Source organism: Heteronotia binoei, chromosome 4 (genome assembly GCF_032191835.1).
Source record: "Heteronotia binoei isolate CCM8104 ecotype False Entrance Well chromosome 4, APGP_CSIRO_Hbin_v1, whole genome shotgun sequence".
NCBI lineage: Eukaryota > Metazoa > Chordata > Lepidosauria > Squamata > Gekkonidae > Heteronotia > Heteronotia binoei.
In genome coordinates this window covers 21943239-22007210 of record NC_083226.1, presented here as the reverse complement: position 1 = coordinate 22007210, position 63972 = coordinate 21943239, and the positions used below count along the sequence as shown (strand labels likewise).

The 63972-nt window shown below is 44.5% G+C and overlaps 6 protein-coding genes across 7 annotated transcripts; 1 reads left to right on the top strand and 5 right to left on the bottom strand.

Annotated features, from left to right (window-relative positions):
• Window positions 1-7504: 7504 nt before the first annotated feature.
• LOC132570075 (taste receptor type 2 member 41-like) lies at window positions 7505-8415 on the bottom strand. The gene is given in 2 exon segments (XM_060236515.1): window positions 7505-7578; window positions 7581-8415. Coding segments are annotated over 2 exon segments (909 nt in total).
• An 8894-nt stretch (window positions 8416-17309) lies between these two features.
• Window positions 17310-18206, bottom strand: LOC132570073 (taste receptor type 2 member 7-like). Its single transcript, XM_060236514.1, has one exon. The coding sequence runs from the start codon at window positions 18204-18206 to the stop codon at window positions 17310-17312; it is 897 nt and encodes a 298-aa protein (XP_060092497.1).
• An 819-nt stretch (window positions 18207-19025) lies between these two features.
• LOC132570072 (taste receptor type 2 member 8-like) lies at window positions 19026-19970 on the bottom strand. The gene has a single exon (XM_060236513.1). It carries the CDS (start codon window positions 19968-19970, stop codon window positions 19026-19028), a length of 945 nt encoding a protein of 314 aa, XP_060092496.1.
• A 6588-nt stretch (window positions 19971-26558) lies between these two features.
• LOC132570071 (olfactory receptor 2A1/2A42-like) lies at window positions 26559-27500 on the bottom strand. Its single transcript, XM_060236512.1, has one exon. It carries the CDS (start codon window positions 27498-27500, stop codon window positions 26559-26561), a length of 942 nt encoding a protein of 313 aa, XP_060092495.1.
• An 11340-nt stretch (window positions 27501-38840) lies between these two features.
• On the bottom strand, window positions 38841-44104 carry LOC132570360 (olfactory receptor 2A5-like). Of its 2 annotated transcripts, XM_060236918.1 has the most exons (2): window positions 44090-44104; window positions 38841-39764 (listed from the first exon to the last, which is right to left on the bottom strand). In XM_060236918.1, exons 1-2 carry the CDS (start codon window positions 44102-44104, stop codon window positions 38841-38843), a joined length of 939 nt encoding a protein of 312 aa, XP_060092901.1. The 2 variants fall into 2 exon arrangements, with proteins under 2 accessions (XP_060092901.1, XP_060092902.1); XM_060236919.1 differs by lacking the exon at window positions 44090-44104 and having other exon boundaries at window positions 38841-39770.
• Window positions 44105-57534: 13430 nt separating this feature from the next.
• Window positions 57535-58488, top strand: LOC132570070 (olfactory receptor 2A7-like). The gene has a single exon (XM_060236511.1). The coding sequence runs from the start codon at window positions 57550-57552 to the stop codon at window positions 58486-58488; it is 939 nt and encodes a 312-aa protein (XP_060092494.1). The 5' UTR covers window positions 57535-57549.
• The last annotated feature ends 5484 nt before the right edge of the window (window positions 58489-63972 follow it).

The window sequence follows — 63972 nt, the reverse complement described above, 5'->3', positions numbered from 1 at the left end:
GCCTGTCGGCCGGCCCGTCAGCACCTCTCTCAGCCACTGGCAACGCCGCGCCCGCCCCGAGCCGCCCAGCCAGCCAGAGGGAGCGGCGGCTGCACGTGCGAGCAGGGGGGCCGGGCCGGTGAGGGCACCAAGCCCCCCTCAACACTCCGCCCCCGTTGCTTCTCCTTTGGGAGACGGCCGCTGGCTGAGAGCAGAGCCCCCTTGCCTGGCTTGCCCGCTCTCGGCAGCCTTTGGCCCAACAGCGCCACGGAGGAGCAGCTGTGAGGGGAGGGGGCGTCGTCGCCCGCTCCGGGATGGGGCGGCTCGCCATGTTCGTGGCACCGTTTCCCCCCTCCCCCCGCTTCCGTTTTTGGGGGGAGCGGGGGAAGAGGGTGGAAATCCTGGCGTCCCCCGCCAGAGCGGGAGGGTTGGGAAGCCTAGGCAGCATTCTTATCAGGCTGTTCGCTGACTTGTGGTATTTTATATCTAATTCACATTTTATATTTATTCTTGTGGCTATTTTTGGCTAGCTGCATAGAAAGCCTGCTTTTCTTTCAGAAAACTGCATTGGCAGGCAGCTGTTTTTCATTTAAAGACTTTTATTTTCTAGTGCTGACACGCTGATAAGCCTGTGAATGTTTTTAATTGGCTGGCCTTGATATAACAGTTTTCAGAGCAGAACTAGAGACCGAGGCTTTAATATTTTTTTGCCTCATAATTTTTAAAACTTTTGAAAAATTATTATTTCTTGTTTCTTTTTTTTCTTTCTTTTATACAAGACTGTTACGGAGCTCAGCAGATTTAGCTAGTCAAACCAATTTTACAACTAGCTCCACAATTTTTGGTCTCTACTGATAGAACTCTAAAGTAACGAGCACAGATGGGGAGGAAAACACCCCCCCCCCAACGAACTTTTGGCACCCCAGAGAAAGCAGAGTGGGATGGATGACTTCTTGGATATACGTTCACCTACTGTTTGCTCCAGCCAGCACTTCCCTTATCTACTCAATGAGAAGGCGTTACAGTTTGCTGATGCCAGCATTATTAATGAGACCAAAACTTTAGTTTCTCCTGCTCCCAAATTATCAGCTATGGAAACTTCCAAGGAGCAACTGATAAGAATTCGTGTTAAGGAACAACTCTACAATCCCAAAACTTAGGCACAACCTTAGGCATGACAGTGGCGAAAACTGCCATCGCATCATTTTGGAAATCTAACACCTCACCGTCAATCTCCCTCTGGTTTGAAAAAAACATGATCAAAACAATCATGGAAAAAAATCACAGACCAACTTGCACTCTCAGAGGTCTATCCAAGAACTGCCTCTTTTGCTGACAAAATATACTACATTACATGAACTTCAACCACTTAACTTGTCTTACATACAATTTCTTTCCCTTTAATTTTCTGATTATTCTTTTCTATAGATTTTCCTATCTTTCTTCCTCTTCTTTGTATTCCTCCTAGGCTTGGGATGATGCCAGACTTTCTTTTAATCTTCTAAACTGCATAGTCCGCATTGGGAGATTTTGATGTTGCAAGCTCTTCTCCCAGAGGTTGCCCAGAGACCTTAAAAAAGGCAAAGAGCCAAGGGACCCACTGGGACAGAATTAAAGGGTTCCCCCGTAGTTTCATAGCTCTTATAGGAGCTGTATTTACTAACCTTGCATAATGATACAAATGGGGGTCAGTGATTTATATGGTAAATGTGTTTTTTTCTCTCACTGGTGCCAAAAAATAGTTCCCTAACCTTTCCCTATGCTGGTCTTATGGGAACTGTTATCCCCAGCTTTTGTTCTTGAAAAAGTCTTCTAACATGATCATGTTGTAAAGTGCATACATAGGTATTTTAACTTTCTGTGCAAAGGAGGTTTTAAAGAGTTTTCTTGTTTCAAACAATTTTATTAGTAACATATGGTAGTATATTCAATTTCTTACATCATTACAAACTACTTTTTTCCTCTATCCCATATATTACCTTCTAACCACCCCTCCCCCATTACTTGACCCCCGCCGGTGTACTATACTTAAAATATTAATATTAAAGGTACCCTTAATTAATAAGAACCAAAATTCATATCCTCCTCCCTCTTATACTTAGTCATTATCAAAAATTGTCCAATGGCCTTTTATTTTCCACTCTTTTTCTACGTATCTTCTGAACTTTTTCCACTCCATCTTAAATACTTCTAAATCATAGTCTCTTAAGGTTCTTGTTAACTTGTCCATTTCACTCCATGTTATAACTTTTACAATCCAATCCCATTTCTCTGGTATTTTTTCTTGCTTCCACAACTGCACATAATAGTCTGGTGCTAATATCGTTGATGTTATTTCATTCCCAATGGCTTCAGTAGTTATTAGATGTCATTCTCTACTACTGTATCAGCCGTTCATAATCAATTAACGGCCAGCTGGAAGAGTGTCATCTTGCAGGCCTTTCGGAACTGGGTGAGGTCCCAGAAGGCCCTAATCTCTTCCGGCAGCTGATTCCACCAGTAGGGGGCAGCAATCGATAAAGCTCTCTCTGGTGAACTTTAAACTAGCCTCCCTCGGCCTGGGGATCACTAATAGACTTTGCGTTCCAGGTCTAAGTACCCACTGGGGAACGTGTGGGGAGAGACGGTCCCTAAGGTAAGCAGGTCCTCGGCCATATAGGGCTTTAAAGGTAATAACCAGCACCTTGTAGCGAATCCACTACAAGCACATTGTAGCAAGGGGAACATGAGCAAACCTGCAGATAACTCATCATCTTTTAGTCTAGTCTACCACCATGGTTATCTACACAATGGCCTTCAGTAAATGTTGTGCTGACGTTCTGTTCACATGGTGTTGGATCCGGCCGCAGTTGCATTTCTGAAGTATGGTATGCAGCATTGCTGCATTGTGTGAACATGCATGGATTTCCCATTGTCTGAACATTGTGGTTTCTTAGGTAACCTGAAATGGCTACTACAATTTCATTTGGAAACCTAAGGAAAGGTCATAGGGATGAAGAACCAAGCTGCCAGGAAATACAAGAAGGAAGGTAGGGGGAAAATAAAATCAAAGTTGAAGAAGGGAAGAAAGCAAAATCAGAGTGGAGAAAGGGAAGAAAGGCATATCTTTGTAATCAAATAGGATAGAAACTTTTTTAAAGAAAAAGGTGAAAATTGGAGACTCGGAGAAGCAGCTGTGTGTATTATTATAATATTGTAATAATTTTCAATTGCCAATTGTTTTTAATGAAAAAAGCCCTAGTGGACCTGAGAACTTTGCAGGGAGGAAGAGCATCAATAACACAACGATGTCACTTTTGGGAACTGGAACTGATGTCACTATGGCAAGGACTTTCTAGGGATTCCCCCAAAGGCAATAGAGACTGGGGAAACTCCTAGACGGTTGCAGCCAGAGTGACTAGTAGTGAGATTACCAGCTTCACAATAACCTCTCACCCTCCGTTCCTCCACTTTCCCCCCAAAAAATCATCTGAGAACAAAAGAGAGTGGGCAGGTGAAACTGGCAAGCTGCCCATCGCAGACTGGTAATTGGCAGCCAGTGGATAAAAGCAGCATCAGCCTTCCCCTGTGCCATCTTCTCAGCAGCCTGAGGGAGGTGGTATTGGCCCTGCTTGGGAAGCCCACATATATCCCAGTGAGCCCATGAATCCCTCCCAGTTTCCAGAGTTCCTCCTCTTTGCATGATGCCTTGAAGGCCTAGTTTATATTACCTTATGCTCGAGGCTTTTTTGTAGCAGGAACTTCTTTGCATATTAGGCCACACCCTCCTGATGTAGCCAGTCCTCCTGGAGCTTACAGGGCTCTTCATACAGGGCCTACTGTAAGCTCCAGGATGATTGGCTACATTAGGGGTGTGTGGCCTAATATGCAAAGGAGTTCTTGCTACAAAAAAAGCCCTGCGTTACACCTGAATTTGAGATAGCTAAGTGACAGATTAATGGGCAATTTCTCTAAGTGATGAAGTCAGAATAGCCAGATTTCTATATGGAAAAGTGATCTTCTGGAAGCCAGTTTGGTGCAGTGGTTAAGTGCATAGACTCTTATCTGGGAGAACCTCACTCCTCCACTCGCAGCTGCTGGAATGGCTTTTGGCCAGTCACAGCTCTCGCAGAGCTGTCCTTGAAAGGGCAGCTTCTGGGAGAGCTCTCTCAGCCCCACCTACCTCACAGGGTGTCTGTTGTGAGGGGGGGGGGAGGTAAAGATTGTAAGCTGCTCTGAGACTGAGATTCAGAGCGTAGGGTGGGGTATAAATTCAGTACCACCACCACCATTCTTCTTCCTCCTCCTCCTCCTCGGCATTGAAAGCATCATTCTAGTCTCAAATTTTGTTGGATGAGATCCCTTTAGGTATCTGATGGCCAATGGTGTCCCATATACTTGTTCGTATTGATTCAGAAGTGCAGTAAATGGGTAAACAATCACAGGAGTTTTGTTTTACACACAGATATTGAAACTCGTCAAGATGCAACCACAAGGGGATAATTCCTGCTTTCGAGCCACCTGTACCTGTACATAGCTGCGATCAATCTATTCCCTAAAATGACAGCAACAGACTCGATGCAGTAAAAAACCTGGAGAATGACATGTAGTGGGTTAAACATGTTTCTGTCCCATCACTGTCAAATTCTGCGTATAATATAGTGGGTTCAATGCAATGAAGAGGCGAGGTGGTAGTGAACATAGCTCTTTATTAGGTATAGCATAGTATAGGGCTGCACTCTAAGATTGGCTAAGTGAGCCAGTCTATATACAACCCTGGGTTCCCGCGCAAGCACGTTATTGGATCATTCAAACCAGCAGGGGGCCTGTGATTGGAGCAGAGCAGCAGGGATTTGGATCCTGCTGCCCATTGTTCCTGAGTCCCCAAGCTCAGTGCAAATGGCTCCAATGAGCCTGGCAGGGACACCCATATAAGTCTTCACTTTGGTTCGCATACACAACACTGAGACAAATGTCAGGAAACAAGTCGAATTAGGGTGTGGCTCTCTTTGTTTTACTTTAACGTTCACCAGAGCAAACTGATGCTTGAGGTTTTCATAAGACTCGAATAACGCTACGCAGATTGAGATGCAAATGTAAGGGGGATGCTGTTACTAGGGTCATGGCCAGGTGTCTTGTACACAAATATTCAGAGATTTTTTTTCCAGAAACATATGACCAAGGCTATAATAAGTTGTTGTGTGCCACCTTCACAGTGCTTGGGATGTCAGGATTTGTGGCTGTCACCCTTCCATATTGTTGGCCTTTCTCTTTCCTCTCTTGGGGCTCTATGACCATTCTCTTGGGCCTGGTGAAGTACAAAAATCTGAGGACTGGCAGAGAAGGGAGAAAATAGATCTGGCCATCTTGATTCTACAGAAGCAATCCCCTGCCTCTACCTGGGGATTGGCAACCCTAATGACACATGAAACATGAAACCAGGGCTTTTTTTGCATATCAGGCTACACCCCCCCGACATCACCATTATTTAAATAGAAAAAGTCCAGTGGGAACTCATTTGCATATTAGGCCACACACACACACCCCGATGCCAAGCCAGCCGGAACTGCGTTCCTGCGCATTTCTGCTCAAGAAAATCCCTGCATGAAACAAATGCAAACATTACACAAAAGGAACCTCTTTAACAACAACAAATAGCATGAATTTTAATTTAATGTTTATTGGTATTGCAGTCCTTAGACCAGGCATACAAAAGGAAAATAAAAACATACAAAGTTTCCATGATTTTAAAATACTTCAATTAAGCATTTTTTTAAAACAGCTTTAGCATGAATTAAACACAGTGGTATAGTCTACACTCCCTAACTCATCTCTACCCCAAGCTTCTTCTGAACCATATTGTTACAGTACAGCTCTATTTCATGTACAAAAAAGCCCTCTTGAATAATTCAGTTTTGCTTAGTTTGCAGAAAGCCGGGAGAGTAGGAGTTCTCCAGTGCAATCCCAAAGCAGAAGGATCACATCTAGGGAATTTTTTGTAGCAGGAACTCCTTTGCATATTAGGCCACACACCCCTGTTGTAACCAATCCTCCAAGAGCTTACAGAGCTCTCAGTCCAGGGCCTATTGTAAGCTCTTGGAGGATTGGCTACAGCAGGGGTGTGTGGCCTAATATGCAGAGGAGTTCCTGCTACAAAAAAAGCCAATATCAATGGACATACAAGGTTTAGTAATCCTGTGCACATTTATTAGAGATTAAATCACACTGAACTGCTCAGTCCGGCTACTTTAGGAGTCAACATCCTTAAGACAGTAAGGTGAAAAAGAAATGAAAAAAGAATCACTTTCCCATGGAGAAAAACAATTGAGTGTCTCTCTCCAAAAGCACTGATGTGTCATCAAGAAAGTCCCAAATGCTGTTGAGATGTATCTCTCCAGTACATTTAAAGGGCAGCCTTCAAAGCGATTAGGACAGCATACATGGCTCTTCTGTCCCCATTTTGGGGCAAAACCAGGGTTGCTGCAACAAGCCCGAGCTCTCCCCTATTCATAACTAAGTTGAACTGTCACACCACACTGGCCCACAGAGATTCCTTCATAGCATTGGATCATTCGGATTGTTTTAGAAACAGTTAGAAAGTGTCTCGGGAGTGAATGAAATTGTCCTTTAGTCTATTGAAATTTTCCACCAAGAAAACAGGATATTAAGCTACCTGAAGCAAATGTGTCTAAATTAAAAATGGCTGAAGACAGGATTTGAGAAGAGGTGTGTGTTTTAAGGCAGGCTCAAGTGTAAAATTTCTGGAAATTTTGAAGCTCGGAAAACCTCCCAGGTTTTTTTTCCATTTTTTTTAAATGGAAATTTTTGTAAAAATTGAAAAAAATGCTGCATTAGCACTTCTTTTTTCTTTTCCAGATTGAAAGTCATTCTGTTACCTTAGGAACATAAAATATGACCATGGACAATTTTACTTGGCATGAAATTATCGCAACTAGCATTAAAAATATAATGTATCCAACAATTATTACAAACAGAATTTACTTTTAAAATAATATTTATGTGTAATTGTAACAAATGGATCAACAATCTCCTGACCTGTTTACTGTTTGAACACTTTGTCTTAAAATATTTTACTCATCATGTTAAAAATAAAACGTTCCATAATCAATTTTTTTTTCTTTTTTCCATTTTTTTGGAAAAAAACAAAAAAAGGCTTCAGGCAAAAAAAAAAAAACAAACGGGGAAAAAACAGGGGTTTTTCCATTTTTTTCTGGTTTTTTTCCAGGCCTTGACATCTCTAGGTGTACCCCGGTTCTTTCAAAGGCAGTGAACAGACCTTCCCCAAGGTTGAAGCAACGTGAAGAGACTGGCCCCACAATGCCCTTGGTGTTATCCTCCATTTCCAGAAATTCAAAGGTGTGGGTGAATTGTCTGCATCTTTTTTCTGTTAGTTGGCTGTCCTCACAATTGGAAAATATCTGCCAGACTTCTGTACCTAGCAACAATAGGCTATTAACACAGAAAGAGACAGAATGATGAGCCCGTAGGGTCTTCTCTCTTGGATAGAAGGCAGCTCATGTCCTCTTCATGAGGTACTTTTTCTGAAGTTTAGAACATGGCTACACACTTTCCTCAGCTTGGGGTTGGTAAATATCAGGTGATTGAGTGTACTGAAGGATACGAAGTCAGGAGTATCTCACAAATCAGGTGCTCAAGCTTGCCATAGTTGAAAACATTAATTAGAACAATAATTGTGACAACAAAATGCAAAATGTAGAAGAAGAGGGAGAGGAACAAAGGCTTCATGACTCTGAGGTGGGCCTGAGTGCTGAAGTCCTTGGTGCTGAGGCCGCTCTTCTTCAGATTCCTCATGTGCCTCCACAGAGAGAGAAGTAAAACAAGGGATGCTGTTAAGCAGATGCAAAAATTGATGGCAGTAAAAAAAATGTGAAGAGTATTTAAAAACATTAAACGATTGGTGCTATAAACCTCACTGTGGCTGGTGTTCTCTGGTAATTTATCAACTTCAAAATGCCTAATAACTGGATGAACAGAGCAGATTATGAAAGCTAGGAGAGATATTCCAAGGAGTCTGGGCACCAGCACCCCAATTCTTAGCTTCAGCCATAAAAAGAGAGGGGAAGTAAAGTTTGTGACCTTCACACAGTAGAAGACACTGAGCCATGTCGCACACCAGAGGCTGGCTGTGTTGATATAAGTCCAGGAAAAGCCAAATGCCTGCTCTGTTTTATCAAATAGATATGGAGAGCTGGAATACACAAATTGATGGCTCATGGAAATCCACTGCATAAGGAACCTGGAGAGGCCCAGTGCGGTCAAGAGGAACTCACAAGGGATCATCTTCTTGCTGCGGAGCCAGCTGTGGCCGTTCACGGCTAGGATGAATCCATTCCCTAACAGGGAAACAATGGACTCGATTACAAAGATGATCAGAAAAAAGGCTCTCAGTGAGGAAAGCAGCTCTCTGTCCATCATTGCCGTATTTGGGAACCAGACGAATTAAATTGTGTCTTTCCTGATTCCTTTGTGATGTTTTGCAGAGAAAACTCTGGCTTTGAGGGCTTTATTAATAGTCGTGGCACGATATTTAGAGAGTGAGATGCAAATCTGAGGAAGGATTCTGTTACTAATGATGCAGCCAGGTATCAAGTTATACACATATTTCCAGCAATTAGAACTATTGCTTTAAATCTGGAGTGAGGGGGGCGGGGGGGGGGGCGAAGAGATAAACATTCCAATTTAGGGACTTTTTTTTCTGCAGCCCAGGCAGAGCTGGTGCTAAGGTGTCAGCCAAGTAGGCCACTGCTTACGGTGCCATCTCTTGGCAAGGGTGGGCTACTGCATACCAGAAGAGGAGGAAGTGGAGGAAGAGGCTCAGCGGCTCAGGGCGTTTTCCCACAGAGCTTACCTCGGAGCGACGTCCCTCTTCACCGCGCAGCGTCTACGCGGATTTCCCACCAACTGCTCCGCATAACCAGGAAGAGCTGCGGCTTTTGCATCGCTAACGTAAACTGGTTTTTAGCGGTTTACATCTGCGACGCAAAAGGTCCGGCACTTCCTGGTTCTGCAGAGCAGTTGGTGGGAAATCCGCGCAGACGCTGCGCCGTGAAGAGGGACGTCGCTCCGAGGTAAGCTCTGTGGGAAAACGCCCTCAGTCTCTGGATGGGCGGCCAGGCAGCGGTGGTGTCATCTGGCGAGGCAGGAGCCGACCTGGTGTGAGGTATATAAGAGGACACTCCGTGAGAGCTTTAACTAATATATATTGAAAACAATATTTTAAATCACAATACTTTCCACATTAATTTGAAATTATTTCACAGTCCATTTTACAATGTTCAGTGTTTTTCTTCATTTGTAGGACTTCCTGAAGTCCAGTTCACCAATGCAGGCGAATTGCAGATAAGTAGAAGCTAAGGAGAAAGAGAAGTGTGGAGCCGTGCTTGATCCCTGGAGATAAGCAGAGCAGAGCCAAATTGAAACTGTATCCCTTGGTGAGCTGCCTGAAGAAGGATTCTCTGAAAGTGGGCAGAAGCGGCAGTCTAGTTGCAGCCACGCCAGTTTGGGAACTGCAATCACAACCTGTCTGCTCAGCAATTTCATCGAATGCCCACGAGTTCTTGTATTGTGAGAAAGGGAGAAAAGTACTTCTTTCTCTACTTTCTCCATACCATGCATTATCTTGTAAACCTCTATCATGTCACCCCGCAGTTGATGTTTCTCCAAGCTAAAGAGCCCCAAGCGTTTCAACCTTTCTTCATAGGGAAAGTGTTCCAGCCCTTTAATCATTCTAGTTGCCCTTTTCTGGACTTTCTCCCATGCTATAATATCCTTTTTGAGGTGCGGCGACCAGAACTGCACACAGTACTCCAAATGAGACCGCACCATCGATTTATACAGGGGCATTATGATACCGGCTGATTTGTTTTCAATTCCCTTCCTAATAATTCCCAGCATGGTGTTGGCCTTTTTTATTGCAAACGCACACTGTCTTGACATTTTCAGTGAGTTATCTACCACGACCCCAAGATCTCTCTCTTGGTCAGTCTCTGCCAGTACTTACAATGTTTCCAAATACAAAATAGTCATTTTATTATTCACATAATTTGTCATAGGATCACTAACACACAGCACCCAACCTGGAGAAATTCTCAACTAACCGCTTGCACATTAAGCCTTATATCTACCAATTACAACCATCTGTTAAGTTTCTTAAAAAACCAAAGTAAAAAAACAAGAAAATAGAATAAAGGCCAAAACACCCCGGTGTAACAAATAGGGTTGCCAAGTCAAATTAGAGAAAAATCTGGGGACTTTGGGGGTGGAGCCAGGAGACTTTGGGGGTGGAGCCAGGAGACATTGGGGGTGGAGCCAAGAACAAGGATGTGACAAGCATAATTGAACTCCAAGGGAGTTCTGGCCATCACATTTAAAGAGACAGCACACCTTTTAAAATGCCTTTCTTCCATAGGAAATAATTAAGGATAGGGGCACCATATTTTGGGGCTCATAGAATTGGACCCTCTGGTCCAATCGTTTTGAAACTTGGGGGGTATTTTGGGGAGAGGCACTAGATGCTATACTAAAAATTTGGTGCCTCTACCTCAAAAAATAGCTCCCCCAAAGCCCCCAATACCCACGGATCAATTTCCTATTATTCCCTATGGGAATCGTTCTCCATAGGGAATAATAGAGTGCCTAGTAGACATTTCCCCCCCCCGCTTTCTAAAGGGGGGGAGGGCCTCCAAACTAGGGAATCCCCTGCCCCCTCCCTCTCACACACACACACTTACCAGATCTTCCTCCGGACAACTCTACTTCCTGTGAAAAGGAAAGCAAAAGAAAGGGAGGGGCCGTCCTCAGAAGCCCTTCCTGCTTCCTGCTTCCTGTCCAGCCTTAAAGGGGCAGACATTTTGCAAACGGCTCAGGAGCTCTACAACATGAAGCGGGAGGTTTGGGAAGCCTAGTAACAAACTTACAACAACATTGTTTTGACCTTTATTCTATTTTCTTGTTTTTTTACTTTGGTTCTTTAAGAAACTTAACAGCTGGTTGTAATTGGTTTGATAATTGTAATATACAGAATAATATGCAGTTAGACACAACAGAGGAATGATTGTTTATCATTTTATCTGTGGGCATGTCTGTGTTCATGAAAGATGATCATTTATGTATAATCACAGTAACATATATATGTGTATGTGTGTGTATTGTTCATTTGTTCTGTTTCTTCTGTTAGTAAAAGTAATAAATTCCATATATAAACAATGGACTCAATTCCAAAAATGATGATAAAAAAGACTCCTAGTGGGGAAAACAGATCCCTGTCCATCATTACCATTTTTGGAGAGAAATCTCTTAAGATTTTTGGAGAGAAATCTCTTAAGATGGAAACAAGGCAAATGAATTGTGGCTCTTCTGGTTTCTGTGTGATGTTTTGCAGAGAAAACTCTGGTTTTGAGGGCTGTATTAATAGTTGTAACATGATATATAGAGAGCGAGATGCAAATCTTTGCAGGATTCTGTTACTAATGATGCAGTGAGGTATCATGTTGTATACATTTGCCCAGGTATTTTTTTCCAGACTTGTACAACAAGGAGCATAACAACTTGTGGTGGGCCGTTCTCAACAATGCTTTGGGACATCAGGAAGAAGATTCCCATTTTGCATCATACACTCACCCATTCTGTGGAAAAGATGAGCACTGTGTTGTATGAAGTACTGTAGAAGCCATTGTTTCTTCTGCAGTCTAGCCATCTTTTAATGTTATGGGAGGATGTCATTGCAGAATGTATTGTCTGCAAGTGACTATGTTTGCATGTGAGTTGGGATGGGCCTCTTAGCTAAGGCTGATATGCTGATGGTGCCCAGTTTAGAAGTGGGGGCAGAAACGGCCTTGTGCCATGTAGAGCCCGGTTTTTATTGGGCCCTGCGTGAAAAAGCATAACTTAGACACCGTTCCTCTTTGGTTCAGCCACTTTTTCCTCCAGCCACATCCCTTCCGTTTGTCTCCTTTCCTTTGCTTCTCTATACTTTTTCGTCTTCAACCACTCTCTTTTCCATTTCAATTTGCTTCCAAAGAGAAAACAGAATTTTGCTTTCATTTTTGCCTTTTATTACATTGTACTATAGAACAATAAGTGATAGCTAGATTATAACAGTCATAAACCAGATAAAAAGCACAAATGCATCAAAAAAAGGAAAAAATAAAATGTACCAATTTATCAGAGGTATACTACTAAAATACATGTCCATATATAATACAGCAGCGTTAAAATGTAGATAAAATTTTAGTACATAGCAGTAGTCATTTGTAATAGCTCCACAAAGTCTACACCAAAAGGAAAAGCAACTATTATTCAAAACTATTCTTCTGTTTGATCACTTAGGCACAAAACCTAGCTGTCATTCTAGTGGTCGCTGGTATTTCATAAATTAGGGTTGCCAATCCCCAGGTGGGGGCAGGGGATCCCCCAGTTTTGAGACCCTCCCCCCGCTTCAGGGTCGTCAGAAAGCGGGGGGAGGGGAGGGAAATGTCTGCTGGGAACTCTATTATTCCCTATGGAGATTTATTCCCACAGAAAACCATGGATAATTGATCTGGGGTTCTGGGGGGGGGGCTGTTTTTTGGGGTAGAGGCACCAAATTTTCAGGATAGCATCTAGTGCCTCTCCCCAAAATACCCTCCAAGTTTCAAAAAGATTGGACCAGGGGGTCCAATTCTATGAGCCCAAAAAGAAGGTGCCCCTATCCTTCATTATTTCCTATGGAAGGAAGGAATTGAAAAGGTGTGCCGTCCCTTTACATGTGATGGCCCAAACTCCCTTTGGAGTTCAATTATGCTTGTCACAGCCTTGATCTTGGCTCCACCCCTAATGTCTCCTGGCTCCACCCCCCAAAGTCTCCTGGCTCCACCCCCAAAGTCCCCAGATATTTCTTGAATTGGACTTGGCAACCCTATCATCAATCAACAATTTCCCCAGATATATCTTTTCTGTTAGCACCTTAGACTGTTCCAGAATAGGGAGAATTGTCTTGTCCCTGACTTCCTTATAGAGGGATCAATGAATGAGAATATTTTCACCTCACCCATGGGACATGCGCAGATTCTTTCACTGTATGGGGTCCTTCGATATCTCCCTTCTGTTACTTTAGATGGCATAGCATTGCACCTGCCAAGGGTAAAAGCCCTTCTATACGGGGGGATAGTCTATATTTTTAAGATATTGGGCCATGTTCATGTTATATCTGAATGTTTCAGGAACCACAAAATCTGGGTTTCTTATTACATCTTGCTGGCATTCAGTGTCATGAACAGTAGATGCAACATTGGTTTAAATAGGTATATTTCTTTTTTCCGCGACAGTAGTCTTTTAAATATGCATTATGTATGATGTTTGCAAGTTAAACTTAACTGACTAAAAGGCAATCCTCTGAACAGGCAGTGGTGGACATAGAGATGCAAAGAGCTGGAAATTTTTCTTTGAAACTTATGTTTCTAGGTGTCTGTAATCAAAACACTTCCCACCTTGTTTTTGCAGCAACAAAAACGTCAAGAAGCAGATCTTGCCATGAATTACAGTACTACTGATGCTGTGCAGTTTAGCTCTTGCTCTGTTTCGACTATGTAACGTATATGTAATTATTAAACTGTTGCTCTTCTGGGTTCTGTGTGATGTTTTGCAGAGAAAACTCTGGCTTGGAGGGCTGTATTAATAGTTGTAGCGTGATGTACAGAGAGTGAGATGCAAATCTATGGAGTATTCTTTTACCAGTGATGCAGTGAGGTATCACGTTGTACACATCTGCCCAGAGATTTTTTTTCCAGACTTGCACAACCCAGAGTATAACAACTTGCGGTGGGCCATTCTCACAGTGCTTTGGGACATCAGGAAGAGGATTTCCATTTTGCATCATACATTCTGTGGAAAAGATGAGCACTGTGTGGAGTGAAGGACTATAGAAGCCATTGTTTCTTCTCCAATCCATGGATCAGCTTTTAATGCTGCATGAGGATGCCTTTGTGGAATGTATTGTTTGAAAGTGACTATGTTTTCATGCAAGGGTGAAATTCTAGCAAGGAGCTTAGCATCTACCTTAAAATGCTTCTTGAATTATAATTGTCATTAAAAAACCTTACTCCCATCATACTTTTAAAATTACTTTCTCCTGTGTGGCCACAGTGGCATGATGAAGATTTCCATCTGTCTTGCTTTGGTTATTTCCCCATTTTTAGAAATAGAAAGGATATCAAATCTTAGAGTTCAGCAAAATTTTCACAGGGGGTTTGAACAATGGAGCCCAGAAGCAAGTATTTGCAGGGGGGCAGGGCTCCCCCCCTTTTTTTACAGTAGGCCCTGTAAGACCCCGTGGCGCAGAGAGTTAAAGCTGCAGTACTGCAGTCCTAAGCTCTGCTCACGACCTGAGTTTGATCCCTGGTGGAAGCTGGGTTTTCAGATAGCCGGCTCAAGGTTGACTCAGCCTTCCATCCTTTCAAGGTTGGTAAAATGAGTACCCAGCTTGCTGGGGGGAAAGCGTAGATGACTGGGGAAGGCAAACCACCTCGTAAAAAGTCTGCCATGAAAATGTTGTGAAAGCAACGTCACCCTAGAGTCGGAAACGACTGGTGCTTGCACAGGGAACCTTTCCTTTCCTGTAAGAAGAGCCTTGTAAGCTCTTAGATGATTGACTACATCAGCGGTGTGTGGCCTAATAAGCAAAGGAATTCCTGCTACAAAAAACCTCGGGTGTGGTGGTAAGAAAGAAAGAGCACAATAAAAACTTAGTGGTTCCAGAGCTCTGCTCCTGTGAGTTCCTGCCCAAAATGAGGCCTGCACCTCACAGGGTGTCTGTTTTGGGGAGGGGAGGGGAAGGGGAAGGGAAAGGAGATTGTAAGCCACTCTGAGACTGCTTTAGGTAGTGAAGTATGGGGGTGTAAATCCAATCTTTTCTTATTCTTCTCCTTCAAGTTCCTCAGAGCAACACAGATTGTTCTCTGTTCCTTGTTTGATCCTTACAACCATCCTGTGAGGCAAGTTGTTGCACTAAAGTCACCCAAATGTAGTCAAAACCAATGGCTTCTATCCTACTACTCTGTTCTGCCTAGTTTGAAGGTTCAAGGAGCTCTCCTTGGATGAAGGCTTCTTCCAATGGAGGACAACTTCTTTTGCTTCAGGAGTTCTTCCAACATTGCTAAGCAGGGTGGTAGGCTACAAGCCACTGGTCTTGCATTATGGGCATTTGATTGTTGCCCGTGTGTTGAGTGCTCTGTGGGAATATTCTGGTGTCCTAGGAGTTCCGTAACTGTAACTCTTCCTTTCTAAAGGTTAATCATTGTGTTCAGTTAGGATTCCAATGGGATAGAGACAAACCACACACAACTGGTTAGATATACCATTCAACTGGTTTATTAAGCACAGTAGAACAATGCAGCCAGATACAGCACATACAAGCATGTGATATTCCCTCACCCACGAAAACATATGGTGCCTTCTGAACAATGCTAGGGTAAAGCCTCTTACTTCAGTGTCAGGTATCAAAAATAAGGCTGCGTCTTCTCAAGGATGACAAGAGGAGGCAGACCTTCATATGCATGTCTCATCTCACTCCCTGTCCAGTTGAGAAAGCTCAATCAGTTGTCCACCGGAACTCTTTGGTGTATGGAATTTTCCTGTGCCTAATCACTCTTGAGTTCCTGTGTACACATTGTCTGTTGGATGTGAATAGTTACTGACTGATTTCCCACTCGCCTTATGCCACTCTCTCTCTTCTTCTTCACGGGGCTGCTGCTGGATTTCACACAAGCTGCCCCGGGCCAGCGAGTTGCCCTGCCTCTCTTCAAGTCCCCTCCACAGCAGGCAGGATCCTTTGAAAACCGGTTTCTGTCTGCTGAGGAGGGACCTTGAAAAGGGGCGGGGCAACTTGCCTGCTCAGGGCAGCTTGTGCGAAATCCAGCAGGAGCCCCGCAGGGAAAAGGAGCAACGAGACTGGAACAAGGTGAGTGGGAAATTGGTCACTATTTTTGATGGGTTGAGATTGGAGTTACTCTGCATAGTGCTGCATTGAACAAGAACTAATGGATGTAAAGGACTATCCGCAAAATAAATGACAAAGCACATTGGAAAATATGCCAGCAGATCTCCTGAAATCTTGAAGTACTACTCTTGTATGCAATACGTTTTTAAAAGTCTTAGTTGGCGTAGAGGGAACACTTTGCTTTTGTTAGCCTACAGCAAAGATTTGCAAAGACAGAAGCATGCGAGGAAGCATTCCAGAAGAAATGAGCCTGCTGAGATACACACTTCTCTATGCACTAATGCTCCAAACATACTTGGAGTCTTCCCTGCCTGCATCTCCTTTTAATTAACAATTACAACGTTGGAAGGTCCACTCATAGTCATTTCCCATGTTAACGTCGTCTGGAATTCATGCAGTCTTTGTGGCATCAAAATTATTTGCATACTACATGGCTTGTGCAACTAAGCTGAAATGCGGTATAGCTGTAGCCCACCCACACTACTGTACAAATCTGGAAACTTTTACCTCTCCTCCTTCCGATGGAATTCATGTTGGCGATCCCTAAATGATGGTTTTTGATGCAAGCTAGAAAGACAAAGAGAGCCTCGTGGCACAGAGTGATAAACTGCAGTACTGCAGTCCAAGTTCTGCTCATGACCTGAGTTCGATCTCGGTAGAAGCTGAGTTTCAAGTAGCTGGCTCAAGGTTCACTAAGCTTTCCATCTTTCCAAGGTTGGTAAAATGAGTACCCAGCTTGCTGTGGGGAAAGTTTAGATGACTGGGGAAGGCAATGGAAAACTTCCCTGTAAAAAGTCTGCCAAGAAAATGTCATGATACGATGTCACCCCATGGTTAATAACAACTTAGTGCTTGCACAGGGGACTACCTTTATCTTTAGAAGTACAGATATCATTACACGGATTACCTGTCTACAAATAATGTATCTGTATAGCTCTCACCTACATGGGGGACTTGAGACCTTTGACAAAGATAGTAGGTGTATTTCCACACCACCCAAAAAGGCAAGATGAGACTCTCTAAGGAGTCTGAACTTTGTACATTTTACACCTAAATGCTCAACGTTTATATTACAAAGATTATCTCACAATACAGGTTAGCACTCCAACATAACCAAAAAAAGGCCAGGTCAGGACTGAAATGTGAATGCAGTGTGTGTGTTCCATCGGAAACAGGGGGATCAGAGTTGAGGAAGAAAGGGAGAGGTTTCTGGGAGCATCCAGTAAGACACTAAATGCTAGTTCCATTTACGATGGTATTCGTAGAAACAGAACCTGACAAAATACAGCAAGTGCTTACAAACTGTGCGCTCGGTGGCTTTTGCCTCATGCGGGCTTTATTCGGCACTGCCGCTGCTTGAAGAACATGAGAACCTTTTAACAATGTTCAGAATTCGGACACACATTTCTTTCAGTTTGGGATTGGTCACTATTAAGATGATTGAATGAGCAGAAGGATAGGAAGAAATCAGAATGATGGTGATCAGTTCTCCACTGCTGTCGAACCGAAAATCATGTGCAAACGTAACATTCAATACAACGAAATAGACAACAAAGAAGACAAGGAAGCACAACAGAGACCTCATGACATTCAGATGGGCCTGAGTACTGAGATCCTTCATGTCCAGGCCATTCCTTTTCAGGTTCCTCGTATGCCTCCACAGAGAGACGAACAAAAGAATGGACGCGGCTAAGCATACGGCGAAACAGAGGGCAGGGAGAGTGAACTGAGCAGGAGCCAAGAACTTAAACACTTCATTGGTTTTTGGGTTTCTCCACTCTGTCCCGTTTGCTGTCAGAACGTTGCATTGTCCTGCCTTCACATAAGCTATGTACGAAGGGAGAGAGAGAAGCACGTAAGCAATGCAGGGTATCGCAAGCAGTTGTGGCACGAGCTTGTCAATTCTCGACTTCAACCAGGGGAACGGGGGGTGAGCAAAGGTGGTGATCTTCAGGCAGTAGAAGACGTTGAGAGTGGTGTCGCTCGAGAAGCTGGCCATGTTGCAGTAGTTCCAGGCCATGTTTATGATCTGCTCCGTACAGCTAAACTCATAAGTCCCTGGAGAGCTGAGATAGAGATATCGGTTCGTCATGAGAAGCCCCTGCATTAGAAACCTGGAGAGGCTCAGACAGGTCAGGAGAAGGCCACAAGGGATCAGTTTCCGACTCTGGAGCCAACTGTAGCCATTCACAACGATGATAAATCCATTCCCTAGTAAGGCTACAATGGACATCGTGCTAAACACGGACAGATAAAGAGTCCTAAGGGACAATGAAATTTCGTGACTCATTATTGTCCAAGACAGACCAAGTTCTGTCTCTCTTTTTGAGTTTGCTTGCTTCTGTCTGGTTGAGCATCTGCTGGGTATTCAAATAGGTCATGTTACACAGAGAGATGCAAATCCTCGAAGTTATTTTTCCAACCTATGACAGGCTGTGCATTCCATTGCATGTATATGGGGAGGGGCATGACTCCATTTGCATGACCAAGCCTTTCTTTCTGCCTCAAGTCTCAGCTATCTCATTTGGTTTTTACCGAAAGCTGTTTACTCAGGACTGGTTGTAATGTTACATTTTTTTGCATAAGTATGAGCCATAGTTTTGGTGAAGGAGTAAACAATTTGTTTTACTGCATTCCTGTTATCTTGATTGAGGAATCCATTGTGTTATCTGCGCATCCCTTCTCCCTGTTTTTTAAAGATATGTGCTTAATGTGAAGAGACAGCAAGCATGGAATAACTGAGTTGTCTGTACAGTATATCTGGGAATTGTTTTTCTGTGCATGTGCCAATTTTCTCCACTTTTCTATCCCTCCATAGTTAACATGCACATGTGTATTTTGTTCCGTTATACTGCATCATGTGTTTTGTAGGCATTAACTACTTTCCGTTCTTGCACTGCATATTTCACTTTACTTGTTCATACTGAAAGCAGTGCTCGTGACAGCTTGCTCCGTAGTTTCAGCACTATAAGCATTTTGCGGCAGAATGACAAAAAGAATAGAAATGGACAAGATAAAAAAGACACACAGAATCACCACCTTTTCCTCCTGTTTAGGAAGCACTTCTTTTCAGGTTTAGAATATGGATGTATGCTTTTTTCAGCTTGGGATTGGTGACTATCAAGATGACGGAGTGAGCAGAAGGATACGAAGCCAGGACAATGTCAGAAATCAGCCGCTCAAGCTTACCATACTGGAGAATATCGCCCATAACAATGATCATGGCAGGAAAATGTACAATGTAGAAGAAGAGCAAGAGAAGCAAAGGCTTCATGACTCTGAGGTGGGCCTTAGTGCTGAGGTCCTTGGGGCTGAGGCCACCCTTCTTTAGATTCCTCGTGTGCCTCCACAAAGAGAGAAGCAAAACAAGGGATGCCATTAAGCAGATGCTAAAATTGATGGCAGTAAAAGAGAACTGGAGAGGACTTAACTTTGTAAGTAAACGGCTGCCACAAGTCTCGCTTCGGCTGATGTCCTCTGCTAGAGTTCCGATGTGATTGCGGCAGTTTTTCTCTTCGTAATAGGTCATGATTGGAGGAACGGAGCAGATGATGAAAGCTAGTAGTGATATTCCAAGGAATCTGGATACCAATACCCCAATTCTAGGCTTCAGCCATACAAAGAACTGGTGGGCAAAGTTGATGACCTTCACACAGTAGAAGACATTGAGCCATGTGGCACACCAGAGACTGGCTATGTTCAAATACATCCAGCTAAGAGAGAATGCCTGCTGATTTATGCCATATGTGTATGTCTCTGGAGAGCTGAAATACACAAATTGGCTGCTCACAATAACCCACTGCAAGAGAAAACGGGAGAGGCTCAGAATGGTTAAGAGGAACTCACAAGGGAGCATCTTCTTGCTGCGGAGCCAGCTCTGGCCATTCACGGCTAGGATGAATCCATTCCCTAACAGGGAAACAATGGACTTGATTCCAAATACAATTAGAAAAAATATGCCCAGCGGGGAAAACAGGTTTCTGTCCACCACCATCATCTTCAGAGAGAAATCTCCAAGAGGGGAGGAAGAGGAATCCAATGGTGTCTCTCCTGGTTTCTGTGCGACGTTTCGCAGGGGAAATTCTGGCTTTTGGGACTGTGTTAATAGTCATGGTTTGATATACAGGGTGTGAGATGCAAATCAGTGGAGGGTTCTGTTACTGAGTAGGTATCATGTTGTACACTTCTGCCTTGCATAACCAAGCCTCAGATTCAGCAGGAGCTCACAGGAGAGCAGCTCCTGAACCTTTTTGACGGCTCCCCCTCTTCCTCCCTTCCTACCTTGTCCATTGAATAGTAGGTGCAGCTGTATAACAATCCCTGGATTAGGAGATAGGCAGTCAGCCAGCCAGTCACCAGGGGCTTTGCCATGCCCCCAGCAGCCCTCATTAACCCCTAGACCCTTTCTCCACTTCTTATGTGATTTTGGGTGGTGGGTGGCTTGTTGGCCTTTTGACTGTGGAAGGGGCGAGGCCCAGGAGAGCCCCAGGTGAGTGAGACTTGCTTGGGCTGGCTAGATCTCTAGCCAACCCAAACAAGTCTCGCTCGCACGGGGCTCTCCTTTCTTGTGTCGGGTTGCTTTTGGCTGGGGGTGGGTGGGTGCGTGGTATATGCTAATGAGCTCTGCCACCTATTTTTCTACAAATCAATCCCTGTGCACATCTAAGAGGGCCATTTTGACAGTTCTTTGGGACATCAAGAACCAGATTCACATTGAACTTCAGTCTTTATCGTACTCACAAACATACATTTTAAGTAGTTTTTGCCATTGTCTTGGAGCTTATAAATCCTTCTGCCTCTGCCCATATAATATCTATCTTATTTTCTGACCACAGTTGATAGAAATGTGTGTGGCCTTTGTTATTGGGGAAATGGTACAGTGATGTTAACCCCTGCTTTAGCACTGTGACTGTAACTCACTTCATACCTGTTTAGAGTCCAGCCAGCATGGCCAATGGCTGGGGCTGATGGGAGTTGTAGGCAAAAACCATCTGGAGAGCTACCGTTGGCCACCCCTGATTGCCTTTCCTCCCCTTGTCTCAGAGCAGCAAATAATGTTCTCCATTCCCAGTTTGAGTGTCTCCCCCACCCTTGCTATCTTCCCACCAACCCAAGTGAAGGCATTCACTCCCCCCCTCCACCTCAAGGGGAGCTTATCTCTGCCATCTGGAGAGCAGTTGTCATTCTGAGTGATCTCCAGCCCTCACCTGGAGACTGGCAACAGTGGTTGCCCAGGAGGAAATTACATTGTATCTGTCTGAGGCCTCAACCCTCCTCAAACTCCACCCTCTCCAGACCCTACTCCTTAAATCTCTAGCAATTTTCTAACCTGGAGTTGACAACCCTATCTCCTTCCCTTTATCTGCCCCTCTGACTTCAGCTTTCCATTGCCTTCCCCCTCTCTGAATCTCTACATAGGAAAAGGACAGTCTTTCTTCACTGGGGGGGAGGATGGACCAAAGCAGCTTACATCATTCTCCTCATTTCTCTCCCCTCCTTTAATCTAAACAACAACCCTGTGAGGCTTCCCTATCTCCTCCTTAGGCAACCATCCTGGGGCAAGGTTGAGGGGAGGAGGGAGAGAGGGAGTGACAGGAAAGAGGCAGGAAAGACAGTAAAACTGGGATAGCTATGACCTCTGAGGAAACGCCTGGAGGTGTCAGTCTCCTCCCTGGCTATTTCAGTAGCCTTTGGAGGCTGCGTGTGTGGAACACTATCTGTGTAGGCCATTGATAGGGTGGCAGAGGTCTGTTGCCACTGGCGGCCATGATGCCTTTCATGAGGCCACTGAAGAGTGGCAGGTCTTTCTGAGGCCGGTTGACAGAGAAGACAGAAGCATCAGAGATCTGTCTCTCTCTGAGGTAAGACTGTTTTGATGGCTTGTTCAACATTCTCAGGCCTGCAGTAGGTAGGGGCAGGGGAGTCAGCCAGTGGGAGGCCAGAGATGGTGACAGATGGTTGATTAGCCAATAGTGGATACCCCACATCCAATAAATGAGGGAGCTGGGATTTGCCACCACACCAAGAAAGATTTGGTTGAGCAGCAAACAATTTGTGTGTCTTGTGAACAGGATTGCGGCTGCGCCCTAGGCTAGGTGGTCTTGCTAGCTTTTAATTGCTTGAACTGTTGCCTTGTTTTGTACATGTACAGTACTCATGGCTACCTGCTAGCTTCTGATTCCTGGTGCGTGCTTTGGTGCCTGCACTGTTCCCAATGTGACACTGCATTTTCACAAAGCAGTTGGTTGAAAGGAAATCTAAGAAATGGCTCTGAAGTGATTGACACCTCATCTCTGGCAATGACAAACGTCAATGAGGTGTTTGGGATTTGAAAAAAAAAAAGACTGGGTTATTTGAAAAGGCAGTTTCCACCCTTGGTTTTCACCAGAAGAAGAGGACCCTCACTTGATTCAGTGACCAGGGGGTCTGATGGGGGCTAGAACCAACCCAGCATCCAGGATGATCGAGAATGACATGGGCAACTGAGCAACATCCACAGCATCTTTGTCCAGAGTTTGCTGACTGACTTTGGATTCTGGAATTTTCTAGACCCCCGCATTCCATATGCTTCAAGAGCCAGTTTGGTGTAGTCTTTAAGAGCTGAGCACACTAATCTGGGGAACCAGGTTTGATTCCCCACTCCTCCACATGCAACCAGCTGGATGATCTTGGGCCAGTCACAGTTCTCTCAGAGCTGTTCTCTCAGAGCTCTCCTCTCAGCCCCACCTACTCCACAGGGTGTCTGTTGTGATAAGAGGAAGTGGAAGAGATTGTAAACTGAGGTTCCAAGTGGAGGGCGGGGTATAAATCCAATCTCAGGTTATATAACCATGAATATAATGCAAAAAAGAACTTTTCCGCACATAATGGCAGTTTTTGCTCTCCTTTATGCACAGTAATAGCAGCCCCGTGGCGCAGAGTGGTAAAGCTGCAGTACTGCAGTCGGAGCCCTCTGCTCATGACCTGAGTTCGATCCCAGCGGAAGCTGGTTCAGGTAGCCGGCTCAATGTTGACTCAGCCTTCCATCCTTCTGAGGTCAGTAAAATAAGTACCCAGCTTGCTGGGAGGAAAGTATAGAGGACTGGGGAAGGCAATGGCAAACCACCCTGTAAAAAGTCTGCCTTGAAAACGCCGTGATGCAATGTCACCCCAGAGTTGGAAATGACTGGTGCTTGCATGGGGGACTACCTTTTTTACCTTTATGCATAGTAATATTTGCAGGGTCATGGTTAGAAAAAAATGAAGAAAAATTGGGTACAGCAATGAGTGGCAGAGGATGCTATGTGGAAAGGAAGGGGGATCAATGCAGTTAAGAAGCCAAACTGGATCAAGAATTGGCTGCAGAAATCCCCAAAGTCCAGTTACAGCTTATAAGCATTTTTGCGAGTGTGTGTGAGGAGGGGGGGGGGGGAGGGGAGAGAGAGAGAATGACTTGAGTGCTTGCGTATCTTCTCCTATTCATCAACAAGAAATCTTGTTTGTACCCTGCAGGTAGAGTTCAACGATCACAATCTCAATGTGGATTAATTTTTAATCTGCCAGTTGACTCTGGAATTTGATCTCTTCTCTGTTTGATGTGCTTATTCCACTTACAATCCCTGGGGGTGGCGGGGACTGGTTGCAGCATTTCCCACAGCAAAGCGCAATGCAAAGAATTCTGCTGTCTTCACCTTTTACCCCAGAAGAAGATGATGATGATATTGGATTTATATCCTGCCCTCTACTCTGAATCCCAGAGCCTCAGAGCAGTCAGTCTCCTTTTACCTCCCCCCACCCCACAACAGACGCCCTGTGAAGTGGGTGGGGCTGAAAGAACTCTTACAGCAGCTGCCCTTTCAAGGGCTGTTCTGGGAGAGCTATGGCTGATCCAAAGCCATTCCAGCAGCTGTAAGTGGAGGAGTGGGGAATCAAACCCGGTTCTTTCAGATAAGAGTCCATACACTTAACCACTACACCAAACTGGCTCTCAGGGATTCTATTGCAAATCTGCCAGTGGTCTGACCTGCCTTTCTGGTTGTTTTCTTGCTTTATTATTTAAAGAGTAACAGAATTGACTGATGCTTTTAGCCAATTCTCTCTTTTTTATATTTTAATTTTTTAAAATTTTGATAAACAATGTTACAGTTTTGTTAAACAATATATAACTTGTACATATAATACAGGATTAAAGATTTCATTTCATGAAATTCCTATGAAGCAGTACGCTTTAAAATTACAATCACCCTCTTATTTTAGTGCACTGCTAAATCAGCTGTCTTCTATAACCAATCTCTGAACGAGCAAGCATCATTTAATTATTTTTTTAAAATCGTATTTGTATAATATGGATTACTAGATCAGGGGTGGAATTCTAGCAGGAGCTCCTTTGCATATTAGGCCATACATCCCTGATGTGACCAATATTCCAAGAGTTTACAAGTCTATTTTTTGCAAGCTCTTGGAGGATTGGCTACATCAGGGGGGGCGTGGCCTAATATGCAAAGGAGCTCCTGTTAGAATTCCACTCCTGTACTAGATAATATATCCTGTTCATTTAAATATTGGATCACAGAGTACCAGATTTCTGCAAACTTTGAAGATACACATTCCTGGAAGCTTTTAGCCAATTCTCACATGCTTTTTTCACTCTCTTTATCAGTTGACATTTGTTTCTCAAGAGCTCTATGCACCATGTGGCTTCAAAACAGACACTGGTATATCCATGAAGGGATCTTCTGGATGTTTAAAGAAAATATGGGGCTTCAGTTTAGACTAAGAGAGTGATGTACGTGAAAAGAATGAGTTTAACCCTTCAACCTCTGTGTTTTCCCAGTTCTAAAGTGAACCATTGAGACACTGTCTGCTCTAGAAGGGACAAAGATGGGCTGTGAGAGAGAATGAGTGAGACCATACAAGAGGTTTGGCGCAGCAGTATCCTGGCTCTGAAAAACTGGTTCTCTTTGATCCATGCCACAGCATTCACCTGCCCTGCTGCTGGGAGAGGCATGAGCTGCGTACATGCAAGAGGAGCATTCAGACTGCTCATGCGCATGCTGGGCAGGTATAGCATGCGCCTGGTCATTCAGTGAGCTGGGAAATGCACCCTACATACATTTTAGAGGTTCCCAGTAGCTATTTAATCTGGTCCCAACCAACGTTCCCCCTAAACTGTTGAGTCTTGTGAGCAAAAATTCTACTTTGTGAGCTACTGGCATGAAAGTTGTGAGCGACTGCATAAATGAGTTTGCTCTGGAGCTATTTTGTTCCTGAGCTAAGACAAAAATGTGTGAGCTGGAGGCTAAATAACTATGAGCTAGCTCACGCTAACTCAATTTAGAGGGAACACTGGTCGCAGCCAGTCCTCAGATGAGGTAGATGTGGGCGTGACTTGGGGTGGGGAATGCGTATGTGGTCACTCCCAATGTCTTTTTCTACTGCGAAGGCTAATAATACCCCCTCCCCATCTGTGGAGTTGTGGTGGTTTTGATTGGTGACTAAGCATGGGGAAAGAATCAAGCCACCTCTTCCACACACAAGTGCTATTGCCCTTTAAGGCAATCTGGGAAAACTGAATCTCATCTGTTTAATCCCTTATTCTAGCCACAAACAAGCCTTCCAATCTTTACAGATTACCTTCCCCCCCTACTGCAGCAGCTTTATTTGGCCATCAATTAATCGCTTGATTAATAATCCGTTTAAGACTGCACCCCTACTGAATAGCTATGGTATCTGTGTGTGTAGGTGCTGTCCAATCGCAATTGATTTATGGTGACCCCAGCAAGGGGCCTTCAAGGCAAGTAAGAAGCAGAGGTGGTCGTAGCAATGGTTCCCATGTTACATCCCAAGTTGCATTCTCATTTGATCCCAAATGCTTGGCTTGAGTCAGAAGCCAAGCACAAAAGAAGGGACTGGGTTCAAGCTTTGGAATCATAGAAGACTCTCAGCATTAGGAAAGACCTCTGGTTGGAGACTTTGGAGAGGAAGAAAGAAGAACCAGGTGCAAGGTGACAAGATTTATTGAAGTTTTTCAGATCCCTACACATTTCACTTTAGACTTCATCGAGGGACCTTCTGTGGAGTTTTTCAAGTTCCACCTTGCACGTGGTTCTTCTTTCTTCCTGCCCACAGGTGTGTGGCCATTGTTTCCCCAGCATTGTTGAGAAGAAGATATTGGATTTATATCCCGCCCTCCACTCCGAAGAGTCTCAGAGCGGCTCACAATCTCCTTTACCTTCCTCCCCCACAACAGACACCCTGTGAGGTGGGTGGGGCTGGAGAGGGCTCTCACAGCAGCTGCCCTTTCAAGGACAACCTCTGCCAGAGCTATGGCTGACCCAAGGCCATGCTAGCAGGTGCAAGTGGAGGAGTGGGGAATCAAACCCGGTTCTCCCAGATAAGAGTCCGCACACTTAACCACTACACCAAACTGGCTCTCCTAGAACAGGAGTGACAGGTCATGGAAAGCCATGACCTGTCACAGTAGACAATATAGGGCTTGCAGTTCATTCCTAAGAAGAAGTACACTATTCTAAGTCCCCCGAAAGCCAATGGGCTTCGAAGGTGTAAGTCAGCTTTGGATTGCACTGATTGTGAACTAATGGGTGAACTAACTGGGTGAGCAACAAGACCTGCATTTATGCAGTACCTTAATCAATGCCCCTTTGACATCTTTGTTCTTCAGACTGTATATTATGGGATTGAACAAGGGAATTACAATGCTATAGAAGAGAGAGATCATTTTGTCCTGACCTGGACTGTGACTAGACTCAGGTCTCATGTACATAAATATGGCGCTGCCATAGAAAAGCACCACCACGGATGCATGAGAGGCACACGTCGAGAAAGCTTTGCACTGACTTTGTGTAGATTTGATTTTTAAGATGGCTGCCAGTATGCGGGTGTAACTGATCATGATAAAGGAGATGGGTGTGACCAAGGTGACAATGCATCCAAACGAAGTGAGCTTTTCCACCGTGTTGGTGTCAGCACATGCCAGCTTCAGCAGTGCGGGCATTTCGCAGAAAAAGTGGTCGATCAAATTGGAGCCACAAAAAGGCAACCGCCACGTGAGGACTGCATGTGCCACTGGCAATAAAAGGCCACTGGTCCATGTTGCCACGGTCAGTTTGATGCACACCTTTTTGTTCATAAGGAAGGTATAATGCAGGGGGTGACATACGGCGGCGTATCTATCATACGCCATCACTGCAAGGAGTATGCATTCCGTGGTGGCCAAGGCTAGGAATGTATACATCTGCACTGCACAACCAATCAGCGAGATGGGTTTGTTAGGACTCTGAAGGTTGGCCAACATCTGGGGGACAGTGCTGGAGGTATAGCAGATGTCCACGCAGGAAAGATGGCTCAAGAAGAAATACATGGGAGTGTGGAGGCGAGAATCCAGCCAGATAAGCACCAGTATAATCACATTACCTGCCAGTGTGATCATATAGACCATAAAGAATAACCCAAAAAGAATGAGACGGATCTTGAAGTTCCTAGAGAGACCAAGGAAGAGGAATTCTTTTGCTGAAGTCTGGTTCCACATGGCAGCTGCTGAATTTTGGTTTCCTGTAGAAAAGAAAGAGAAGGTTCCCCCCCCCCCAATCTTTTAAAAACACTGGTTTCTTCCATTGCTGTAAAAATGAAAGTTATTCAAATGCATGGCATGTTACCTGTATAGCTTAGGATTCAATAAGCATACACAAGATATACCATAAAATGTGCATATCAGAAAATGCTTTTGTTGAAACACTTTTATTTTATTTTTATGTAAAGATCCTTGATATAGACCTTCCAGAATGTAAAAAAGAAAATGGTGAAATAGATTCACATATCTGAATATTTATTTTAAAATGGCAAAATGTACATAATTAAAACATAGAAACCTTTTGTGACAGATTGTGCTTTGGAAATTTATAAGTGCTCTATATAGATGTGCTGGACTGTGAAGGGTTCATTAATGCCTCACAGAGCCAGAGAATCTTTGAGTGACAGGCTGCTCAAAGGGATTTCATTGGATAGCGTCAGTTGAGAAGAAAGAGATGGGAACTGACTGCTGAAGAGAATTCAATTTAACACTGAGAACTGGGAAAGTGGCAAAGAGGAGTGGGAGGATTATTGAAAACCAACAACAAAACCATAGGGCAGGAAAGAGAAATCACTGAAGGAATGCCAAATGAAACAAAAAAGTCTTCACTCACTGTTGGAAAATGGCAACAGAAGGAGACAAGCAAGTCATTTTGGAGAGAGAGTTCCAGAGACTTGGTGCTACAACAAAGAATGTCCTCTACTGGTCTGCCACCTGCTGAATCTTCGATGGTGGGGTGGGGAAGATGACCATAGCAGTCATGTAGGTTTGTAATGGAGTAGACAGTCCATATATGCCTTAAATATCAAGGTGTGTACGGAGTGCCCAGTAGAGGAAGGAAGAAGGGTCAGCATTCCTGGCCCACACTCATCTTACTGCCAGTTGGATTCCTTACCTCTTGCCTTTTACATCTGCCACAGCTTGAAAAGTTGGTTACGCTGGGCCTTCTCCCCGATACGTTACATTTCTTGTTGCATGAAATTGCTTGAAATCTGTAAGCGGTAGAGGCCATACACAAATTTACCACTTGAACCAGAATTAAAAAAGTTTCTCCCAGTGTACAACTAGAACTCCTAAGTTAAAAAGTTTCTGCTAATGTACAACTAGAACTTCGTTGCCAAAAATGTGTTGTCTGCAGTTGTTAATAGATCCTTCTCATCTTTAAGCTAACACGGAGAAGTCTTTCTGCTGGGAAGGAAGTTGTGTGTCATCTAGTCATTGCAAGAGAGTTATCTACTTCTTGGGTAATTTCTCTCCTAAGCAGGGGTCGTTTTGCAGAAAAATAGGTGGCGGAGCTCATCCAAGGATTGTTATGCAGCTGCAATACTATTCAATGGACAAGGAGGTGGAACTCTCAGAAGGAGGAGGAGGAACTCTTCAGAAAGGTTCAGGAGCTGTGCTCCTGTGAGCTCCCACTGAATCTGAGGCCTGCTCCTAAGGGAGATGTAAAATTAAGGAGATGTAAAATTAGATATTTTCCCCATAATTTTTTGTTTTAGTTTTATCATGCTATATTTCAAGACCTCTGAGCTCAGAAGATGTTTTCCAGGGATTTTTAACTTGCTGTTTAGGGTTGCAGGCAGGGAATGTGCCATGGTATAGCCCAGTTTTGTCAGATCTCAGAAATTATACAGAGTCAGAGCTTGGATGGCTGACTGCCAAGGGCGACTCTGCAAATGAAGGCAATGGCCAGCCACTTCGGCCTCTCACTTGCCTTGAAAGGGCCTTGCTCAGGTTGCAACTTGACTGCTCTCATGTTGCATTCCCAGGAAAATGGTTTGCATTCTACCATCCTGCTCAGTTGAGGTTGAAGCCTTCCAGCTGTGGCAGAAGTCTCCTTAAAGGGCTGAGCAGAATAGTAGGCTATGAGACGTAATCTGCTGGAAAGGAAGGTCTTCAACATAGTCCTTGAACATTTTAGATTCCTCTACAATTTTTCTAAGTCAGATTTGTAAAGGTTTGATAGCAGCATTTACAAAATGTATCAAAAATAGATTTGACCATCTAGTGATGGATTTGACCAGCTAGTGGAAAAAAAAAAAAAGACTTTGGCTTGTGGCTTGGGAATTTAATATACAAGAATATCACAATTAACATATTGATAGGATATGCCTAGATTTTCAACCAATGTCTTAACACCTTTGTATGCGTTTATGGTATGGCTGTCTATGGAATACTGTGTACTGTCCTAGTCAATGTAAGAATATTTGTAGCATGCATAAGGTGCAGAAAAGGGAAACCAAAACGATCCAGGAGTTGGAGCACCTTCCCTATGAAGAAAGGGTATGGATGTCGGGATTTTTTAGATTAGAGAAAAGATGATAGGGTCATATAAAATTACATACAAGGTAGGAAAAATGCGAAGAGGGAACCTTATGTCTCTGTCCCATGATAACAGAACTTGTGGGCACCTGGGGAAGTTGATGAGCAGCAGATTCAGGACAGACAAACAAATTAATGAAGTATTTCTTGATTCAATCAATCAATATTTATTTCAGTCAAAGACCAGAACAGAACAGCAATAAAGGAAGACAACAAGACAACTCATAAGAGTACAGTCCATGAAATCAAGGCTCTTCCAAATATTTCCTCTTACAAATTACAATGTAACAAAATCTTACAACTGCCTGAGTTATTGAGCTCTGTGTTATCTTCTAATAAAAATTTCTGAAGTACCTCAGTTCTAAAATTTATGTAAAACTCCAAGGGTTTGAATTTGTTTAAAAGTGGGGTAATTAGGCGCAATCTTTCCTCTTGATAAAGTTCACAGTGGAGAAGGATATGAGAGACCGTTTCAACAATTTTTTCTGAACAAATACAACATCGTTTCTGCATTGGTAGATGGGAGAACCTACCAGCTAATACTGCAGATGGAAAAGCATCAAGGCGAGCCCTTGAGGAAGCCCATCTATCTATGTCTCCCATATGTTATATTTGACAGTAAGGAGCGGATGTATAATCTGGCCATGATTTTAATCTGGAATAATTTGCGGGGAGCAGTGCTTTATCATTTTGGAGCTCAATGTCACTCAGTCTCCAAAATTCCAGAACTTTTGCTTCATTCATGCCCCTATCAAAAAGTTCTGGATTCAGCCCAATCGATCTGATTTTTTCAATAATCTTAGCACACCAGAAAGGATAGGGGTCTGCTGCAAGTAAAAAATGGGATTAGGCCCTTTGGCTTTAAGTGAACTCTTAACCAAAAGCAAATCACAAGATTCCACATTTTTAGCTCTACTCTTGATTCAAAAAGTGATGGCCTTGTGGAATCCAATGCCATAGGAGGTGGTAATGATGGCTATAGCATTATTGGCTTTAAAGGGGATTAGGCATCATCAAAGGAGACAGGTCCATTGATGGCATCTGAGACCTCTGAAACCTGTTTATAGTCTCAGGGTGGGTCATCTCGTCGGCTACTGAAAGCTCAGTTAGATGGACCATGTGTCTGATCCAACACAGATGCTCTTGTGTTCAACATCAACAAGAGAAGATTTGAGACATGACATGGAAGCTTCCCTGTTAACTACATAGAACCTATAAAATTGAAGGAGTTGGTACTCAGTCATAACTAAAATCTCAACTTTCTATTGGGATTTTCAAAGCTTTTCTCTTAACCCTGTTCTGGTCTGTTCACTCTATCATTAGCTTCCATGGTCTGCCCCTCCCCCATTTTCTACCTTGTGTGCAAACTGCATCTTAAAGATCTATCATCAGGAAATTTTATGTCCCTCTCTCCATGTTCTAACGTGCCCTTTGGAAACCTTTCTGTTTCCTCTGCATTGACAGCCGCTGATAGGTTATAATAAATATTTCATATTATAATTTCATGTTATAATAAATATTTCATATTTATGCATGCAAATAAAAGATAATAATAACTGTTTACCTTTCTTGCCTTAGTCAATTGGTGTCCCTGAAGTCCTTTGGTCTGTCATCGAATCTCACAGTCTTCAGTCCTCTTCTAAATACAGAGTTGTGGGTGCTACTGCAATATATATTCCATACTGAGTATTTTTGGACAATGAACCTCCATTTGTATTTGCAATCACATCCACACGGTCAACACAAAATGTTGCAGTGGAAATGACAAGTCTCATTTATGTCAGATCCAGCCCTCATAACAAATGAGTTCAACGCCCCTGTTCTAAGCTTTTGGTAAAGGGTCAAATGATCATACAAACAGCTAGAAACAAATATCTGAAAAGAGTCTGCTAGAGAGGGATCCTTCTTGCATATCATTCAGAGTCTGATCCCTCTTAAAACCCATCTCCTGCCCTGATGAGGAGGAAGATTCTATTTACTACAGCCTACATGGTGTAAGATGAGGGTATCTGATTAGGATACGGGAACACCAGCTTCAAATCCCCACTCTGCTGCGGAAGCTGGCTAGTTGACCTTGGGCCAGTCGCAAACTCTCAGTTTAATCTACCTCACAGGATCCAGTGGAAGAGTGGAGAAAAAAATTAAGCTCCTTTGGGTCCCCGTTGCTTGGGGAGAAAAGTGGGGTATAAATCAATAAAGAAATGTATATACTTTATAGGTTTCTAGCTTTAACCCTTCCTTTGGACATATCTGTTCATTGCATATATTTTCCTGTTGTCGCTACATTATTTCTGCCATTTCTTTCCTGCCTTGAACTCTGTATTGTAGCCAATATACGAAAGTCATTATTTCTGTAATCCTAATCCAAGACCACTGCTTCTTAGATGTCTCATCCTATTGTTTGTGTTGACTTACACTGTGCAATCTGTTTTGCGTCTCAGGGAGAAAAGCAGACTATAATGTTAACACAGGAAAAGAATGAATAAAATGATTACAGTTTGAAGCAAGACTTCAAAATATCCTCTCGTTTTATAAAAAGGAAGAATAATATCTATCTATCTATCTATCTATCCATCCATCCATCCATCCATCCATCCATCCATCCATGCATGCATGCATGGCATGGATCTAAAATTTGGGATCATCGTTTGCTATTGTATTTTGTTCACTTTTTGTAAAAGTGGCAATTCTTCAGTAAATAAAAACTTACCTGCTGATATTGGTATTATTGTAAGCATGACTTCCATTGCAAGCCGTTGCAGAGTACTTCAGAGAAACATATCCTCATTAGGTGTCCGGGGACAAGGAAATGCCTTCTGTCTACTTTTAAGTTTGTATCAGTTCACAGCATGACTGTAGTTCAGTGGGAACACATAGAATGTGACTGTAATGCTGTGGAGACACAAGGAACTTTGCAAGTCATAAGATTCCATCCCTTGTTTCTCTGTTTAAGAGGAATTCTAAGCAATGCTGTGAAAGACCTCTTATACGGTGGAGATCTGCTCCTGGTTAGACTAAACATAAGGGAGTAGCACGGGCTGACTAGTTTAAGGCAGCACCGTATATGCTCATGGAGAGGAAACAATAATATCCAGGAAGGGTCTACCTGGTCCGAAACCTCGAGTCTCAATATGGCTGCCAATCCCCAGATGCAGCCATGAAATCTCTCAACATTGCAACTGATCTCCAAAGATCAATTTCTCTGGAGAAAATTGCTGCTTCAAAGGGTGAAGTCTATGGCATTAATCCCTGATGAAATCCCTCCCCTCCCCCAACCCCATCACTCAGTTTTCACTCCTCAATCTCCAGGAATTTTCCACCCTGGAGCTAGCAACCCTAAGTCTCAAAGGAGTCAGCAGCAATCTTCTGTAAGACACACACAGCTTCCATTAAGGTTGCCAAGTCCAATTCAAGAAATAAATGGGGGCTTTGGGGGTGGAGCCAGGAGATTGGGGGTGGAGCCAGGAACAAGGGTGTGACAAGCATAATTGAAATCCAAGGGAGTTCTGGCCATCCCATTTAAAGGGACAGCACACCTTTTTAAATGCCTTTCTTCCATAAGAAATACGAAGGATAGGGGCACCCCCTGGTCCAATCGTTTTGAAACTTGGGAGGTATTTTGGGGAGAGGCACTTGATGCTATACTAAAAATTTGGTGCCTCTACCTCAAAAAATAGCCCCCCCCCAGAGCTCCCAATACCCGCAGATCAATTCCACATTATTCCCTATGGGAATCCTTCTCCATAGGGAACAATAGAGTGCCCAGTAGACATTTCCCTCCCCCCACCACGTTTTCTAAAGTGGGGGGAGGGCCTCCAAACCAGGGAATCCCCTGCCCCCTCCCTCTCTCTCACACACAAATACTTACTGGGTCTTGTTCCTGCAGAACTTTACTTCCTCTGAAAACGAAAGCAAAACAAAGGGAGGGGCCCTTCTCCGACGAAACTGTTACTGACCTTTTGCCATGAAGCCCTTCCTGTTTCCTGCTCAGCCTTAAAGGCACACATTTTAAAAAGGGACCTGTTTGCAGGTTTCTAAGCCTGCAGGAGCTCTAAAACTATATGATGACTGTGGGGGCGGGGCTTCCCCCACCGGCCAGCTGGCTGGGGGAGGGGGGAAGCCTGTAAAAATGGGGGATCCCCTGCTGGGACCTGGGGATTGGGAAGCCTAGCTTTCATTCATTGATTCCTCTAAGGCTTTTCTCCTATCATATTTATTTTAAAGGCTTATATCCCTCTTAAATCCCAAGGAAGACCCTATGTCTTCTGGAGCTATGAATTGAGATGCAAAACATAAGAGGAAGTTCTTTCGGGCAACATGGTGATGTCACTGACATTGCTCCGTAATTTCACCAGAAGTGACATAGACATCTTGTACCTCTCTGTCATAGCAGTCGCTTCCTATGAAACCCCAAAATGATGTCATTACATTGGGGGCAAAATAACACGTAGAGGAAGCCGTGGAGTAGATATCCAACAAACAAAAAAGAGGCACACGTCCGAAAATTACTGGAAAATTAGTGTAGTAAAAATACTTATTGGTAAGTGTACAAAAGATACAAAAATTGAAGCGTTCACAAAGTGTAGTAATACATGTGCATAATAATTTTGTATTACAAACAGGCTGCAGAACACTACAGCGTGACTGTTAATGGGGCTCCCTAGATGGGAGCACATTCAGCCAGTACTGAAAGAGCTGCACTGGCTGCCTATTGTGTTCCGAGTCCATTTCAAGGTGTTGGTTTTGTCCTTTAAAGCCCTTTATGGTCAGGGGCCTGCCTGTCTACAGGACCGCCTTTCTCCACATGTTCCCCAGAGAGCACTGCATTCAGTGCTACTGTCCATCCCCAGACCAAAGGAAGCCAGGCTGTGTTCCAAACGGGCTAGGGCTTTCTCGGTGGCAGCTAGGGTTGCCAAGTCCAATTCAAGAAATATCTGGGGACTTTGGGGGTGGAGCCAGGAGACATTAGGGGTGGAGCCAAGATCAAGGTTGTGACAAGCATAACTGAATTCCAAAGGGAGTTCTGGCCATCACATTTAAAGGGACAGCACACCTTTTCAATTCCTTCCTTCCATAGGAAATAATGAAGGATGGGGCACCTTCTTTTGGGGCTCATAGATTTGGACCCCCTAGTCCAATCTTTTTGAAACTTGGGGGGTATTTTGGGGAGAGGCACTAGATGCTATACTGAAAATTTGGTGCCTCTACCCCAAAAAACAGCCCCACCAGAGCCCCAGATACCCGCAGATCAATTCTCCAGGATTTTCTATGGGAATAAATCTCCATAGGGAATAATAGAGTTCCCAGCAGACATTTCCCTCCCCTCCCCCTGCTTTCTGATGACCCTGAAGCGGGGGGAGGGTCTCCAAACCGGGGGATCCCCTGCCCACACCTGGGGATTGGCAACCCTAGTGGCAGCACCAGAAATGTGAAATGCCCTCCCAGAGGCCATAAGGCCCTGTGGGGTCTTTCTCAATTCCCCAGGGCCTGCAAAACTTAACTATTCCGACAGGCCTTCAACATCTAAACTGGGAGAGAACTGCCACCTCACACCATTGAGGAGCTACGAACATTTTAGGATCACTAACAGCAAAAAAGAAAGATCCCACCATATCAGAGTTGTACAGCACCACAAAATGTTTTAATTGTATTTTATTGGTTTCAAATTGTATTATGAACAGACTGTTAGCCGCCCTGAGTCCACTTGCGGAGAGGGCAAGAGAAAAAATTAAAGTAATAAATAAGTAATGAATAAATAAACAAACGGACTCAGAAATCTCAAATAAATTTCTCTAGTCCCACTGCAAGTCTCACAAAGTTCATATCAGGATCTAATCCATAGTTTAGAGATAGCAAGTGGGTAAAGAAGTAGCAACAACCCCCCACACGTTCCAATGATGGGGCTGTATGCTAGATCGGGCCATTTCACTGGTCTGCTTCATCGGATATTCAGGTTGGTGTAGCTCTGCTTCAATCAATTTATAAATAATTCTTACCACAAGTCCCGCAATGCTGGCTCCTATTGGATGGCCAGCTGGCTCCTATCCTCAAGCTCCTAATACAAATATATGTACTTAAGTGTTATTAAGTGAATGAGAGAGCTTGAGGTAGAAGATGTAGCAGAAGGACACATTGGGTTGGTACTAGTGGCTGGTAACCCTGGAAGAAACATGGGAAGTATTACTCCTGAGGAAGTCCATTGACGAAATGAGCTTACATCCAGGTGCTCATAGGACTTTTTTTGTAGTATGGGAATGTGAGGATTGGACCTCTGTTACAATATGATGTATAAAAAGATAATACGAAGGTTTTTGAATGGTTTTATTAAACATTGTTACCCAGCATATCATAGTAGTTGTTTCTTTTGTTGTTTATCTCATTAACTATGAATACCTTTTTTTATCTAATAATCTCAGAAGGTGGCTTGGGACATCTGAAGCAGAGCCTTGAAGGATGACTGTACAGTCAGGGTGGTTTGCAAGGAACAGATGGTTGTTCAGTATGCTGGTCCCAAGCTATGTAGGTCTCTATAGGTCAACACCAGCACCTTGAATGGTGCCTAGAAGTAAATGGGCAGCCTTTGTAGATGGGCTGAGACTGAAGTGATGTGGTCACCATGACCCACTCCAGTCAACAGTCTGGCTGCAGCATTCTACACTATCTGAAGTTCCTGAACACTTTTGAAGGGCAGTACTATTCAAAGTGCATTGCAGTCATCAAATCTTTTTTTTTTTTGCTGTTCCATATTTTATTCAAAATTTACACATAACGTAATAATCACATACACAACTCAAACATCTTTAGATAAATAACAAAAACAGTGATGAGGTTAGCAGTTACTCTCTATAACATCTAATTGTATGCAACAATTCATTTCTCTCTCTCTTTTTATTTTCCCTTCTTCGCCCTCAGTTTTTGGTCTCCTACCATTTTTTCTTAAATATTATTTACATTTTCCATTTACATTCATAAAATTTTGACCAATTCTGTACCTTCTTCTTACATCATTGAGTGTTAAGCAAATATGTAAATTCATCAACTTCGACTATCTCCATTATCTTTACTATCAAGTCATCTATGGCCGGAATCTCTTTTTTCTCCCAGCATTGCGCAAAAAGAATTCTTGCAGCAATTATATGAATTAACATATATTTTGTTGTTTTGTCCATCTTAGTAAAAAACATATTCAACAAGAATAGCTCAGGCTTGAAAGGTATTGTCACTTTCAAAATTTTTTGCATTAATTCATGGATTTTTGTCCAGTACCTCTTAGTAACCCTACAGGTCCACCACATGTCGTGTAATAGGTACCAACTAGGGGTGTGCATTCGGTCACTTTTTTTAACAGTTGAGTTTGTTGGCCTTTTCTCAGTGATCTGTTTGGATCTATTCTCTGTTGTTGCTGGTTTTGCACCCTGTCCTGTTGTTCCTTTTCCTGGTTCTGGTTTTGGGGTGGGTGGGGTAAAAGTTAAGTTTCTTTCTGTCACATTTTTTTTTAAATTACCTTTGGTTGGTGTGGGGGTTGATGTGTGGGCTGTGTGGGGGTGGGTCACTTTCATGTTTTATAGAGTTATTTTTGGAGTCTGAGGGCGCTTTCGGTTTGACTAGGGCCACTAAATAGGCTGCCCCACTAATAAGGGTGGTTTTAGGGATTGTGTTTGAGAGTTGTGTTGCTTGGGGCAGGACTGGAGAGCTGGCATCTGTAGATTGTGTGTTCTGTGACAGGGAAGCTGGCACCTGGGTGAGAGACCCAGAACCAGCATGCTTGTTGTGCTTGGCCAGCTCTACCCGCTTTGTTTGGGGCAGGGCTGGAGAGCTGGCATCTGGGTTTGCTGCAGCCAGGTCTGCAGAGCAGACCTTGAGCAGATTGTGTTTTGTGTGGCAGTGACGTATATTGGTTCCAGGCCAGCAGGGTTCATACAGTAGATAGATGGATGTAGTGCATTTGGGTCCTATAGAGATTCTCTGGTGTGAAGTTAGGTTTGGCTTTGGGTGCCCCAGGAATTGGACCCCCTGGCCCAATCTTTTTGGGACTTGGAGGTGTTGTAGGGCAGAGTCCCCTGCAGGTTCCCTGCAGTTTTGGGGGCTCTCCTTTAAACCCCCTGCCCCCCAGTAGCCTCTAATTATGCCCTATGTTGCCATTGATTTCAATGGCCCATAGGGTATAATGGTGGGATAGGGGCACCCTCTTTGGGTGCCCCTGAAATGGAACCCCCTGGCCCAATCTTTTTGGGACTTGGGGGGTTTGTAGAGTCCCCTGCAGGTCTCCTGCAAATTTGGGGGCTCTCCCTCAAACCCCCTCCCCTCCAGGTGGCTTCCAATATACCCTATTTTGCCATTGATTTCAATGGCCATAGGGTTTAATGGGGCCGTATATTCAGAAATAGCCACGCACCTACCGTATATGCAGCTATTCTGAGTACTGGTATTTGGAAATATACAGTATCCCGAATTTTTTGGCCCTGTATATTTCCGAATCTGATTTTTTCTGAATTTTTTTTTTGCACACCCCTAGTACTCACCTGCTTTTCATACTTCCAGCATAAACTGAATAACCCCAAATACATTTTTGCTAGTTTGTTCCGGTGTTCTTTGCCACCTATATATCATTTTAAAGATATTTTCTTTATATGACATCGATCTTGTCATTTTAGCATTTGTCTCCCAGACCTGCTCCCACTTTTCTAATTCCAGATTCCTATATTTTTGGCCCATTGGACCATCATTTCTTTGACCTCCTCATCCTCACACCCCTTCCCAATGTAGCCAATCCTCCAAGAGCTTACAGGGCTCTTAGTACAGGGCCTACTGTAAGCTCCAGGAGGACTGGTTACATCAGGGGGTGTGGTCTAATTTGCAAAGGAGTTCCTGATACAAAAAAAGGCCTGGACATGGCACAACCAATCTTCTAACTGGGCGGGACAAATTGGGAGGGGGCATTGCCTGGTGTGAACCCTCTCCTAGCTACAGGCCTGGTCAAGAAACTCTGCAACGCTGCAGCATTTTTATCAAGGCCCCTTTCACATCCTTGTTCCTCAGACTGTATATCAAGGGATTGAGCATGGGGATGATGACGCTGTAGAAGAGAGAGACTATTTTGTCCTTTTCTGCTGAGCGGCTGGACGTGGGTCTCATGTACATAAACATGGCACTGCCATAGAAGAGCACCACCATAGTAATATGGGAGCCACATGTGGAGAACACTTTGCCCCGGCTGTGGGCTGATTTCATTTTGAAGATGGCTCTCAGGATGCGGACGTAAGTCATCATGATGAAAGAGGTGGGAGTGACCAAGGTGAAAATGCACCCCAAGGAAGTGACATTTTCAATAATTTTAGTGTCAGTGCAGGCCAGCTTCAAGACCGCTGGCATTTCACAGAAGAAGTGGTCAATTTGATTGGGACCGCAGAATGGCAAGCGCCATGTGAGAGAAGTGTGTACTACTGGCAACAAAAGACCACTAACCCAGGATGTTAGAGCGAGTGTGAAACACACTCTTTTGTTCATGAGGAACGTGTAGTGCAAAGGGTGGCATATCGCCACATACCTGTCATATGCCATGACGGCAAGCAGAATGCACTCAGTGATAGCCAAGGTGAGAAAAACATGCATCTGAACAGCGCAACCAATCAATGAGATAGTTTGTCTTGGGTGCTGGAGGTTAGCCAGCATTTGAGGGACAGTGCTGGAAGTGTAGCAGATGTCCACACAGGAGAGTTGACTCAGGAAGAAATACATGGGAGTGTGAAGTCGAGAATCCAGCCAAATAAACGTCAGGATGATTGTGTTGCCTGCCAGTGTGATGGTGTAGATCACAGAAAACAACCCAGAGAGTATGAGGCGGATCTTCAGGCTCTTGGAGAAACCCAGTAGGAAGAATTCAGCCACAGAAGTTTGATTCTGCATGCTAGCTTTCCAGTTTCTGTGCAAGAGAAAGTGACGTGTTACCATATTGATTTAAACAGTGCTTTTTTTGTAGAAAAAGCTCAGCAGGAACTCATGTGCATGTTAGGCCACACCCTCTGACACCACCCTGCTGAAATTGCTTTCCTGCTTTTTAAAAAAATCCCTGGATTTAAATGATGTGTATGAAGAACCTGCTTTAAAACCCTGTATAGTTAATGTCAGTGATATATAGTTTCTTAACAACTCTATGGTAAGTGTACAAAATGTACCTCAGTGATTCCTCAGACATGTTGACCCTATGGGCACTTTGGAGGTTTTGAGCAAGAGTAGGGGATCCTGTCACAAAATGGCTGCTGTGAGAGAAAGGACCTGTACAAACTGGCTGCCACGAATAATAATAATAATAATAATAATAATAATAATAATAATAATAATAATAATAATAATAATAATAATAATAATAATAATAATAATTTTTAATTTATATCCTGCCCTCCCTGCCGAAGCAGGCTCAGGGCGGCTTACATAACATAACATAACATAACATAACATAACATAACATAACATAACATAACATAACATAACATAACATAACATAACATAACATAACATAATATAAATACAATATTTCCAGTAATCAGATAATAAAGAAACAAATTACCCCATTAAAACAAAAAAACAGAGCATCAATAAAACAAATTTAAAACACAGATCAATTTGGTGCTACACATACAACATAGCTTGCATAGAGATGGAATACTACTTCCACATTAAAAAGCCAGCTGGAAGAGGACGGTCTTACAGGCCTGACAGAACTGGTTAATGTCCCGCAAGGCCCGCACCTCCTCTGGCAGCTGGTTCCACCAATGGGGTGCTGTAACCGAGAAGGCCCTATCTCCTGTTGTTTTTAATTTGACCTCCTTCGGCCCAGGGATTGTCAGCAGATTTTGGGAGCTAGATCGAAGCACTCTCTGGGGAACATATGGGGAGAGACGGTTCCTAAGGTAGGCAGGTCCTCGGTCATATAGAGCTTTAAAGGTAGTAACCAGCACCTTGTATCGGATCCGGTACACAATTGACAGCCAATGCAGTTCCCGCAGCCCAGGCCGTATGTGCTCCCACTTAGGGAGCCCCATTAACAGTCTGGCTGCTGCGTTCTGCAGTTTCTGGGTCTGGCACAGGGGCAGCCCCATGTAGAGGGCATTACAGTAGTCTAACCTCGAGGTGACCGTCTAACCTCGAGGTGACCATTGCATGGACCGTTGCCAGGTCATCGCACTCCAGGAAGGGAGCCAACTGCCTCGCCCGTCTCAGATGAAAAAAGGCGGATTTAGCAGTGGCTGCTATCTGGGCCTCCATTGACAAGGAAGGCTCCAGTAGTACCCCCAGGCTCCTGACCCTGCGCACTGTTTTCAGTGGCGCACCGTCAAAGACTGGTAGGGGAATTTCCCTTCCTAGACTGCCACAGCCCGGGCATAGGATCTCTGCCTTCATTGGATTCAACTTCAACCCACTCAGCTTGAGCCAGCCTGCCACGGCTTGCATCGCCTGGTCCAGCAGCAACAAAACGTTGTGAGTTTCTAAGACAATTTCCCTTCTATAATCGGGCCTGCTGTTTCCAAATGGGTGCTCCTAGAAGACTCAAAGGTGATGCCTCCTGGTTTTTGTTTTAAAACGCTTCATGAGCAAAGACAGGGCCAGCTATTTGCTTTGGGAAGCAGGAGTCACCAAGGCACTACGCTGGGGATCACAGGAATACGTGATGCTTTTATAACACAAAATCTATCACACAACTAATTCACATCCATGTTTCCTTATTGAACATGCACATTTTCAGATAAAGAATCCATACATACAATCCCTCATCTAACAAATACAATAACTTCTCAAATTTGGATCAAGGTGAAAATGTTTTGTAATAATTTTCTAGGATTCCCAGGTCCTCTCTGGCTACTGGCAGGGGTTTGATTAAGGCTCAGATTCAGCGGGAGCTCACAGGAGCACAGCTCCTGAACCTTTCTGAGAGTTCCACCTTCTCCTTCCCACCTTGTCCATTGAATAGTAGGTGCAGCTGCATAACAATCCCTGGATGAGCTCCACCATCTATTTTTCTACAAAATGACCCCTGGTTTGAGGGGTACAGTGGCCAGATCCTGGAGATTTAGGAATGGAGCCTGGGAAAGACAGCACTTCAGTGGGGTATACTGCCATACAGTCCACCTTCCAAAGCAACCATTTTCTCCAGAGGAACTGATCTCTGTAGTCTGGAGATGAATTGTAATTCCAGGGGATCCCCAAGTCCCACCAGATGTCTCATCTAGATAGCTTGCTGTCATGGTCAGGTACACTTCTCTTGAATAATGGTTTAATTGTGTACTGTCTCTTGTCAAATACATTTTTGAATGCAGTCTGGAGCCAACAGTAATGTGTCTTTTATCCTGTCTTGGGGCCACACTGCTGCTGGTAAGGTCTTAGTTTGGTGTAGTGGTTAAGTACACGGATTTTTATCTGGGAGAATTGGGTTTGATTCCCCACTCCTTCACATGCAGCTGCTGATGTGACTTTGGGTCAGCCACAAATTCTCTCAGGGCTGTTCTGCTCAGGAGCAGTTCCTGTCAGAGCTCTCTCAGCCCCATCTTCCTGTCTGTTGTGGGGAGGGGAAGGGAAAGGAGATTGTAAGCTTCTCTGAGACTCCTTTGGATAGTGAAGGACAGAGTATAAATCCAATCTTCTCCTCCTCTTCTTCTTTTCCTCTTCCTGCTCTTCCTCCTCCAATCCCCCGCAGTGCTTCTTAAGAACATAAGAGAAGCCATGTTGGATCAGGCCAATGGCCCATCCAGTCCAACACTCTGTGTCACACAGTGGTCAAAAAACCCAAGTGCCATCAGAAGGTCCACCAGGACATGGGCTTGACTTGAACCCAGACTGTGGCTCAGAGGTAGAACATCTGTTTTGCATGCAGATGGTCCTAGGTTCCGTCCTCACCACCACCATATAAAGGATTTGGCAACAGGTGATGTGAAAGATCTCCATTTGAGACCCTGAAGAGCCTCTGTCAGTCCATGTAGACCATACTACCTACCTACCTACCTACCTACCTACCTACCTACCTATCTGTCTGTCTGTCTCATATATCATCTATCTACCATCTATCTATCTACCTACTGTTAACTTCCATTATAATGTATCTGAGGAAGTGTGAGTGCACATAAAAGTCCATACCTTGACTAAACCTTTGTTGGTCTTAAAGGTGCCACTGGACTCAAAAAATCTGTTCTACTGTTTCAGACCAACATGGCTGCCCACCTGGATTTTTGGTTATCCCAATTAAAGGAGAGCAGGACTGCAATCCTAAACACACTCCATTGAACTTTCAAAGAAGAGCTAGATATAGGATCAAGCTGTTCTTGTGCATACTCATGGGCATTTATTTGGAGTGAGACCAAGGGAGCCCTGTCAGACTTACTTCCCAGGAAATGCATCTGTGATGATTCTGCAAGTAGAAAGGCCTAGTAAACCATAAATAAATACGTCTCTTTTTATTTGTTTATTTATATTCCGCCCCTTCCCCCATTTGCGGGCTCACAGCGGAGTATATCAAATAGAAATAAAATCACAATAAAATCATAATAAAACCAATTACAACATGATATGACAGCAAGGTGGTATAGCACAAAATGGTACCATCGAATGCCATAAGAATTATTTCCATTTTATATAAAAACATGCATTAACTCTGCTGCAAATGGTGCCTCCACTACCTAACCCCTTTTAAAGAGGAAAAGCCACTTTGGAAGGTGACAATTGGAACCAGAGAACCACTTCTCTACTCCAAAGCACCCTTGTGACTTTTGATCCACCTGAAATGTACTTGAAATTTTTGCAAGGAAAATAAGAGATCACTAGGGGGTGATTTGAAGTAAGAAAACAGTGGGTGTGTGGAAAGCATTAAAAGAGCCAGTTTGGGGTAGTGGTTAAGTGTGCGGACTCTTATCTGGGAGAACCGGGTTTGATTCCCCACGCCTCCGTTTGCAGCTGCTGGAATGGCCTTGGGTCAGCCATAGTTCAGACAGAGATTGTCCTTGAAAGGGCAGCTGCTGTGAGAGTCCTCTCAGCCCCACCCACCTCACAGGGGGGGTCTGTTGTTGGGAAGGAAGAAAAAGGAGACTGTGAACTGCTCTGAGACTGGAGTGGGCAGGATATAAATCCAATATCATCATCATCATCATAATCACTACCACCTACTGTTACTAGGCTTCCCTTCATGTACTACCATTACCCATGCTTGATTATAACAAATAGTTCACTCAGACTAAGACTTTACCTGGCGACATCAGGCAGGAAGTGATGCTAGAATGAGTCCATCCGTGTCTAGGTAGGAGAAAAGTGATAAAGGTTTCACTTCCCTTTCAGGCATTCTATGGTCTTCAGCCCAGTAAGTCTCACAGTATACTCCAAGCAAGGGAACAGCACAGGCCACATAGAATTCACTTCTTGTCCAACCTGCTTTTAACTGGTGAATGGAACAGGAATACGTCTGGTATCTCAATGCTCAAAGGATTCGAATAGATTATTTGAAGCACAAGGAATGTCTTACCAAGAGATTCCTCAGAGACCTTGTCCCAGCTTCCCTCCTTGAAGTATTCCCCCCCACCACCTTGAGACCAAATACGAATATTCCGCTTGGGGCTATGTTGCTTTCTAATTGTATCTCCCGGCTTCAGTATAGGGAGACAATTCTGTTTAGAAAGAATATCATCCAGGGTGTTATCTGGATGTTTACAGATTTTGATGTAACACAAATTTGTGTCATAATAAGCGAAAGTTCCAATATGCTCTTTGATTCTTGAGTCTTTGGCAATCTCTGCTCTGCCATGAAAACTTCTAGGTGACCTTGATCATGTACTCCCAGCCTAACCTACCCCACAGGGTTGTTGTGAGGATACAATGGAGAAGAGAAGAATGATATAAGCCACTTTGGGTCCCCATGGAGAGAAAGGTGGGGTATAAGAGAAGTAAGTAAATAGATAAAACTTGGTCCATGTTTTCCCTGTTCTGAGATTTTGCTAGTGGTGTGTATCCAACAAATGTCAGCACAGTTAATCTCCAACTAACCAGCTTTCCAGCCGGTTTGGGGTAGTGGTAAAGTGTGCGGACTCTTATCTAGGAGAATCAGGTTTGATTCCCCACTCCTCCACTTGCAGCTGCTGAAATGGCCTTGAGTTAGCCATAGCTATTGCAAGAGTTGTCCTTGAAAAGGCAACTGCTTTGAGAGCCCTCTCAGCGCCATCCACCTCACTGGGTGTCTGGTGTAGGGGGAGAAGATATAGAAGATTGTAAGTGCTCTGAGTCTCTGATTCTGGGGTATAAATCTGCAGTCGTTGTCATCTTCTTCTTCTTCTTCTTCTTCTTCTTCTTCTTCTTCTTCTTCTTCTTCTTCTTCTTCTTCTTCTTCTTCTTCTTCTTCTTCTTCTTCTTCTTCTTCTTCTTCTTCTTCTTCTTTAAGGTTCATTGCATATGAGTTAGGCTTGTCATTCACTCACCCACACTCAGCCACAATGCCCTGCCCTCAATGATTTGAGGCTCCAGAAAAGCTCTTGGCAGGAACTATGGCATGCACAGGCATCACAATAGGAGAAATCCTTGCTCAGGATGAAATCTTGCTCATCTTTTAATACTATTTTTATACTATTTGATCTTTGATATGCGTTTAAGCAATCTTAGCATCTCTGTATTTTGATAATACATTCTTGCTTTTTTGGAAAAAAATTGTGACTTCTAGAAACCAGCTGAGCAGTAACAAACATATTCAGTTCCAATTTTGGATATCTCTTGGGAATATCTACCACATAATTTGGGAGAAAGTTATCTGGACCAAGAAGTCAATGAACATTTTAAACTAAGAGTAAAGTAGAAATCATTCTCCTATCAGGTGTTCACAGGGTAGTAAAGTTTGAAATTCAGTATTCCACATTCCTCTTTTCTCCATTTGTCTTGAGTAGCTGTGGCTTTAATGCTTTGGTTTTTGTCCTTTTCTCATATTAAGTCGCAGTCCTCTTGCCTTTCCATTACAGTTTAACAAGTCTCATCCAAGGTTTTTTTTGAGCAGGAATGCACAGGAACGCTCAATGGCTCGATGTCAGGAGGTGTGGCCCAATATGCAAATGAACTCCTGCTGGGCTTTTTCTACAAAAAAGCCCTGTGTGGAACAATGGTGATGTCAGGGGGCGTGACCTAATATGTAAATGAGTCCCTGATGGGCTTTTTTTTTTAAAGTGCCCTGGTCTCATCTATAATGAATAAGAATGAAGCCATAATTTTTCTTAGTGAACACATTATACAAGAGTTCTCTAACTTTTATAAGAATTTATATACTCCTCAAAATTCAGAGAGAGAGATCAACGATAAATTGTGAGCACAATTAAATATAACCCAAGAGACAAAAGAAGATGAAAAAGTCTTGATCTGTCAGTTTTGGAAGAAGTGAAAACAGCTTTGGGGCTGGATCCAATCATCCTCCAAAGAGCCTTCCTTCAGCCTAAGGAGTGGTAGGATAGGGGCAGGATCATCCCCATGGTACTGATACATAAGAACAAAGCACCTGATCTCAATGGTTTTATGGCTGAATTCTGCAAATGCTCTAGAGGTTGAACTATGAACCCCTGGGTAGGGATGTGCAAAAAAAAAAAAAATCGGAATTACACGGATTCGGAAGTGCACAGGGAAAAAAATTTCGGATTCCCCATGCGCTACTGAATACCGTATTCGGAATAGCCGCATATACGGTAGATGCACGGCTATTACCGAATATACGGCCCTATTATACCCTATGGGCCATTGAAATCAATGGCAAATAGGGTATATTTGAAGCCGCCTGGAGGGGGGGGGTTGAGGGAGAGCCCCCAAATTTGCAGGGGACCTGAAGGGGACTCTCCCCTCCAACCCCCCCAAGTCCCAAAAAGATTGGGCCAGGGGATCCCATTCCAGGGGCACCCAAAGAGGGTGCCCCTATTCCATCATTATACCCTATGGGCCATTAAAATCAATGGCAAATAGGATATAATTGAAGCCGCCTGGAGGGGAGGGGGTTTGAGGGAGAGCCCCCAAATTTGCAGGAGACCTGAAGGGGACTCTCCCCTCCAACCCCCCCAAGTCCCAAAAAAATTGGACCATGGGGTCCAATTCCTGGGGCACCCAAAGCCAAACCTAACTTCACACCAGAGAATCTCTATAGGCCCCAAATGCACTACATCCCTCTATCTAATCTATGAACCCTGGGCCTGCAGGCCTGGCACCAACATAAACCCAGTTGCCAACCTCACTGCCACACAAAACACAATCTGCTCAAGGTCTGCTCTGCAGACCTGCTTGCAGCAAACCCAGATGCCAGCTCTCCAGCCCTGCCCCAAACAACACGGGGAGAGCTTGTCAACCACAAAAAGCCTGCTGGTTCTGGGTCTCTCACCCAGGTGCCAGCTTCCCTGCCACAGAACACACAATCTACAGATGCCAGCTCTCCAGCCCTGCCCCAAATAACACGGGGAGAGCTTGTCAACCACAAAAAGCCTGCTGGTTCTGGGTCTCTCACCCAGGTGCCAGCTTCCCTGCCACAGAACACACAATCTACAGATGCCAGCTCTCCAGCCCTGCCCCAAATAACAAGGGGAGAGCTGGCAAACCACAAAAAGCCCGCTGGTTCTGGGTCTCTCACCCAGGTGCCAGCTTCCCTGCCACAGAACACACAATCTACAGATGCCAGCTCTCCAGCCCTGCCCCAAATAACAAGGGGAGAGCTGGCAAACCACAAAAAGCCCGCTGGTTCTGGGTCTCTCACCCAGGTGCCAGCTTCCCTGCCACAGAACACACAATCTACAGATGCCAGCTCTCCAGCCCTGCCCCAAATAACAAGGGGAGAGCTGGCAAACCACAAAAAGCCCGCTGGTTCTGGGTCTCTCACCCAGGTGCCAGCTTCCCTGCCACAGAACACACAACCTACTCTATAAAAACAAGAAAGTGACCCAGCCCACACACACCCTCACCAACCCCCACACCAACCAGAGGCAATTTAAAAAACCAAAACAAAACCAGCAGAATCACAAAAGGCCAAGTGTTAAAAAAAAGTGGCCTTTTCACCAACAAGAAAAGGGGGACAAAAGTGGCCTTTTAAACAATGGAAATTAGGCCAAACAGCACCCGCCCCAAGAACCCAAAGAAAAGAGTAATAGCAGCAGCACAGCAGCAACAAATCAAACACTGAATACTTTTAAAACAGTAAAAAATTAACTTTTAACAATACAGGAACTTTGCCACCCCCTCCCCCCAAAAAAACCCTTCACCCTAACCCCAAGAAATTAAAGCCACCCAAATCAGGAGAAGTAAAAGGACACTGCACTTTTAAAAGTCCTCTCACTAAATTAAGATATGGGCAGATTGGCAAACCCCCCCACCCCAGGCCCCCTCCCCAAGCAGAAACCCCAAATAAGCTACCCCACCACCACCCAAATCTGGATAAGTAAAGGGACTCTAAGTCTTTAAAAAAAGTCCTTTTACCAACAATAAATAAAAACAAGAACCCAAAAAGTGTTTTACCTTGTCTTCCAGGGAAGTCTGAGTGAGAGAGCTGCAGCAGCTTAAGCAATCTCTTACACACAGCATGGAGGAGTCAGCCAGGAAGTGAAGACTCCTTAGAAAGCCCTTCAAAGCATGCATTTCCAATGTATTTTACAAATGCATGCTTTGGATTGGCTGTTGGGGCTCCTCTTCCCCCTTCCCCCTCCCCCCTCCCTGATCCCAGGGATGTTAAGGCAGAGGCGGGAAGGTGCCAAAGGAGCTCCTTTGAAGCTCCAGAAGCTAATTGCCGCCTTTTGTTTTGAATTGACAGCTGTTTGCTTATGAATAGCTATTTGTAACTACACAACGAGCCTATTCGGCTGCCGTGTAATGGGCGCTTATGGAAGTCGGCTGCAGGCTATTCCGTATGCGGCCGAATCAACACTGGTTCGGCTGTAAATATGGCTCGGCCGAGCCGAATGCACATCCCTACCCCTGGGCCTTACTTGTGAATAACATTTACTCAGTAAAGGAGTTTCCTGTTTCTTGGAAAGGAGGTTTGTTTTAATAACAAAATCTGAAAAGAATAAAAACCTTTGCTCTGATAATGATGATTATAATATATTGGCTGTTTTTCAGTTGGTGAGTCTAAAAATAGAACATTGTTCATTTTGAGCCATCCGTCTTCATTCTAGACTGTGTGACAACCATCTTACTCATAAGACTAAATATTTAGAGGGAAGATGCTTTGTGTTACATTTGAGTTCCTTGATATAGAAAAGGCATTTGATTGTCTTGAAAGTAAAATTCTACTTAAGAACTTAAGTAGAATATGCAAAGGAGCTCCTGCTAGAATTCCACCCCTGCTTAAGATTGTATACATGGGGACATTGTATGGTATGTTATGACTTGATCTTGTCAGACCTTGAAAGCTAAGCAAAACTGGGACTTGGATGGGGGACCACCCAGGAAGACTCTGAAAAGGAAAGCAACAGTAAACCACCTCTGCTTCTCACTTGCCTTGAATGTCCCTTGCTATGGTTTTGGTTGTGACTTAACAGCACGTGAGTACATAAGTTCATATGCAAGACTGAGTACAAATTAATTTCTTTCTGAAGAATTAAAAATCTCAAGAGCAACTAGGCAAACCTGATCCCTCTCTGCCATACAGCCCCCTCTCTGCCATGCTAGAGCAAGGAGGCAGGGCCATGATGGACAAGGCAGCCAGAACCAATCAGGATCTCCATGCATGGGGCTGAGCCAAGCACACCTCAGAGCCCAGGGGCGGAAAGGGGTGGGGCCAGAGTTGCTGGTTCCATGTCCGTTACACTCCCAAACACTCGCTTAAAGGGACCAAGTCCAGTCACAAATCCCTGGGCATCTGACAGTGTTTGCATGGGGCCCAGCATTCCCCCCATGGCCACCCCAAGCTGGCCCCCTGTCCACATGGGGCACAGGCCTTGGAAGGGGAGACGCCATGGATAGTCTGTGCAACCATGGGAGACCTTGGTTCACTGGTTACTGTGCTTTTCAGCAGGATGACCTCACAGCTGAGGGTGCCATCATGCCAATCTCCATGCTTTCCCTGTTGACAGCAGAGCAGGAGGGGAGTGGAGTGTTGTGCAGGGGCCTGAAGCACCTTCGACTGGTCCCCCAGCAGCCTCTTGATGCACATCTTTTTCTTCCTGATGTGCCTCATGACTGTAAGCAGCCCTACCAGGTGCCTGGAAGACACTGTCATAGATGCTGCCAGTCCTTCCATCCACTGCTGACCCCTGGAGAAGGCTTTGTGCCACTCTTGGTGGCTCTCCAGCAACTGCCAATTGATTGCCACCCACATGGAAGAGAGGATGGAGGGATAGGCACAGCCAGCCTAGGCCACATGCCTAGTGTTCAGGCAAGGGGCCAGAATCCCTCACATCACTTGGGGCACCAGTAGCTACACCACCCACCTCACCTCTGGAGGATCAGGCTGGCTTCTGGCTTCTGCATTGCCCCCAGTTCCTGCTGCTCAACTGACATTGAGTCTGCCCACTGCACCTCAGCTGCTGGCCCTGAAAACTCAATGATGCCCATTATCTGCAGGATGACCAAACCACCTGCCTCAGCTCACCTTGTGGAGGTCAGAGTGCGGAGGTGGTCCATGACATCAGCTGTGAACACTGGAGAAAAGGGCCTGGGGGCATCAGCCCAAGGGGGCACTCATAACATTGCTTTTGGGTCACCACCCAGCCTCACAGTCACCTCATCTCTGTTGCTCCCTGCCTCTGCAACTTGGCCACTGAATCCTCCCATTGCTCAACTCCATCTCTTGGGTGTCCTAGCACAATGGGAAGGTGCCTAGGTCATCGGTTCTGGGGTCATTGACAAGCACTCCAGCAGTTCTCCCATAGCCAGAGTCCATGTATCCTGGGACTGGACTGGATCACACGATCCCAGGACATATCCCCAGCAGCAGGGCAGATAGCCCCCTCCCCCATGACTGCTTTTGCTTAAAAAAATGGCATTGGAGTGAAGACTGAAACCCCTCTCCCACCATTGCAAATCAGGTCAGGGGATCCCTGACTTGACTTGAGTCAAATGAGAACTGTCATGACCCCTGAGAACATGACAAGAAGCTAAGTCTGCTGGAGTGGGGGGAACCTTCTGCTTCATTTCCCAGAGGGTACTTGGCATATTTGTATGTTTGCTAACAAAACAGACATTACCTTCATAAAGAGTACAGTGGGTCATTCAAGGAAACATTCAAAAATACCTCCTTCCACCTTCAGCCTCCCGGGGCCGGCCCTGCCACTAGGCAAACTAGGTGATTGCCAAGGGCCCTGGCCTTCTGGGAGTGCCAAATCGGATGCCCCATGTGACTTGGTGATGTTATCATGGGGGGGGGGGGGCGGCGGTCCCAGAAGTTAGCCTCCAAGAGTAGTACCACTCAGCCACAGTTCTACTGCATGATGAGTGTTTGAACAGCCTCTTCTGCTTGCACCTGTTTCTAAGGATTCATCTGAACTCCCCAAACAAGAAACTAATTTCAGTTTTTCTCCTTGGTAAATATTCATGCTTTATTTCAGTTAGCTGTTAAGGGTCAATGTTATGTCCAGCGAACGAGGAGTTAGAAAATCTTTTTTCTTTTCTCTTCATTTCTGAGACATGAGAAGGTATCTCCAGCTTCCCTCAAATGAACTTTGAAATGAGGTCCCGGGATCTCTTTTAAAATTGCAGAATGTTTCCTTCAAAGATAATTAGGAATTTTTTTTTAAAAAAAGAATGCAGCCAAGACTATCTCTGTAGACCGTCTCTCTTAATCATTATCTTTTCTGCAGCTTGGGTCTTCAATTCCCTCTTAGAAGGATCCTCCAGAGCATGAAATAGAAACATACTGTAAATATAAGACATTGCTAAAATGCTCTTCTTGCTGCAGAATAATGGTGTTGCCAGCTCTGGATTTGGGGGCAGAAATCTGAATCCCTGACTCAGAGACTCAGCAGGTAGACTCAAAAGTACACCATAGCTCTATTTTTTTTTTGGGGGGGGGGAGGGCCTTAAGTCCAGAGTCTCAAATTACCTAACTGCACCACTGCTCTAGCATTGCCATCTTGACTTGGAGTGAAGGTGTTAGTTAAGGTCTTATTGGAGGTCCAAAGAAGCAGCATTCCAATGAGAGTGAAAAATTTGTGCGTTTCTTCCAGGCATTGGTAATCTGGGCAGGCAGGTTCAGGGAATGCTTAAGTTAACCTTTGTTTTAGTTTCTTTTGTGAATAGCTGGAATTGTATGCATGTATTAAATCTCTTTTGTCCTGTTCTTGTCTGTACTTCAGTATTGCTTTCAATATAAAGCAGATTTCACTGCCTTTTATTTTTCATAAATGAATAAATGTCAGGTTTTATGGGGTCTGCACTAATCCCATTATCACCTTTGATAAACATGAATGAAATTTTATTACGGCATCCAGCCAGAGCAATCCTAACATTTCAGCAAGGGACACCAGAATAAAATATTGCAAGGCATAGAATATACAATGTATAAATAGGAAATATAAAATAGATATAAGAAATTCGCTTTAAAAATTGATTTACAGTTTTACAAATGAAGCCTTGTAATGCTTGGGGGGGGGGAGCTGCAAAACATTTGAGCAGAGATGATGGGAGGGAGAGGAGAGAAATATATATACATAACCAGTCCAATCAACACCTTTATAAATTAGATTTCAGTTGTTGTAAATCCCATTATTTGCCTCCAGCATCTGTCTCTGATCTCCAGACCTTTATCAACAAGGCACTCTAAGATGCCTCCAAATTGTTGGATGGGCATGAACTGACTGACAAACTAGAGTTCATCATAAATTTTGGTGTGCTGGTGGTTCATGAAGCAATGTTCGTGAACTAAGAACTGTTATGAACTTTCATGAATTTTGATGCAGTTTGTAGTGGTTCGTGAAAAGCAGAAAACAGGAGCTTAAACCCTTTCTTCTCTTCCCGAAAAAGAGCTGTGGGCAACAGAAAACAGGGGTTTAAATGGCTCCAAGCTTGGGGCTAGCTGCCAAGAAAGCCCCTTTAAGCAGCTGAGTCAGGGAAGAAGCTTGCTCTGCATGGTTCAACTATTTAAAGGGGCTTTCTTAAGAAGCATTGGTAACTGAAGAAAGCCCCTTTAAACAACTGTGCAGCACCAAGCAAGCTGCCCCCACAGCTCAGCTTTTTAGTTGAAAAATAGCTGAGCTGTGTGGAGCAAATTGTGTGGCTCAGTAGTTTTTAGATTAGAAACAACTGAGCTGCAGGGGCAGCTTGCTCCCATGGTTCACACTCTCATTGTGTGTACATGCTATTGATTTAGTGCAAATATAAGACAAAATAAAGAAGAGAGGTTTAGAGCATGCGTTGATCCGTATCTGTAACATAATTACTATGGTTCTGAAAAACACTGAGAAAAGAGGCTGATGAAGTGTGAGACAAGCGAAACCGTGAGGACTCCTTTCTATATGGTCCCTCCTTTTTCTGTTTTGCAACGTCACAGCGGAATGTTTAAGGACTCTACTCTAAAACACTTACTTATGGACTTGGTTAAGACTGGTTCTTATGTAGAAATGTTTAAGTGCATAATTTGGGGGAGTACAAATACGTTATTGTTCCTTTGTTCTTTATTTTGTCTTATATTTGCACTAAATCAATAGCATGTACAGACAATGAGAGTGTGAATATTTATTGTTGACTGGTGATTTGATTATTTTTCTATTTACATGCTGGCACCAGTTATTTATATTGTATTGCTCCCATGGTTCAGCTGTTTAGACCCCCAAACAAATGAGCCACTGGTGTAGGCTTTCCTCATAGTTCAGATGTTTTGGGCATGAAGCTGCTTCAGTTCATAGGTGAGCTGACTGGGTTTGTGAGATTCGTGCTTTGGTTTGTGGTGCACCCATAAACCGTGAACCGAACCAATTTTTGTTGTTGTTGTTTGTGGGGCAAGCCTGGTGAGAGGGTTATCCTTGTCACAGGCATTTACTGGCTGTAGATCTTGCTGGGCTATGGCTCCCAAGAAGGCTAAGCAGACTGCTAAGAGGCTTAAGAGGCTTACGAGGCTGCATCTGGTTAACTCTTTTGATTATGAGCAGGAGGGCCAGACTAGGCAGGCCATAACAGACCAAGAGAGGGGACTAGGCAGGCCAGACTAGGCAGGCCATAACAAACCTAGAAGGTTTGTAGGCCACAGAGGCACCAGTTGGGTGACTAATTTTGCTTTTCAAAACGAGATATTAGCACACCTTTCTGCCCTGCAAGGTGGGTCCAGATGAAGGACCAGGGCATCTGGACAAGGAAATAGTGGTAGAAATGGAGACCGACCAGCTCCAGACAGCGAGACAGGCACTCAGGGTGCAGCCAAGGAACAGGAATGACCTGTGGAAATGTCAGCTGTGGCTGTGGAGGTGATTTCTCAAGAAGAGGAAGGTAAGTCTACATTGCTGTACCACAGCCTTGCCTGATCCTGGGGTCTGCTTGCTACCCCAGGACCGTCAGGTGCACCACAGCCAACAACCACGCAACTGTCAGGGCAGGTGGGGGTTGGCGTACCCAGCCAGCTTTTCTCTACAGGTTCCCCTCCTTCAGCCTCAGCAACTACTTCCCAGACACAAGGACTGCTTTACACCTGGGGGCCTTCGCAGATGCCAGCCAGCATGGGAGCTCAGGCTTCATCTCTAGGGGCCATGGTGGCCCAGGCAGCACCAAGTGCTTTGTTTTGGGGGGTGGTAGCCCTCCATTTCTCAGCCCACTGCTTTGCCTGGCCTCCAGTGGGGGGCATGAGGTTATCCAGCTCATTGCTCAATGCCATATGGGTCAGTCCCATTTCATGCCCTATCCTTTGGCAATTCTGGTATGCCTCTGGGGGATGATCTCACCATAGCCACTAGGGAGCAGATCTTAAAATTACCAGTTTTGGGCAATAACAACCTGTGCTTTGGAAAAGCTCAGGTTTGGAGGAGTTTTTCAGGATTGGTGCTGCCTCTGCTATGGCAGCTTTGGGATACTGTGGCCTGGCAATTCAGCAGGTTGGCCACTGGTTGTCTTCTGCATACCACTCTTATATGCGTCCCCTTGTTTTCCCTTAATTGAAAAGGGTTTTCCTCAGTCGGGCAGCTGAATTGTTGGTTGGGATGTTAACTGTATCTTCTTTTAGGTGCTGTGGTTAACAAGGAGAGGCAAAGAATCCTCATCTGCGGGCACAGCATGGTTTTCTGGGTAGCCCATCAAGCCAAACAGATGCCGGTTAGTTTCCAGCTGGGCCCTAGAGAGTGGGGCATAGTGGAGTGGCAGGGCAGCCGGAGTCCCTGGTACTTGGGATCTTGCCACTGCCCTTTCAGGGAAGGAAGGACCCTCCGCCTCACATCTTGGTCATTCACTTTGGGAGTGTGAAATAAATGAACCCAGGCCTCAGATTCAGTGGGAGCTCACAGGAGCACAGCTCCTGAACCTTTCTGAGAGTTCCTCCTCCTCCTTCGGAGAGTTCCACCTCCTCCTTCTGACAGTTCCTCCTCCTCCTTCTGAGAGTTCCACCTCCTTGTCCATTGAATAGTAGGTGCAGCTGCATAACAATCCCTGGATGAGCTCCACCACGTATTTTTCTACAAAAACACCCTGAATGAACCAATTGTAATCTTTCTTGCAACAGGGGAGAATTTATTTATTTATTTATTTATTTACTTATATTTAGACTTATATCCCGCCCTTCTCACCGGAGTGTCTCAGGGCGGCTTACAACATAATAATTTACACAGATTCAATTTAAAAGCATTTACAGATACAATTTAAACCATAATTAATAAAACAAATAAAAATAAAAACCAGCGGTCTGTAGGTGCATTTTTGTTCCATTCAGAAGGTATCCTCATTGTCAGTTAGATGTTATAGGCCTGCCGGAAGAGGGCTGTCTTACAGGCCCTGCGGAACTGTCCTAGGTCCCGCAGGGCCCGCACCTCCTCCGGCAGCTGGTTCCACCAGTAAGGTGCCGTTATTGAGAAGGCCCGGTCCCTGGTGGATTTTAGACGGGCCTCCTTTGGCCCGGGGATTACCAGCAGGTTTTGTGAACCCGACCGTAGTACTCTCTGGGGAACATGTGGGGAGAGACGGTCCCTAAGGTAGGCAGGTCCTAGGCCATATAGGGCTTTAAAGGTAATGACCAACACCTTGTACTGGACTCGGAATGTTACTGGCAGCCAGTGCAGGTCCCGGAGCCCCGACCGTATGTGCTCCCATCTTGGGAGCCCTAATAGCAGCCGGGCAGCGGCGTTCTGCACTAGCTGCAGTTTCCGGGTCCGGCACAAGGGTAGCCCCATGTAGAGGGCATTACAGTAGTCCAGCCTCGAGGTGACCGTAGCATGAATCACTGTTGCTAGGTCGTCGCGCTCCAGGAAGGGGGCCAACTGCCTCGCCCGCCTAAGATGAAAGAAAGTGGACTTGGCAGTGGCTGCTATCTGAGCCTCCATCGTCAGTGAAGGCTCCAATAGTACCCCCAAGCTCTTGACCCTGCTCGATGCTGTCAACGGCGCGCCGTCAAAAGCTGGTAGGGGGATTTCCCCTCCCGGGCCGCAGCGACCCAAGCAAAGGACCTCTGTCTTCGCCGGATTCAGCTTCAGCCTGCTCAGCCTAAGCCACCTAGCCACTGCCTGTAACGCCCGGTCCAGATTATCTGGGGCGCAAGCGGGCCGGCCGTCCATAAGCAGATAGAGCTGGGTGTGGTTAGCATATTGATGGCAACCCAGCCCATACCTTGGTTGACCTTGGTTTAGTGAAAGGGAAGGCTCTTTCGCTGCAGGCCCAAGAGGACTTATGGTTTATCCAGAGCAGGTGGCCAGGAGTCCTGATTTTGTGGTCTGCAATGCTGCCATGCAGAATATGGCGGAAGGCATGGGACCCTTCTGGGATTGAGAGAGCCAGACAGAAGGCAAACAGGGCACTTCAGAAGGCCCTGGAGGGCGAGTTAGGAGTTTACTTGGCACATCTGGATATATGGGCTGAATTGGACAACCTGTATAGAGTGGATGGTGTTCATTTGTCTGAAAAGAGTAACAGGGTCTTTATAGAAGACTTGCAGCAAGGGCTGTGAATGGCACTGGGCCATCCGGTGGGCACAAGTGCCTAAGCTGAAGCTTGGCCTTAGTAATAGCAGGAGAGAGTTGGAGGCAAGGAGAATGAAAAGGTGAGCACCTGTGGCACATCCCTATTTGGGGTGCAAGTGGTCTATCAGGATCAGGTAGTTGGCTGTACTGTAGCTCATGGCTCACAGCTGTGAATGTAGACTATGTGGGGAAACACCCTAGAACAACTACTTCCTTCAAGCTTTATGGTTTTGGGAAGTTGGAGCTTGAGAAGGGGAGAGCTGATTAATACCTGTCTGGTTAGGTATAAGCCATACCTTGGATGGCTCATGCCATGGGCAGGGTGGCTTGCCCTAGATGGGACACGGAAGGGTTTAGGGTTGACCCTTGGCTTGACCTATTACGTTAAGATTGCCCTTGCTGCTTCAGTTGTTGTTTAAATAAAGTGGCCCTTTAGTTACCCAAATACTGAGTCTGCCTCTTTATTTTGGGGTGCAAGATCAGGCTAGGCTGGGCTATCCACGCCAGGGCAGCATGCAAGGAAGGGCCCCCAAAATCTTAACAACCGAAAAGGGCTCATGCTGGCAGCCAACGCATTTTACATGGTGTCTATTCTTCCCTTCATTCAGCAGCAGCAGCAGGAGATGAGAAATCAATCCACGGTGACAGAATTTCTTCTGCTGGGACTTTCCAGTAGTCCCAAGATGCGTCTAATCCTGTTTGGGATCTTCACCGTGGTCTACAGCATCACTCTAGCAGGCAACTTGACCATCCTGACCCTCATCTGGCTGGAAACTCATCTCCATACGCCCATGTATTTCTTCTTGAGCCACCTCTCTTTTGTGGACATCTGGTACACCACCAGCACCGTCCCTCAGATGCTGGCCAACCTCTGGAGCCCCAAGAAGACCATCTCATTTGCTGGTTGTGGGGCTCAGATCTACCTTTTCCTGGCCCTGGGTATTACCGAATGTGTCCTTCTGGCAGTAATGGCATATGATCGGTTCGTTGCGATATGCCATCCTCTACGCTACACAGATATTATGAACCACAGAGCTTGTGTCCAGTTCGCAGCATCAGCTTGGATTTCTGGGTTTCTTTTTGCCATGGTCCATGCAGTCCAGACCCTGCAGATGCCTTATTGTGGCCCCAATGTGATTAACCACTTCTATTGTGATATCCTGGCTCTATTAAAACTGGTCTGTGCAGACACACACCTCAATGAAATCATAGTGTTTGTGATTGGGGTCCTCGTCATCCTGAGTCCCTTTTCATTCATCCTGGCCACCTACGCTTGCATCCTAGCAGCCATCTTGAAGATACGCTCTTCCCGGAGCAGATGCAAAGCTTTCTCTACTTGCGCCTCCCATATGATTGTGGTGGCTATGTTCTATGGCAGTGCTATGCTCACGTATGTGAGACCTAGGTCAAGCCACTCATTGGAGCACGGCAAAATTGTCTCCTTGTTTTATAGTGTTGTCACTCCCATGCTCAACCCCATGATATACAGTCTAAGGAATAAGGATGTAAAACAGGCATTCCTGAAAATGGTCCAGAGGCACAAAATCACTCTGGGAGCATAAAATGAGGTTCAGGGTTTGTGCTGTTAATTCTGAGAGCTCCAATGACGGTCTTCTAGCAGGCGGTAGAAAGTTGCTTATTACAGTCCTCCTAAATGGTAGGCAGGAGCTCAGAAATAAGACCCTACACAGACTTTGCTTCTGTGGGATTGTACAAGGAGAACAGAAGAGAGATGTTCTAGGCCAGGGGTTTCAAATGTGTGGCCCGAGGGCTGGATCAGGCCCCTGGAGGGATCCTATCAAGCCCGCGAGCAGCTCACGGTCATCTGCTTCCTTCTCTCTCTTTTGCTTCCTTCTGCATCACCGCTTGCTTTGCAGGCTTGCTCAGTTGCACAGAAGCTACAGAGCAAAGCCTCTGTTCTCTACCAAAAAGCCTTGTGTGGAACAAGGGTGACACCGAAGGGTGTGGCCTAATATGCAAATGAGTTCATGCTAGGCTTTTTCTACAAAAACAGCCCTGCTGTGGATACAAATACACATCTGGGCTTGCATCACCCCTGCAATTCATGTTATGTGCTACTGAGCTAGCTGGATACATCCTTGGGTGTATAGAGCGGAATGCCTATTAATGTGCATGAGCTGGAACCTCTGACCTCCTTCACCATCCATTATGTATAACTAATAAACTCATACCTGATTTATGCTGCCAGCCCCCTCTTTTCTTCACTCCTGCCCCTTTCCCTCTCCCCTTCTGCATATTTCTTAAAATGAGGCAAATGATTTTCTTTCTTTTTATTGTATCTGAGGTAATGAACTCTGGCTGACAAAAGCCCAAAGTGAAATAAATGTTGTTTATCTCTAAGGTGTCACTGTACTTCTGTTTTGTTTGCTAAAAGAGACTAACATGGTCACCACCTCTGGAACATCCACCTCCCTGCCAGTATTATTGTCATAAGCAGACAGGCATGCATTTTCCACAAAGGTCCTAAGGGGAGATGGGCATTCCACTGTTAACACACTTACACATTGTATTGGTTCTGTTGGTATCGCCAGAATTGTCATTATGGTCTCGGACATAACATAACTATGTTTCTAGAACACGTTCCTGGGCTGCCGTTCTTAGTAACGCTTGTCTTATGGGGTGATCAGCATGGAGTCAACTGTGCAGTGTTGTGTATGTGTGTTTCCAGAAGGTTAGTATTAAAGCCTTTTGCAAATGTAAAGTGAACATCCTCTCCTTTCTTGTTTTCATTTAGTCATGACGCTTAATGGCAGCCTTAAGTTAATCGTTCTACCTCAGTGTTGTTATAAAAGCAGAGTGACTTGTGTACATTCTGTCTTTAGCCCCTGGGAGCAAGTTTGGGATAAAAATACAAGAAGAGCAATGGTGGTTCAGACCAGTGGTCCATCTAGTTCAACATCCTGTTTTACGCAGCAGCCAACCAGTTGCCCTGGAGGGCGAATGGGCCATAGAGACTGGCACCCTCCCCTGCTGTTACCTCCCAGCACTGGGTTTCAGAAGTTTACTTCCTCTGTAGATGAAGTCTCCCTTTATTCAGCATGACTAGTAGCCCCTAATCAACCTCTTCCCTATGAATCTGTTGAACTCCCCTTTTAAAGCTATCAATGCTGATGGGCATCACTTCCTCCCCTGGCAGTGAATTCCACAGTTTAATTACTCTTATAGTAAAGAGTGTTTCCTTTTGTCTGTCCTGAACCTATTTCCCAGTCATTATATTGAGTGCCTCCAAGTTCTAATATTATGGGGAGGAGGGGAGTCTCCCTCTATCCTTATGTCTGCACCACACATAATTTTATAAACATCCATCCCTTGGTGATTTTGGAAGGCAGATATAAGAATGTACCATATGCAAATAGAACATGAAGATGTTCATATGACAAAGCAGAAACCATTGAGCACATGATTATAGAGCGTCCTATATACAATGAGTTGAGGGCTAATTTAATCACCCTTTTACTTGAAAATACAGAACTGCTTAATATGAGAGGAAGAGGAGGAGGAGAAGTTGATGATATTGGATTTATATCCCACCCTTCACTCTGAATATCAGAGCTCAGAGCAGCTCACAATCCCCTTTATCTTCCTCCCCTACAGCAAATACCCTGTGAGGTAGGTGGGGCTCTCCCCAGAAGCTGCCCTTTCAAGGACAACTTTGCAAGAGCCATGGATGACCCAAGGCCATTCCAGCAGCTGTGAGTTGGGAATCAAAGCTAGTTCTCCCAGATACGAGTCCATGCACTTAACTGCTACACCAAACTGGCTATTACCCCATTACTAACTTACTTATCGGACACAAATGATCTTGTCACTCTTTAAGTGGCAAAATTTATAGGAGCAAAAATTAAATATCAGGGAAATAACCTTTTCTATTTTAATTTTAATTTCTGCTTAAGGTGATAGCTATATGAGCAGTACTAGGTATATATTTTCTCCCCTTAGCCATGTGTTTCTAGACTGGAAAGTCCCAGAATTACATAATAGGAAAGGTGTTCCAAAACATAGGATAATGAGATAAGAATAGATGAATAGGTAGACAATTTTTTAAACACATATAAACATGATCCTGGCCCCGCTAGTGGACCTCCTGATGACACCTGAGTTGTGGTCACTGTATGACACAGAGTATTGGACTGGATGGGCCATTGGCCTGGTCCAACATGGCTTCTCTTATGTTCTTATTCTTTCCCAAATGTTGTGTTTCCGTTGTACACATTGTGCTTAATCTCTGATTCAGAGATAAAATAATCATTCACACCTGCCACAGAAGTTTTCCAAATCTGTAGCGATTTCAGCCAACTGCTATCAGAGAACAATTACTTCAGGAGTTGACAGAATACCAATAGCTCTCCTCTTCCCCATCCCCTACCATGGTTCACCCCAGACAGTATTCTGTCTCAGGTATTTTGGCGTTCCCAGCCAGGTCAACATTGTGCATCAGGTCTTGCTAGAAAATAAGAATATGGTAGTGGTTAGATCCCTACAGATGGAAGAGAGGAATCATGGGACATATAAAATGCACATGAAGCTGCCTTATAATGAGTCAGATCATTGGTTTGCTAGGGTCAGTGTTGTGTATTCAGACTGGCAGAAGCTCTCCAGGGTCACAGGTAGAGGTCTTATGCTAAGGTAGCAAGGCTAATACCATTTGGGAGGGGTATAACTTGGACATTCCAAATCCAATCTCCACCGAACTTGGGTCCCTGCCTAGCGATCATCCAGCAGAGTTCACATATTGGTCGGGCATTAGAACGAGTGTCATTGATTACATCATGGCATCAGAGGAGGTGGTTCCCCACATAGAGCATTTTTAAGTTGCTCCATATTGTGATAGCGACCATTTGCCTCTAGTCCTAAAAACTGATTTACAAGAGCTAGTCATGCATTATGGTAAATCCCATAACACTAGGCTAAATCCAACAGATGGCCCTAGCTACAATCGCCGTAAATGGACAACCTCTTTGGAAAAGAGGATGGGTCTTTTTTTTGTCCTCTGAGTCTGCTAATAACACCCTTCACCGATTGGTGAATGCAGTCAATATTGATACCTGCCTAGAGGAATATAATCTAATTTCAAGGGAGACACAGAAGCAATTGAAAGAGTTAAGTTGGGGCCTTTAAACCAAAGAACTGGATCACACAAACCATGGTTTGATGCAGAATGTAAAAGGGTAGAGTATACCCTTAATCCTAACTATGCAAAATATAGAATTAACCTTGAAGCAACATCCATAATAGCTTTAAAATACCTAAAAGCCCAATATAAGGCATAATTTGGACATTCCAAATCCAATCTCCACCAAACTTGGAAGGAGGGTGGAGAAGAGCCTGATGAAGGCTCCTAGTGAGTTTTGTACCTCCCAAAACAAACAAACCAAAGAACCACAAACTGGTTTGGGCAACCATGCAAACCATGAACCAACATGAACCACTATCCCCCCTGATTGTGCCCATGCCTAGTACTGAATTTTCAAAGAAGATAACACACCCAATACAATGATAAACATTTGTATTTTATTTTAATTGTTAGTGGTACTGTTTTATGGAACTGTGCACAGGAGTCATCAAAATGGATCTGGAGTCAAAATGAATTTGTATCTGTTCCTGAAGAAAAGACACTACGTATGAGGAGGTTGTAGAATTATGAGGCAAGAAAACTAAAATAAGAAGTATTATTTTTATATGTTACAGCTGGTTTGTGGTTTTAAACTATTTAGATCTCTTTTTGTGATTTTGTGTGTGCATAGATATATAATGTACATATCTAAAGAAAAATAAATAGATTACATGTTTGTTAAAAGAGAATTTTAGTGGATTAATGTTAGGGAAACCGCTCTCAAAATAAAGTTGGGGAATTAGGCTGAGAGACAGTTAGCCCCAAAAAGGAATCTTTGTTATCAATTGTATACCAGGCTCAACCGTTCAGAGAGTCAATGCTCAATAAAGGACTCTAATTTAATAAAATCAATTGTGGTTTATTTGAAACAATAGTTCGTTCACACAAGGTATAAAATCAATCACACATTCATACAGGTCTAGGAAAAATAGAGAGATCGATAGGGGAACATAAAGGAATGGACATACAGGGCAATACTACCTCTCGCAGACTCCAATGGAAGGCTCCGATGGCGACGAATGAGGAAATGGGGGAAAGGTCCCGAAACTGATCAGGAATCGGGGGTGTTACTACCCAGCGGGAATGGGGGTTTACTGAGTAGAAGGCACACCTGTGGGTAGCTAGTCCACAGGTTATATAGAGTCACCTTAGTCCTGAGGGGATGGGAGGTGACTGGGAGTGGTAATGGGAGGTTCTGCTGATGACCAAGAAGGCTGGACATCGGCTGGACCAATGGTGGGTCAATGGCGACACCTGATTGGGTGTGTACTTCAACCAATGAACATCACCTTCATCCTGGGCATCCTGGAAACTTCCAGGTTGCGACAGGGCCTGGGGCGGCTCCGTTGGTATCAATGTGGGAATGACTGGGTGATTGGGAGGAGATGGGATTAACTGGGAAAGGGACAATAGAGAATCCGATATGCACCTAGGTATTCCGGTGTAGACAAAAAGGCTTGATGGTATCAGGAGGGATTCTTCCTCTTTCTCAACTCTCCGGGGTGAAGACAGTTGTTTAGGAAACCACTGGGCAATCAGGATTAATAGTGGAGCCATTAATCCATTCATAAACTAAGTGGGTTGCTTGCGGGCTAGGAATGACTCAAGGTGTGTACGTGAGGTTCCCACATAGAAGGAATGAAGCCCAACCAGGCAGGAAGATGGCTACATGTGGTGTAAGCAAAACACAGTGGTTTCCATGCTTAACGCTTCACACCGTTCGCCTGGACGGCTCCGTGGCGGCGTAGCCTCCTCCTTGCCATGGCGGGTTCCACGCGATGGCGGGGAAAAGTTAGAACGCGGCTGCAGACACTCTGTGCCTGACTCAAGCGCTCATATACTTGTTAATAGGTACACTGGAGTCTTATGTAGTTCCTGGGTAGCTTAACTCGCATTCACTGGCCAGGCGGAT

Coding starts and splice junctions, on each gene's coding strand:
- LOC132570072 (XM_060236513.1), bottom strand. CDS start 19,970: ATGATGGTGGTGGACAGAAACCTGTTTTCCCCGCTGGGCATATTTTTT.
- LOC132570073 (XM_060236514.1), bottom strand. CDS start 18,206: ATGTCCATTGTAGCCTTACTAGGGAATGGATTTATCATCGTTGTGAAT.
- LOC132570071 (XM_060236512.1), bottom strand. CDS start 27,500: ATGTGGAACCAGACTTCAGCAAAAGAATTCCTCTTCCTTGGTCTCTCT.
- LOC132570070 (XM_060236511.1), top strand. CDS start 57,550: ATGAGAAATCAATCCACGGTGACAGAATTTCTTCTGCTGGGACTTTCC.